This window comes from Pelodiscus sinensis, chromosome 4 (genome assembly GCF_052426305.1).
Source record: "Pelodiscus sinensis isolate ZL-2025 chromosome 4, ASM5242630v1, whole genome shotgun sequence".
NCBI classification, from domain to species: domain Eukaryota; kingdom Metazoa; phylum Chordata; order Testudines; family Trionychidae; genus Pelodiscus; species Pelodiscus sinensis.
The window spans coordinates 113,012,302-113,083,262 of record NC_143055.1 but is presented as its reverse complement, the minus strand read 5'-3'; the positions used below and the strand labels follow the sequence as shown (position 1 = coordinate 113,083,262).

The 70,961-nt window shown below is 48.8% G+C and overlaps 2 protein-coding genes across 3 annotated transcripts; both read right to left on the bottom strand.

Moving 5' to 3' along the window:
• Positions 1 to 22,845: 22,845 nt before the first annotated feature.
• Positions 22,846 to 47,788, bottom strand: LOC142829502 (uncharacterized). The gene is made up of 4 exons (XM_075929184.2): positions 47,335 to 47,788; positions 42,087 to 42,275; positions 25,959 to 26,059; positions 22,846 to 23,381 (listed from the first exon to the last, which is right to left on the bottom strand). Exons 1-4 carry the CDS (start codon positions 47,436 to 47,438, stop codon positions 22,846 to 22,848), a joined length of 930 nt encoding a protein of 309 aa, XP_075785299.2. The 5' UTR covers positions 47,439 to 47,788.
• A 1,300-nt stretch (positions 47,789 to 49,088) lies between these two features.
• On the bottom strand, positions 49,089 to 70,538 carry LOC142829545 (uncharacterized). 2 transcript variants are annotated; one of them, XM_075929657.2, is made up of 2 exons: positions 65,367 to 70,538; positions 49,089 to 50,774 (listed from the first exon to the last, which is right to left on the bottom strand). In XM_075929657.2, exon 1 carries the CDS (start codon positions 69,022 to 69,024, stop codon positions 66,553 to 66,555), a length of 2,472 nt encoding a protein of 823 aa, XP_075785772.2. In that variant the 5' UTR covers positions 69,025 to 70,538; the 3' UTR covers positions 49,089 to 50,774; positions 65,367 to 66,552. The 2 variants fall into 2 exon arrangements, with proteins under 2 accessions (XP_075785772.2, XP_075785773.2); XM_075929658.2 differs by having other exon boundaries at positions 49,089 to 50,759.
• Between the last annotated feature and the right edge of the window lie 423 nt (positions 70,539 to 70,961).

Genomic DNA, 70,961 nt, shown 5'->3' with positions numbered 1-70,961 from the left:
TCTTACTAATCTATTAGAGTTCTTTGAAGGGGTTAACAAACATGCAGACAAGGGGGATCCAGTAGATATAGTATACTTGGATTTTCAGAAAGCCTTTGACAAGGTCCCTCACCAAAGGCTCTTGTGTAAATTACATGGCCATGGGATAAGAGGGAAGGTCCTTTCTTGCACTGAGAACTGGTTAAAAGACAGGAAACAAAGGGTAGGAATAAATGGTAAATTTTCAGATTGGAGAGGGGTAACTAGTGGTGTCCCCCAAGAGTCAGTCCTGGGACCAATCCTTTTCAACTTATTCATAAATGATCTGGAGACAGGGGAAAGCAGTGAGGTAGTAAAGTTTGCAGATGATACCAAACTGTTTAGGATAGTCAAGACAGAAGCAGACTGTGAGGGACTCCAAGAAGATCTCACCAAACTGAGTGATTGGGCAACAAAATGGCAAATGAAATTTAAGTGTAAAGTAATGCACATCGGGAAAAATAACCCCAACTATACGTACAGTAAGATGGGGGCTATTTTGGCTATGACAAATCGGGAAAGAGATCTTGGAGTTATCGTGGCCAGTTCTCTGAAAACTTCCACGCAGTGTGCAGCGGCGGTCAAAAAGGCAAATAGGTTGCTAGGAATTATTAGGAAAGGGATAGAATATAAGACCCAGAATATCTTACTGCCCCTGTATAAAACTATGGTACGCCCACATCTTGAATACTGTGTACAGATGTGGTCTCCTCACCTCAAAAAGATATTTTGGCCTTGGAAAGGGTTCAGAAAAGGGCAACAAAAATGATTAGGGGTTTGAAACGGGTCCCATATGAGGAGAGGTTAAAGCGACTGGGACTTTTCACTTTAGAAAAGAGGAGACCGAGTGGGGATATGATAGAGGTATATAAAATCATGAGTGGTGTGGAGAGGGCCGATAAAGAAAAGTTATTTATTAGTTCCCTAAATAGAAGAACTAGAGGATACCAAATGAAATTAATGGGTAGCAGGTTTAAAACTAATAAAAGAAAGTTCTTCTTCACACCGTGTGCAGTCAACCTGTGGAACTCCTTGCCAGAGGAGGCTGTGAAGGCTAGGACTATAATAGAGTTTAAAGAGAAGCTAGATAATTTCATGGAGGTTAGGTCCATAAAAGGCTATTAGCCATGGGATAAAATGGTGTCCTTGGCCTCTGTTTGTCAGAGGCTGGAGAGAGATGGCAGGAGACAAATCGCTTGATCATTGTCTTCGGTCCATCCTCTCTGGGGCACCTGGTGCTGGCCACTGTCGGCAGACAGGATACTGGGCTAGATGGACCTTTGGTCTTACCCAGTACGGCCGTTCTTATGTTCTTATGTTCAGGTTGCGCTGGTGGCCACTCTGGGCCAAACCAGGAAAACTCTTCTGCCCCCCTTCCAGCCCTGGAGCCCTTAAAGGGGCACTGTCTGCCCACAGTGCTTGTGCCAGTTGCAAGCCTGCCAGCATCCAGCCAGCAAATCCTGCACCTGGCACAAGATGAGCCAGCCACCCACTGCCACCCAGCCCTCCACCTCTTCCCAGTTCCAGGCCAGTGGTTCCCAGGAGTCTGCCTGGGGCCGTAAGAAGCAGGCGCCCGCCTGGTCTAGTGCCAAGATCGTGGACCTCATCGAGGTTTGGGGGGAGGCCTCCAATGCCCATGATCTCTGCACTAGGCACAGGAACATGGCTGTCTACAGCTGCATGGCTGCCAGCCTGGCCACCAGAGGCCACATGCACAGCCAGGAGCACCTGTGGCTACTGGAGCAGCAGCTCCACACCCAGCAGCACTGGGTCCACGAGGACCTGCAGCTCCGGCAGCGGAGCTTGCAGGTGCTGGAGGATCAGGGCTGTGCCCTCCGAGGTCACCTCCAGACTCTGGGTGGAGAGGTTCCTGCCTCCTCCTGCTCCAGCCTCTGCGGCCACCCCAGCTCTCTCTCCTCCTTCCACCGCTGCTCCCCCTCCCACTTCCTCTGCACCCCCCGTCCCTCCTGCCTCACCCTCCACACCCACTCCCCTCTGATGCCCCCGCACCCGCAGTGCCGTGAGATGGGAGAGCCAGCAGGACCCCAAACCCTGAGCACTCCCTTCCCTTCCTCCCCTTCCTCCCCCTTCCAGCTCCCTCCTCCCAGGTTTCCCCCTCCCCTCTCCCGCCTCCTTTCCCCCGTCTCCTCAGAGTTTCATTCCCCCTCCTCAATTGTGTTAAATAAAGAGAGTTGTTATTTTTGAAAATATGTGTCTTTTATTTGACATCAGGAAGGGGGGGGGGGCTAGGGAAGGGTAAGTGGAAGGACGAGAGAGAGGAATGGGGCACAAGCCCCCAGTGGAGCAGACCGGGAAGACTGTTAGTTCTCCTCAGGGTGGAAGCTCTCCCGCAGGGCCCCCTGGATGCTGACATCCCCTCGATGGTCCTCCCAGATGGCAGCCAGGCTGCCAGCAATGTGTCCATGAGACGCAGCAGAGTCCCCAGGGGCAGGTCTGGTTCCATGTTGCAGGGTGCTGTGGTGCCCCAAGTGAGGGCAAGCAGAGCACTCTGAGACACAAATGATTTGCTGTCCCTCAGTGAGGTAGACCAGCAAGCAGAGAACCCTGAGAACTGTCTGTCTGAGATGGGGGGTGGGGTCCCTTTAAGCACAGCCCTCAGCTAGCCTGAGGCAGCAGCCCCACACACTAAGTTCAACCCTGATGCCCTGCCGGCACTGGTTCTGGCCAGCCTTACCTTTGATTCAGGGTCCACTCAATGTGGACGTGCTATTTCAAATTAGCAAAACGCTAATTCGAATTAGTTTTTAGGTCTAGCTTATTTCAAATTAACTAATTCAAATTAAGTTAGTTCGAATTAGCGCTGTAGTGTAGACATACCCATATTCCTTTAAGCTCAGGTCACAAACACTGAAAATCATTTTAGTGCTGAAAGTCTCCGATCCTAACTCCCCACAAGGGATGTTATACATTCAGAGGAGAAGTACTACTTTTATTTGAAGGTTGACCACTCATGTGAACAAGATCACCAGGATCAAGCATTTAATTTAAATGGGAAACTGTTTTAAAAGATACAGGCTGTGTCTAAACTGGCCAGTTTTTCCAGAAAATCAGCCGCTTTTTCGGAAAAACTTGCCAGCTGTCTACACTGGCCACTTGAATTTCCGCAAAATCACTGACTTCCTACTGTAAGAAATCAGTGCTTCTTGCGGAAATACTATGCTGCTCCCGTTCGGGCAAAAGTCCTTTTGCGCAAAACTTTTGTGCAAAAGGCCAGTGTAGACAGCTTGGATTTGTTTTCCGCAAAAAAGACCCAATCGCGAAAATGGCCATCGGGGCTCTTTTACGGAAAAGCGCGTCTAGATTGGCACGGATGCTTTTCCGCAAAAAGTGCTTTTGCGGAAAAACGTCTGTGCCAATCTAGACGCTCTTTTCTGAAAATGCTTTTAACGGAAAACTTTTCCGTTAAAAGCATTTCCAGAAAAACATGCCAGTCTAGACATAGCCACAATGTTATAGCAATTTAGAACTGAAAATGGCATTCACTTTAGTTCAGATTTCAAGAGGGACAGGTTTTAAATACATTTTCTTGTCTTCTGCTATGGCTAATGATTGAGTCCATTTCTTTGATAACATAATTACAGTGCATGCAATTCTCCCAGTATGTATCATATAAGATATATAAGGCTTCAACACAGTTCTGCACAATGTAAGATGAAATCACATAAATGAAGTAGTTGGCATCCTAAAATATTACTAATTTAAAAGATTACAATTAATTTCACAGAAAGAAAATTAAATCCCAACAAAAAAGATTTCCTGTTTCCATTTTACATAAAATTACCATTTAATTTAGCAAATCCCAAGGAAATATTTTTATGGAGACATTTTATTTCCACTGGGTGGTATTTTCCTGTGTGTCCTGACTAACAGACTGAAGCATAGAAAAAGATGTACCTAAGAAGAAAAAAACATGAAGTTTTTAGATGGTCTCTCACAGCACATCAAAGGGACTACAATCTACAAAGTAAATTCTTTTCCTATTAATGTTAAACAGCAAATATACCCAAAGGAACAATAGTTTACAATAAATTAGTAGTTTAGCTTTTTATAGAAGGGTTTATATTTTTTGCCAGAATTTGGCTTGTGATGTGCCATCTGCCTTTATTTTTAGACAGTTCCCCCTCCCTTCAAACACATTGCCTTAGCTACTGTGATGTTTATCACATTCATAATACATATCTGAGTTCTCAGCAAGGCTTGCCACATTTCAAATTGAGCCGTGGGCTTCCCTTCTCTTCCAAGGTGGCAGGAAACAGGGTACATAACATCCAGTTTGCCTGGGGCAGATTATCTGTTATCCATGTGCTAGAGTACTAGGGCAGAAGGATGCTGCTGAAAGTCTCTCTCCATCTATGATACACACAGGCTAGGGACAATTCAAGTCCAAGATGCAAATTACCCCAAAGGGGATGGGCTAGGGCTAGTGCTCCCTCTACTTTTTTATATCCATGTGCGGAAGGAGTTTTGTTATATGCACTCATATGGAAATGATGTGTGATATATCACCTCCGTATTGGTTCACATAAAATTCATTCTGCACATGGACAATCGGTGAGGCAAAAGGATTTAGAGTATGGGAGGATGCTCTGGCTGGGGGTGGGGGCTCTGAGTTTGGCATAAGGGAGCTCAGGGCTGAGGCAGAGGGGTATGGGTGCGGGGGTGAAGGATATGGCTTCTGTAAAGTTACTGTTGATTTACAGTAATGTGAATTAGAACAGAAATATGGACTCATTCTGCAACATCCATCTGAGGGACAGACTCACTCAGCAAAAGGCAGGATCTTCAATTCGTATGCCTTAAGAAGATGAAGGGCTGTGGTAACTCCAGCAGGAGTTGACTTTATGGTGAATCACACATGGATAGGAGGGCTCAAAAAACTCGAAAGAGTGATTCACTTCCAAGTAAAAAGTTTAATCTGAACTATTTAGACCACTGCACTGGGAATGTAACCACCATTTTCCTTGCAGCAATGTAGTTATAGTAATAAAAGAAAGGCCCATTGTATTTTTTTTATGACGCTCAGATACCTGAGTAGGTGAATAAGTGGGACTGAAAGCATGTCTGTTTATTGGCAGCATAGAGAGAGAGAAAGATCACAAGGAAACAGCAAAAGATGTATTTTAGAAGGTGCTCCTTCTTTTAGACCAGCAATCCATACTAGAAAGTCAATAGTGGCAAAGATTAAATTTTAATAAATTCTGTATCTTTTCTTATTTTTCTTGAGGAATTCAGGATCTGCTGCTCTCGCTGTATTGTTATTACCATTTGGGGTTTTCACATTCACTCCAGTATTGAAATCCTGGTGGTGGGCTTTATTATTATTATTTTACTTGGATGTATTTCTGTACTTCTCAGTAATATTCTGAACCAATTCAGATGCATTACAGAGATCTCTCTGTAGATGCTTTGGCTTTATTTCAGTCTGGTATATAGCACCTGCAAACTGCTACAGATACCAAATTTACAAGCCCTTAGGGTATGTCTACACTACAGCACTAATTCGAACTAACTTAATTCCAATTAGTTAATTCAAAATAAGCTCATTCGAATTAGTGCATCTAGACCTAAAAACTAATTCGAATTAGCATTTTGCTAATTCGAAATAGCATGCCCACATTGAGTGGACCCTGAACCGAAGTTAAGGATGGCCGGAAGCAGTGCCGGCAGGGCACCAGGTTAGGACTTAGAGTGTCGGGGTGCTGCCTCAGGCTAGCCGAGGGCTGTTCTTAAAGGGACCCGACCCCTACCCCGGACATACAGTTCTCAGGGTTCCTCTCTTGCTTGTCTAACTTGATGAGGGACAGCAAAGCAGCCCTGTCTTGGAGTGCACTGAGTGCCCGCACCTGGGACACCACAGCACTCGGCCATCAGCCCGGCTGCACTTGCTGCAGGCTGCCATCTGGGGGATCAATCGGGGGGCTGTCAGGATCCAGGAAGCCCTGCAGGAGAGCTTCCACCCCGAGGAGCCCGCAGAGCCACCCCAGTCCTCCCCATCAGGGGCTCATGCCCCATTCCTCCCTCACCTCCTTCCACTTACCCCTTCCTAGCCCCCCTTCCTGATGTAAAAAAATAAAGGACACGTGTGTTCAAAAATAGAAACTCTCTTTATTTAACAAAACTGGGGAGGGGGGGAATTAACCTCTGGGGAGACTGGGAAAAGGAGGTGGGAGAGGGGAAGAGAGAGGATGGAAGAGAGGAGATAGAAACCTGGGAGGAGAGAGCTGGAAGAGGGAAGCCGGGGGAAGAAGGAGGAGGGGAAGTATAAAACTATGGTACGCTATATCTTCAGTACCGGGTACAGATGTGGTCTCCTCACCTCAAAAAAGATATTTTGGCCTTGGAAAGGGTTAAGAAAAGGGCAATTAAAATGATTAGGGGTTTGGAACAAGTCCCATATGAAGAGAGGCTAAAGAGACTGGGACTTTTCAGCTTAGAAAAGAGGAGACTGAGGGGGGATATGATAGAGGTATATAAAATCATGAGTGGTGTAAAGAAGGTGAATAAAGAAAAGTTCTTCATTAGTTCCCATAATAGAAGTACTAGAGGACATCAAATGAAATTAATGGGTAGCAGGCTTAAAACTTCTTCTTCACACAGCGCATTGTCAACCTGTGGAACTCCTTGACACGGGAGGCTGTGAAGGCTAGAACTATAACAGAGTTTAAAGAGAAATTAGATAAATTCATGGAGGTTGGGTCCATGGAGTGCTATTAGCCAGGGGGTAGGAATGGTGTCCCTGGCCTCTGTTTGTGGAAGGCTGGAGATGGACAGCACGAGACAAATCACTTGGTTATTGTCTTCGGTCCATCTCCTCCAGGGCACCTGGTGTTGGCCGCTGTTGGCAGACAGGCTACTGGGCTAGATGGACCTTTGGTCTGACCCAGTACAGCCATTCTTATGTTCTTATGTTCTAAGCTCAGGGTCGGGGTTTCACCAGACCAACTTGATTTTCATGCAAACCTGCTCCTGGGTTCGCATGTGGCCTTTGGTGGCCAGGCTGGCAGCTATCCTTCCCTAGACAGCCACTTTCCTGTGCCTAGTGTGGAAAATGTGGACGTTGGAGGCCTCCCCCCAAACCTCGATGAGGTCCACGATCTCCGCACTAGACCAGGTGGGCGCCCGCCTCTTGCAGCCCTGGGCAGGTTCCTGTGAGCCGCAAGCTGGTCCTGGGAAGAGGCGGAGGGGTGGCTGGCTCATGCTGTGCCTGGTGCAGGGACTGCTGGCTGGGTGCTGGCAGGCTTGCAACTGGCACAAGCACTGTAGCCAGACCGTGCCCCTTTAAGGGCTCCGGGGCCGGAAGGGGGGCAGAAAAGTTTCCCCGGTTTGGCCCAGAGTGGCCACCAGGGACAGCTGGGAAGGGCTAGCTTCCAACTAGTTAAAATTAAGTGGTTACACAGCCCTTAATTCGAACTACTTAATTCGAACTAGATGTTACTTCTCGTAGAATGAGGTTTACCTAGTTCGAATTAAGCGTTCCATTAGTTCAATTTAAATTCGAACTAGCGGTTTGTATGTGTAGCCCCTATTAAAGTTAATTTGAACTAACAGCTATTAGTTCAAATTAAGTTTGTAGTGTAGACATACCCTTAGCTATTAGTGGTAAGTCGCTTTCAAGAAGTGCATGCTACAATTTTCTTTACTTCCACAGCCCCACTACAAACTTTAGCACAACAGAAAGTCAGAATCTGACAGTGGTAATGAAAGGGAAGCACCTTAAAACTTGCTGTTCGTTGGTGAGGAGGGAGGGTAAGGAAAGAAATGTCTCCCATCCTTAGGCAGTGGCAGAGATGAGAGGCATGTGGGGACTATGTATGTGGGCCAAAGCCTGAATTTCTTACATTGCTCTTTCAATGACACTGATGGAAATTTAGCCAGAATTAAAATTTAGCAGTGACTTTAAGATTAGGTACAGTGTCATTAGATCCCCTGCTTAAAAGTCGGTTCCCCCAGCACCATCTCTATGGGGGTAGGTGAGACAAAGGGGTAGTGGGGACTGGGTATGAGCTCGGAATCAGTTGATTCTCAGCTTGAGCTGGGACCCTGCCTCTGTGCACCAGCCTTTTAAATGTATTAAGAGATCTTAATACATGTAAAAGGCAGAGTTGCAGTGGGGTTAGCTCCCGGGGCCGGGAGCTAATCTGCTACAGCTCCCCTGCTTATTGACTAATCGACTAGTCAATGGAAATTCCATCAACTAGTTGATTAAACTTAATTTAACCTTCCTAGTATAAAAGGATCCCTGAAGCCAGCCTGTCTGGGTGACCAGCCGCCAGTACCACCTTGATGGCTGAATAACAATGTGAGTGAGCCCTGCAAAAGAACCCACCAAGAAAGAGAGAGACAAAAGTCTCAGCAAGAAAAGAAGATCATAAATCATAGATTCGTAGGTCTGGAAGAGATCTAAGGAAGTCATCAAGTCCATCTCCCACCCCAAAGCAAGACCAACCCAAAGTAAATCATTCCAGCTAGGACTTTGTCAAGCCAGGGCTGGAGATTACACCACCTCCTTTGATAACCCATTCCAGTGCTTCATTACCCTCCTAGTGAAATAGTTTTTACTAATATCCAACCTAGACATCCCACACTGTAACTTGAGACCATTGCTCTTTGTTCTGCCATCCATCACTAATAAGAACAGCCTCTCTCCATCCTCTTTGGAACCTCCCTTCAGGCAGCAAAAAGCTACTATCAAATCCCCCCTCATACTTCTCTTCTGCAGACTAAATACAGGCAGTCCCCGGGTTACGTACAAGATAGGGACTGTAGGTTTGTTCTTAAGTTGAATCTGTATGTAAGTCGGAACTGGCGTCCAGATTCAGACACTGCTGAAACTGACCGCCAGTTCTGACTTACATACAGAATCAACTTAAGAACCCCAGGCGTCCCCAAGTCAGCTGCTGCTGAAACTGATCAGCAGCTGATTCCAGGAAGCCCGGGGCAGAGCAACTCTGCCTGGGGCTTCCTGTAGTCAGCGCTGGTCAGTTTCAGCAGAAGCTGACTTGGGGATGCCTGGGGCAGAGCAGCTGGGGTGCTGCTGGGTTGCTCCAGTAGCGCCGCTCCTGGGTGCTACTGGACCAACCTAGCAGCACCCCATCTGCTCTGCCCCAGGCGTCCTGATTCAGCCGCTGCTGAAACTGACCAGCAGCGGCTGAATCAGGACCTGGGGCAGAGCAGCTGGGGTGCTGCCGGGTTGGTCCAGTAGTGCCCAGAGCGGCGCTGCAGGACCAATCGGCAGCGCCCCAGCTGCTCTGCCCCAGAGTCCAAAACAAAAGCCTGGTCTGCTGGGGGGGGAGGGGAGCACACTAGCTGCGCCCCTCCCCTCCCCAGCAGACCAGGGACACGGGGAGCAGAGCCTCTGAGGCTTTGCTCTGGCAAAGCCTCAGAGGGAGGGACCCCGCCGCGGCTGCGGCTTCAGTCCGGGAGCCTGTGGTCTGCTGGGGACGGTCCCCAGCAGACCACAGGCACCCAGATTGAAGCGGCAGCAGCGGCGGTTCCCCGCGCCTCTGAGGCTTTGCTCTGGCAAAGCCTCAGAAGCACGGGAACCCGCCAGGTGCCCCTGGTCTGCTGGAGACGGTCTCCAGCAGACCAGGGGCACCGGAGCAGCTTACCAACGGGGCTTTCTCGCCCCGACTTCCGGGGCGAGAAAGCCCCGTTCGTAAGTGCGGATCCGACATAAGTCGGATCCGCGTAAGTCGGGGACTGCCTGTAAGCCCAAATCCCTTAGCCTCTCCTTGTAAGTCATGTGCTCCAGTCCTCTAATAATTTTTGTTGCCCTCCACTGGACTTTCCCCAATGAGTACACATTCTTTCTGTAGTGGGGGGCCCAGAATTGGACGCAATACTCCAGATATGGCCTCACCAGAGCCAAATAAAGGGGAATAATCAGTTCTCTAGATCTGCTGGCAATGCTCCTCCTAATGTACCCTATTATGCCATTATCCTTCTTGGCTACAAGGTCACATTGTTGACTCATATCCAGCTTCTCATTCACTGTTATTCAGGTCCTTTATTCAAACCGCTGCTTAGCCAGTCAGTCCCCAGCCTGTAACATTCTTTCGTCCCAAGTGCAGGACTCAGTTGGAGTAGTGTGTCCGTTCTGGGCACCGCATTTCAAGAAAGATGTGGAGAAATTGGAGAGGGTCCAGAAAAGAGCAACAAGAATGATTAAAGGTCTAAAGAACATGACCTATGAAGGAAGGCTGAAAAATTGGGTTTGTTTATTTTAGAAAAGAGAAGACTGAGGGGGGACATGAGAGCAGTTTTCAGGTATCTAAAAGGGTGTCATAAGGAGGAGGGAGAAAACGTGTTCATCTTGGCCTCTGAGGATAGAACAAGAAGCAATGAGCTTAAACTGCAGCAAGGGATGTTTAGGTCAGACATTAGGAAAAAGTTCCTAACTGTCAGGGTAGTCAAACACTGGAATAAATTGCCCAGGGAGGTTGTGGAATCTCCATCTCTGGAGATATTTAAGAGTAGGTTAGATAAATGTCTTTCAGAGATGGTCTAGACAGTATTTGGTCCTGCCATGAGGGCAGGGGACTGGACTCGATGATCTCTCGAGGGCCCTTCCAGTCCTAGTATTCTATCAAGTCCAGTCCCCTGCCCTCATGGAAGGACCAAATACTGTCTAGACCATCCCTGATTGACATTTATCTAACCTCATGTCCCTCCTCAATCTTCTCTTTTCTAAACTAAACAAACCCAATTCTTTCAGCCTTCCTTCATAGGTCATGTTCTTTAGACCTTTAATCATTCTTGTTGCTCTTCTCTGGACCCTCTCCAATTTCTCCACATCTTTCTTGAAATGCAGTGCCCAAAACTGGACACAATACTCCAACTGAGGCCTAACTAGTGCAGAGTAGAGCGGAAGAATGACTTCTCGTGTCTTGCTCACAACACACCTGTTACTGCATCCCAGAATCATGTTTGCTTTTTTTGCAACAGCATTATACTGCTGACTCATATTCAGCTTGTGGTCCACTATAACCCCTAGATCCCTTTCTGCCATATTCCTTCCTAGACAGTCACTTCCCATTCTGTATGTGTGAAACTGATTGTTCCTTCCTAAGTGTCTTTATCAAACCTCATCCTGTTTACCCCAGACCATTTCTCCAATTTGTCCAGATCATTTTGAATTATGACCCTATCCTCCAGAGCAGTCGCAATCCCTCCTAGCTTGGATCATCTGCAAACTTAATAAGCATACTTTCTATGTCAATATCTAAATTGTTGATGAAGATGTTGAACAAAGCCGGCCCCAAAACAGACCCCTGCGGAACCCCACTTGTTGTACCATTCCAGCAGAATTGTGAACCATTAATAACTACTCTCTGAGTACAGTTATCCAGCCAGTTATGCACCCACCTTATAGTAGCCCCATCTGAGTTGCATTTGCCTAGTTTATTGATAAGAATATCATGCAAGACTGTATCAAACGCCTTACTAAAGTCTAGGTAAACCACATCCACCACTTCTCACTTATCCACAGACTCGTTATCCTATCAAAGAAAGCTATCAGATTGGTTTGACATGATTTGTTCTTTACAAATCCATGCTGGCTGTTTCCTATCCCCTTGCCACCTTCAAAGTGTTTGCAGATGATTTCCTTAATTACTTGCTCCATTATCTTCCCTGGCATAGAAGTTAAACTAACCAGTCTGTAGTTTCCTGGGTTGTTCTTATTACCCTTTTTATAAATGGGCACTATACTTGCCCTTTTCCAGTTCTACAAGTGTAACACACTAACACCTGTTGCAATGGACTCAGCTCAGTGAACAGCTGGACTTTCTATTCCCCCCTCAAATGGAAAAAGACACGCCCACTTTGGACCCTCTTTCACACACTGATATAAACAAGTTATGCATTGCCCTCTGACATGGTTAATTCCCCTCCACTCCCATTTTGGATATGTTGGTTTGATCAAAATGCCTGTATCCAGCATACTGTCATCCTGACCGTATCTCAAGGAGGGTCAATGTGTCCTAGATTATCTTTGAGAAATGTGCTTGTATCATCCTACCTATCGAGGCATTCTGGAATTTGTTTACATGAATACTTAGTGCCTAGGAGTTCCTGTGGTTTTGCCACCATAGCCCTGTTTTTGCCAAGTTCAAATATTGGCCAATGAACCTGCAAGCAGACATCTGCTTTGCAACAGGGCAGAGCCTGATTTCAGTTTGGGCCTTAGGCCCTAGCCCGGGCCCTTATACTAATCCTCCATGTCTCAGGCTCTCTCTTTCTACCATGCCATAAGACCATGGTCCATCTCCAGCTTCAGAGAGTTTGCTTTAACCAGTTGGTCTTAAAAAGCTGGTCCCAAAACGCTCCTAATCCAAACTCTTTAAAGGAAAAAAATAGATTTTTTTTCTTGACAAGTAAAAGATATAAAATAGAAGCTTTTTCTTTTTTAAGAAAAGGTGGAGCCATACTTTTGTTGTTGAAAATGTGAGTCAGAATGAACTTGTTGCCAGGGAAACCTTGCATTGCAAGCAAAGGCATGCCTCTGAGTTAAGAGGGTGGTGGGGGAGCAAGGGAGCTGATAGTGAGCCTATTTACTTTATGTTCTTCATGTTCCCTGTGGAAGTAATTAATTTGGTAGAGTTCTGAACTGTGGTCTCAAAACACAAGGATGCAAATCATGTCTGCATAAAACATTAACAAGGAAAAGCATGGGCTTACGGGGAATGGGAGGGAGTGGTTAAAGTTCTAGACTCGAAAGGGGAAAAAATCAAAACTCAAGGAAACGTGTCAAAATGGTTTCTAGCATGATGGCTGCTGCTTGTGCATTTCAACAAGCCACGTCTGAGACAGAGCTTGGGACACTTGCTTCTTTCGGTGTGGCAGAGCTTGGGGGTGTGTGTGTGGGGGGAGAGGGGGACTTCTATTTCTCAGTCCTTGAAGGAATCATGCAAATGTGCTGTTCTAATCATGCCTGGACTTTCTGTTCCTCAAGGTTGTTGTAGTAAAGTGTGATGCTGGTGGACATGTGTTAATTCTACTGGAGTTATTGCAGGTTTACTCTGCTGTAATAGAACAGAATTGGGCTCCTTTTCAATCGTATTGCCAGAATTAACAAATAAAAGGTTAACCATGCTAAGGGCAATAGTCATTAAAGGCTATCCTTAGACTAAAGGACTTCCTGCAGATAAAGTTATCATTGCCCAACCTTAGAAGACATTTAGATATTTGCACAATATTTTACATCTATTTCTTTTGAGCCTCATCTATAGTTATATGACAGCACAATACATTGTCCAGCTTATGGTTTCTTTTCAAACACATTTGATTGTAGGATTATGCAGTGTCAATGTCCTTTATGCATCTGAAAAAAATTGATGAGTGGCAACTTATTTTTAAGACATAACTGTACAATAGCACATACTAGGGATGAGTTTGACTCAATGGTAAGTAGACTGCAGTCACTGCACCAAGGATAAATTTACAGTTCTGACATATACATTTTCCCTGCACATTCATACTGAGAATGAAACTAACACCATTTACTACACTCGTGAGGGATGCCTTGAAACTGTATCACTTGGGTGACCTAGCACTTGCATAAAAAGGAAGGAGATAACCGTATTGATTTCATTTCCAACCTCACAACACATGCTCAGAACTGCATGCCTTGAACTTATCAGGTTTATAGGAAAGCCTGCTGTTGCAACATGGTAAATATGATCTGCTACGGTTGCATCAGGTGGTTCTCCTTATTTACTCTGTTCTCCTGTAATATAATCCCTATGCATATTTGGGTTATACTCACTTATACAGAGTTTGAGCCCTTTAATCTTTTGGTACTGGCTCCAGCCCTCTCTGTTCCTGGAAGGTGGTAAGCAGCCTGCACTTCCATTGAAGTCAGTGGGATTATATCCACAAGCAGCCTTCAGTTAATTTCATTTCAATACACTGAGGGGTTATGCTGGGCTTAAGAGACACGAATCTGTATGACATCACTGAACTGGCAAGTTTTCTTGGATTTTTGTATGTTTGTATTTGTTTGAAAAATGCGTATTAAATTATAATAATTAAATTTAGTATTGTAAAACTATATTCATACTTTGTATTATTGTAACTAAACACTCTTATCCTTCATAGGCTTGTGACAGAACCAGCCCTGTAAGTAGCGGTGCACACAGACAGATTAGTTCCGGTAACCATGCCAATGACAGAAACCCTACCACAGCTAGCATCTGGTGCATTCACCCAGGAATGAGACTGATGGGGGACCCAAAACAAATGGGAGCCCTTGCATCTAAGTGTAGTGGGGATCGACCCAGGTGAGTTCTATATACAGGCAGTCCCTGAGTTACGTGGATCCGACTTATGTCGGATCCGCACTTACGAACGGGGCTTTCTCGCCCCAGAGCTCGCAGGCAGCGGGACCGCCCAGAGCGCAGCGGTCCTGCCACCTCCACCTCTGGGGTGAGAAAAGCTGCTCCAGGTGCCCCTGGTCTGCTGGGGACCGTCTCCAGCAGACCAGGGACACCTGGAGCAAAGCGGCAGCGGCGGTGAGGCGCGGGACTCCGCTGCCGCTGCCGCTTTGCTCCCGGTGCCTCTGGTCTGCTGGGGACCGTCTCCAGCAGACCAGGGACACCCGGAGCAAAGCCGGGGAGGCAGAGGGGTCCCACGCCTCTGAGGCTTTGCTGTGGCAAAGCTGGGGAGGCGCGGGACTCCGCCGCCGCTGCCGCTTTGCTCCCGGTGCCTCTGGTCGGCTGGGGACCGTCTCCAGCAGACCAGGGACACCTGGAGCAAAGCCGGGGAGGCGGAGGGGTTCCGCGCCTCTGAGGCTTTGCCAGAGCAAAGCCTCAGAGGTGCGGCACCCCGCCGCCGCTGCGGCTTTGCTCCCCGTGTCCCTGGTCTGCTGGGGGGGGGGGGGGGGCGCAGCTAGTGGCTGAATCAGGACACCTGGGGCAGAGCAGCTGGGGTGCTGCTGGGTTGGTCCAGTAGCGCCGAGGAGCGGCAGTGCTACTGGACCAACCCAGCAGCACCCCAGCTGCTCTGCCCCAGGCGTCCCCAAGTCAGCCGCTGCTGAAACTGACCAGTGGCTGACTACAGGAAGCCCCTGCCCCGGGCTTCCTGGAATCAGCCGCTGATCAGTTTCAGCAGCAGCTGACTTGGGGATGCCTGGGGTTCTTAAGTTGAATCTGTATGTAAGTCGGAACTGGCGTCCAGATTCAGCCGCTGCTGAAACTGATCAGTTTCAGCAGCGGCTGAATATGGACGCCAGTTCCGACTTACATACAGATTCAACTTAAGAACAAACCTACAGTCCCTATCTTGTACGTAACCTGGGGACTGCCTGTAGTTACAAAAGAATTAAACAGGACTAGCAGACTCAGTACTAGAGGACTGTAAAGAGAGTGCCCAACCATGTAAGCTGTACTCATTTGGCCCTGATCATATGTAAGGCTTATATACACTTCATAAACTATTCAATTTCAACTCTTGTTCTTATCAATTCAATGGAGCTACTCCTGTTTGGAAATAAGCACGTGCTTCAGTCTTTGCAGGAATAGGGCCTTGAGCTGTAGTGAATCTGGGCTTATCTCCACAGTTTTTATAGCCACTGTCATGATTATGAGGGTTAGCCAGCAGCCTGGAGATTAAGGGGTTAACTACACCTAGCCAGGTAGCGTGACCAATAGGAATGTAGGTGGGACTTTTCAAACTGGGACAAAGGAATTTGGGTTTTTTTCCTTTCTTCCCTTTTGTCTCTGGGGGAGAGTTCTCTGCAGCTACAGAGAGTGACAAGCATGTCTCTCTCTCTCTCCAAGACACCATTCTTCATTTTCTGTAAGTAGGGTAAAGTTTAGGTAGTTTCGTTAGGTTTTATTGTTTTAAGGATTGGGTATGGGATCTGAGATCTGGCACTGCTTAAAGATGTTTTGGCTTTTCTTTAAGTTCTAGGCCCATGGAGTTTCTCCTTGAGTATATTTTGTTACCCTCATATCTAGTCATTATGTTTGCAACAGGAATGTTGTTGTAATAATAAAAGTTCTTTCTTTTCTTTTTATTAACTTGGCAGTGGTTAATGGTGTGCCCTGATTTTTGTTCTAGGGGTAAGATTTCCCAAATGATCTTTCCCCTGATTTCTTTATCAACATTTGGGTGGTGGCAGCGGAAGTTTTATTCCCAAGATCTAGGGTTTTAAGATCTTGGGGGGAAGTTTTATACCAAAGCCTGGTAGATAAGGTTTTGGGGTACACTTGCTGGCCCCCACTTCTGCATTTATCATGCCAGAGTGGGGAAGGAGCCATGACAGCCACTTAACTATATTGGTTTAGGAACTGATAGGGTTCGAGAAGTAGAACATGCTGGTGAACCTGTTGAAGACTACTGCCCCCCCCCCAAAAAAAAAATCAGTGAGGGTGGGGAATATCCAATATCCTGGGAGAAGAACAGATTGTTTTGTGGGGCAAGTAGTAGTAGAGGAGAGGTTATGCCAATATTTCTCAACCTTTTTTTATAAAACAAAAGACAGGACTACGCAGCACTTTAAAGACTAACAAGATGGTTTATTAAACCATCTTGTTAGTCTTTAAAGTGCTGCATAATCCTGTCTTTTGTTTCAGCTACACCAGACTAACACGGCTGCATCTCTATCACTTTTTTTTTATAAAGTCCTATTTTAGAAAAAAATTTAAGTACCCCCAAAGCCAGGTACCCCCAGCACTCCTTCTATGCTCTAACTCAATGCACCCACTCCTCCCTCAGAGCCAGGCACCCCCAGTCCTCCCGCTCTAACTCTATGCCTTTCCCCTCCCCCAGAGCCAGGTGCCCCAGTCCCCCTACTCTAACCCAATGCATCCACCATTCCCCCAGAGCCAGGCACCCCAGATCCCCTGCTCTAACCCAGTGTCCCTCCCCTCCCCCAGAGCCAGGCACCAGACCTATGGTAACTCTACCTTTTAAGTGCCTGCTCCTGCCACTTGGCCCTGCCTCAGCAGCTTGTCTCCCACCCCAGCCTTACACCCTCCTATCGTGGCACCTGGGGGCAACTGCCCCCTTGTCTCCCCTCACTATGCCACTGATGCGGCGGGGGGGGGGGTCCTTTGGAGCAAAGCTTATTTTGCCACTTCACTGCCTTTTAGCTCCTCTCTGCAGTGCCACAGGGAAGGGGTGATGGGGATGCATTGTACTGAGCTGCTGGTGGGGGTGGGGATAATGAGCATCTCCAGGTTCAGCCGCCTTCCCCGCTGGAGCACCCTGGGGGGGCTGTGGGAGAGGAAATGAACTAGGAGAGGCGGCCAGGGAAGAGATTTTTTTTTCTCCCTACCCAGACCCGCCTCCCCCCCCCCCCCACCCCCCCTGCAACTTGGAACTGCCCTGGGTCTCATCGGAGCCTCTGCCACAGCCACATGCTTTTCCCACCAGTGCTGGGGCGTGTGCGCAGAGCAGCTGTTAACGTCCAGGCGCACGGCTCCAAATGTTCAATTTGACAGGCATGTGCCACTGCCCCCTCCCTGAGTCCCTTTGCAGGGCAAAATTCCAGACTTTTTTTCCAAATTTCACTTGTGTTGAGATACCCCCCAGACTTCTCTCGCATACCCCTAAGGGTACGCGTACCACTGGTTAAGAAACACTGGGCTATGCCACTAAGGGTATGTCTAGACTACATTCCTTTTTCAGAAAAGGGATGTAAATTAGACGTGTTGAAACTGCTAATGAAGCGGGGATTTAAATATCCCATGGTTCATTAGCATAAAAATGGCCACCGCTTTTTTTCGGCACAGAGCTTTGTCAGAGAAAAGACGCAGTCTAGAGGGTGATCTTTCGAAAAATAAAGGCTTTTTTTAAACATCCTGTAAACCTCATTTCATGAGGGATAAAGGATCTTTCGAAAAAGGCTTTATTTTTCCAAAGATCAGTCTCTAGACTGCCGCTTTTTTCCGACAAAGCTCCATGCCGAAAAAAAGCAGCGGCCATTTTTATGCTAATGAAGCGTAGGATATTTAAATCCCCGCTTCATTAGCAATTTTGATGTGTCTAATCTGCGTCTCTCTGTCAGCAGATAGATGCAGTCTAGACACACCCTAAGAGAAGAAACAAAATATAGGACTATGTAGCACTTTAAAGACTAACAAGATGGTTTATTAGATGATGAGCTTTCGTGGGCCAGACCCACTTCCTCAGATCAAATAGTGGAAGAAAATAGTTACAGCCATATATATATTGAATTGAATTGAAGTATCAAGACCCTTGATTCTGCCCAGCACTGTGCACAAAGGGAGAGCCCCTGGTACTAAAATTAGCCAGAGCCCCTCAAGCAAGGAGTCCCTCCCCTTGCTGTTTTATAGAACATGGCAGTTACATAACAGGTTACATAACACAAACTTCTAAACCAATCAGATTCAACCTTTCCATCTATGGCTTTGTTTGTCACATGCTTGTACTTCTCCACTCCACATGTTGAGTCCATCCCCCTCCCCTTGGCCTTTTCTAGACTGTTTCTAGGGTGGTGAGCCACAGCATGTGTAAGCGGGGAATGATCCCGCTCTTGTGGGGAACTTTCCTGGCTTCTATACACCCCGGTGAAATGAACCAGCGAAAGGATCTGAGTCCCCACTCCCACTTCCTTTACCCCACAGCTCCCTGATCCTGAGGGCTCCCCCTCCACTCTTCTGAGTAGCAGAGCCCTTGAAACCCCAATAAGGCTGGGCCCAGGTTTCCTGGGGCTTAATCTCTGACCTTGTAGTCACTAGGAGCAGGAGTTAGGGTGTCCCCACTCCGAGGTGCTCTCTTCACACTGCAGGCCTTCTTGGCCCAGTGATCACTTCATAAGGTTCAAAGCAAATACAATTTATTAAACAACAACTGATTAAAGAGAAAAGAATAAGACAAAATGAGAATGGTTAAATGAGAACACACAGCCCTGCTCTGTAGCACAGGGACATCAAAACAGCAGCCTGCAGAGTGTAAGGACAGTCCACAGTCTCTTCCTTAGAGGCCCCTTAGAGTCCTTGGATGTGCTGCAGGGGGCTGCAGGCTGGACACACTTGCTCTGGCAGTGACCACACAGCCTCAAGCTCTAAGTGGCCAGACCCCTCTCCCAGTCCAGAGCCTCTCCCCACACTTTGCAGTTCCCAGATGCTCACCACATCCAGCTGCAGGCTGTGCTGTGTGGCCAGTCCCTAGCTTCTTGCGTTGCTTCTCTGTTCCTTTTGGCACTCTGAGCACTGCCAGTCTGCTGCTCAACACAGGGTCTGCGCTCTTGAGCTGTGTGTGTCAGGCTCAGCTGCTGCAAAAACTGCCCCTCAGCACACAGCTTGCTTTGCTAGGGCAGTCTATCAGCTCCCTGTTTTTGCAGGACTTCTTCACACAGCTTGTACTCCTATTTCAGCTCTCTGTCTTTGCAGGACCACTTCTGCACACAGCTTGTTTGTTCAGAGACAGAGCCAGAACAATCCCAGCTCACAGGGAGGACGGGGCCTGGCCCCCCACTGGCCTGTCCAACCTGTCAATCAGGCTGAGCTGGAGTGTTGGCTGCTTTCCATTGTCTCTGGGGTCAGTCAGTCTCATGAACTCTTCCCCTTCAGATACTGTGAGCTGGCAAACCAAAAACTCCCAGTTTTAGTAAGGGGTAACAGTCCCCTTACACATGCTACTTTATGCATATCTAGTTTCCAAACCACAATTTGTTTAAAATGAACACATGCATACCCTTCAGCACTATGCCTCTCCCGGAGGTGGAATAATTAAGTTGACATTACCAATAAGTTAGGTAAGTGGAAGGGACCTGGTAGAGCAGATTTATACACAATTAGGTTGAATTAAGGCGGCTTCCCTCAACCTAAGTCTGTAGTATAGATTAGGCCTGAGATGCATCTTGAAGAATTTTGAAAAGGGAACATAGGAAAACGTTTTCTTCTTGAGAAATCCAATAAAAGGAAGAAAATGTTTCCCTATGTTCTCTTTTCAAAATTCTTCAAAGAGGCTTTGTTCAAGTGTAAATTTTCCTGCAGTGGTTAATTTTGCCATTCACAATAAAGTCACGACCACCTCTCAGAAATAATTTCTGTTTACACTGTGCTGAAATTTAGGGATCTCTAAATGATTCACAAGCTTAAACTGAGATGCAAATTATTTATAGAGTTTCATTTCATCCACCTGTGAAATGTGGCAGCTGTTTAGCAACACACAGGAACACCACATAGTAGTCCTCGCTTCCTGACTAGAAATGTTATAGCCAATTGAAACTGCAATGGGAATTTTTAAAATAGGCGGAATGTATTCAGTAAAGTTGTAATTTGACCAAAATACTAGGATTAACACTTCTGTTCTTGTAGGTGGTCAGCATGATTTCTAACAAAATATTGCCAGTAGGTTCATTTTAGGCTCTAGTTCTATATAGGATCAAATGGGACACTGTCACCCAATGAACCAGCAATAGCGTATTCTGCAGGACTTTGATGTACTCTGGCATACTACTCTATCCAAATATTGACTTGAACTTGCTTAACTGGCAAGCACTGAAAGGATCACAGAGAAGAAGGCTATTGGTAAATTGAAGATGGTTCAGAGTAGAGCCACAAGAATAATTCAAGGATTAGAAAACCTTCCTTAGAGTGACAGACTGAAGGAGCTCAATCTCTTAAGTTTTGGAAAGGGAAGGCTAAGAGTGACTTGATAACACTCTGTAAGGATCCACATGGGGACCTAATACTTTTCAATCTAACAGGGAAAGGTATTCCACAATCTAATGGCTAGAAGTTGTAGCTAGACAATTTCAGATTGGAAATACAATGTAAAAAGTTCCGTAAGTAATCAATCAGAACAATTTACAAAGGGTTGTGATGGATTCCCCATCACTTACCCTTTTTAAAACCAAGATAGGAAGTTTCTAAGGGTACGTCTACGCTACAGCGCTAATTCGAACTTAGCTAATTCGAACTAACGCATCTAGAACTGAAAACTAGTTCGAATTAGCGTTTTGCTAATTCGAACTAGCGCGTCCACACTGATTGGACGCAGGGGCGCATTTAAGGGCGGCTGAAACTGGTTCTGGCAGGGCATCAGGTCAGTAGTTGCTTGTGTGGCTGCTGTCTGAGGCTCGTGCTTAAAGGGACCCCCCTGGACAGCCGGTTCTCAGCTTTTCCTGTTTGCTTGCCAACCTCGCCGAGGGACAGCAAAGCGTTGGTCTCTGTGCCCGTCTGTGTCGGTGCTTCCCTTCGGGGGGGGGGGGCCGCCGCAGGTGGCAACATGGAGCCAGAGCTCGCCCTGCACCTTCTGGTGCACTTTCTGGACATGCTGCTGCAAGCCTGCCAGCAATGGCTGGAGGCTGCCTGGCACCACCTGGTGCACGTCAGCCCCCTGCCTCTCCACCTGGCCGCCCTGGGGGCCGTGGAGGAGCTGCAGTGGCACCCCGGCACTGGCGTTCCCCGCCGCATCTGGAGTCTGGACACCAGCAGCGACTGGTGGGACCGCATCGTCCTGGAGTGCTGGGAGGACCGACAGTGGACCCAGAACTTCAGGATGAGGAGGGACACCTTCCTGGAGCTCTGCGAGTGGCTCGCCCCTGCCCTGCGCAGAAGGGACACTCGCATGAAACCCACCATCCCCCTCCAGAAGCGGGTGGCCATCGCCCTCTGGAAGCTCTCCATGCCGGACAGCTACTGATCCGTCGGGGACCAGTTCGGCGTGGGGAGATCCACTGTCGGAGCGGTGCTCATGCAGGTATGGCACTTGTTGGCCACTGCACCGGGGGAGGAAGGGGGGCTGCAAGGAGGGGATGGGCCACCCCAGGGACAAAGGGGGCGGGAGGAGGCGAAAGTGCCCAGCACCGGAGGGGTCGGTTTGTCCCGGCCATACTACATGCCGCCAGGGGGGTTGCTTCCAGGAGTGAGGCGCAGGGCACTGCCAGGGTACGAATGTTCCCAGCCATCTGGGAGCCCCACTGATTGGTGCTTTGCTGTGTCTCTCTCCGCAAGTGGTCAAGGCCATCAACCGGGTGCTGCTCCGCAGGGTGGTATGCCTCGCCGACCCGGACGCTGACATCCGGGGATTCGGTGCCCTTGGCTTCCCCAACTGCGGTGGGGCCATCGACGGGACGCACATCCCCATCCGTGCCCCGGAACACCAGGCGTCCCGTTATGTGAACCGCAAGGGGTACTTCTCCATCCTCCTGCAGGCCGTGTGTGACCACCGGGGACAGTTCATGGACATTAATGTGGTCTGGTCCGGCAAAGCACATGACGCCCGGGTGTACCGCAACTTCTCCGTGTGCCAGCGGCTGCAGGATGGAACCTTCTTCCCCAACCGCCACATCAGGGTCGGGGACGTGGACATGCCCGTGTGCCTGGTGGGGGATGCCGCCTACCCACTGCAGCCGTGGCTGATGAAGCCCTACACGGGGCACCTCAATCCCTCCTGCCAGGCCTTCAATGCCAGGCTGACCAGGGCCCGCATCGTGGTGGAGGGGGCCTTCAGGCGACTGAAAGCCCGCTTTCGATGCCTCCTCACCCGTCTGGACCTGGTCGAGCACAACATCCCTCCCTCGGTGGCAGCATGTTGTGTGCTCCACAATTTGTGTGAGCGAAAGGGGAAGGCTTTCCTGCCAGCCTGGATGGCTGAGGCTGACCGCATGGCTGGCCACTACGGTCAGCCCCGCACCGCTGCCGTCCAGGAAGCCCACCGGGGGGCCGTCCAGATCTAGGAAGCACTGCGGGAGAGCTTCCTGGTGGAGAAGGAGGACTGACCTCTCCCTGCATGCCCCACTGGGGCCTTCTTCCACCCTACTCCCTTCCCCTTTCCCCTCCCTACCTACTGTCAAATAAAGAAACCTGTTTTTCAAACAAAAACGTCTTTTTATTTTACATAACTGGGGTGGGGGGAGGGAGGAAGGAGCGTGGGAGAGGGGAGGGGGAAACCTGGGACGAGGGAGCTGGAAGGGGAGGGAAGGGAGGACGGGAAAGGAAAGCTCAGGGGTGGGGGTCTGGCTGCCTCTCCTGTCTCGCAATACTGCGGGTCCGGGGGCGTTGGTGGGGAATGGTTGTGGAGGGTGGGGCAGGAGGGACGGGGGGGTGTGGAGGAAGCAGGAGCGGGAGCAGGAGAGGGAGCAGAGGGAGCAGGGGGAGGAGGGGAAGCAGGAGGAATTGGGAAGCGGACGAGCAGGCTCTGGAGGTGGCCTCGCAAGGCACGGCCCTGCTCCTCCAGTGCCTCCAAGCTCCTCCGGCACAGCCTCAGGTCCTCCTGGACCCAGTGGTCCTGGAGACGGAGCTGTTGCTCCAGGAACCGGAGGTGCCGCCTCTGGTACTCCTCCTGGTTCCTGGCTCTCCTGCTTGCCCGGGCGCAGGCGGCTGCTGCAGGCGGGGTGGTGCGCCCTGCAGTCCCAGGTGCTGCGGCTGTGGTGAAACAAGACCAGCGGTCAATTACCCCAGGGGCCCAGGTGTGTGAAACCCAGCTCCCCTCTGCAAGGCCAGGGCCCCTGTAGGATCCCCAGCTGCTGCTCCTTGGTGGGCAAGGCCCAGGCGCACGGTCCCAGGGCTCCCTCTTGCCCTAGCCCCCCGTACACATAAGGGGAGCATGATGGTGCTCACAGGTGGATGCCTCCCCGGCCTTGGCCGACACAGGCGAGCGGCTCTGTGGGGTGCCTCGGGGGTCCCGGGTCCTGGGCAGGCTCCCGGCAGGCTCCTGGCTCTCGGAGCCATCCTCCTCCTCCGTCTCTTGGAGCGGTCCCTCTGCCCCGGGGTCTATCACGTCCCGGGGGCAGGAATGGCATGAGCCCTCAGGAGACGGTCCAGAGCCTGGAAGTGGGGGCAGGCCTCCGGGTTGGCCCCTGGCAGGCAAGCCCAGGAGTAGGACTGCCGCAGGTCCTTGATTTTCCAGCGCACCTGCTCCACGTCTCCCTGGTCTGCTGGGGGGGGCGGCCACTAGCTGCGCTCCCCCCCCCAGCAGACCAGGGACACGGGGAGCAAAGCGGCAGTGGCGGCGGACTCCCATGCCTCTGAGGATTTGCCAGAGCAAAGCCTCAGAGGTGCGGGACCCCTCCGCCTCCCTGGCTTTGCTCCAGGTGTCCCTGGTCTGCTGGAGACAGTCCCCAGCAGACCAGAGGCACCGGGAGCAAAGCGGCAGCGGAGTGCCGTGCCTCCCCGGCTTTGCTGTGGCAATGCCTCAGAAGCGCGGGACTCCGCCGCCGCTGCCACTTTGCTCCCGGTGCCTCTGGTCTGCTGGGGACCATCTCCAGCAGACCAGGGACACCGGGAGCAAAGCCGCAGCGGCGGCAGAGTCCCGTGCCTCTGAGGTTTTGCCAGAGCAAAGCCTGAGGCGCGGCACCCCGCCGCCGCTGCCGCTTTGCTCCAGGTGTCCCTGGTCTGCTGGAGACAGTCCCCAGGAGACCAGGGGCACCTGGAGCAGCTTTTCTCGCCCCGGAGGTCGAGGTGGCGGGACCGCTGCGCTCTGGGCGGTCCCGCTGCCTGCGAGCTCTGGGGCGAGAAAGCCCCGTTCATAAGTGTGGATCCGACATAAGTCGGATCCGCGTAACTTGGGGACTGCCTGTATATAAATCTATGTAAATACATTTCTATCTATTTCAGATGTTTTGTTTTCAGAAAACCTAAGGGTAAAGGAGGAGATTTGGAAACCAAAAGTACGGAAGTGGATTGTAGATTTGTGATATAAAGGTGAGCCAAGTAATATGTAAGTTTTTAATATGAATTAAATACAACATTCCCCAGAAGTCACTCAGCACCTAATACAATAAATTAAAGATGTAAATATTATGAATCAAAGGAAGCATTGCACAGATTGTCAGAACCTGAAACATCTCTTAACGGCTACAACCCTCATCCAAAACATCATATGTTGGTCCTCTTGTCTAAACTTAGCTTCATTGTGACCTAGTGGCCTGGAACTTGAAAGGGCAAACCTTATGGGTCATTCTCAGGGCTGGATTACCCTATAGGCAGACTAAGCACGTGCTTAGGGCACCAGCAAAGCAGGGGCACAAAAAAAAAAAAAAAAAAAAAAAAAGATTTTTACGGTCTAGTATTGTTTTTATTTTGAATTACATATGGGGGGGCACCATAATCTTTTCAGTGCTTAGGGCCTCTAAAGGTCTTAATCCGGCCTTGGTCATTCTGCAAGGAGAACTATTTAGATAAGGGGAATAACCCTCTTGAACCTGCCACTGCATTGAAGCCCTCTCATTCTGTAAAATTCAAGGGCCAAAAGATCAAGTGCAAGGTCCTCACTAGCTAATGATCTGCTTGCAGTGACACGGATGTCAACAAATTCTGACCCAAGCATCTCAGTCAAAAGTAAGTCACTCTGTTTGAAGGATCTCCTTTATGTTCCCAGTACTCCAGCTATGCAAGGAATCCGACCCCCGCTAGCCTCCGGCAGGCTATTTCAGGTATCAGAAGACAACGAAGCTGATCGCTCAGAACTTTTGATGGCCAAAACTATTTTCCTCTGTCCAGTTTTACATTGCTTCCTGCAAGTCTGGCAGTTACACGAAGACTCCTTATGCCAGACCTTCAGTCTGCCTGGTCCCACTTCTAACTCCATCTCAACCTTGGGCTTTTATAGTGATTGCCTCACAGACTACCCTGTCTTAGAGCTGCACAGGTCATCATTGACCTCCTAATGAAAATGGAGCACTTCCTGCTTTGCTAGAAGACCCCCAGTGCAGAAGAAACAACTCGCTTATTTTTTTTGAAGACTATATCTTCAAGCTCCATGGGTTACCAACTGACATTACACCTGATTATGGACCACAATTTAATAGCCACTTTTGGAGAGAATCATTCAAACTCCTGAAGTCATCTGCTTGTTTCCTCTGCCTACCATCCCCAAATGAACAAACAGAACACATAAGCCTAATTTTCAAACTGTCTCGGCTGCTTCACCCATCACCAATAACTGGGATCTTGCCTTTTGCTAAGTTTGCTTAAAATATCTCTTATCACAAAGCAACTCACCAAAGTCCCTTCTGTGCCAGTTAGAGGGTCTACCCGTGGTTTCTGCCATCTGTACCAGCCTCCTGTGTTCCTGCAGCCACAGATTTGGCTCAATATCTCCACTGCATTCAAGAACAATAAAATCATATTAAACTCAGCCAAACAGGACTACAAACAATATATGCTGAACTTTATTGAGAGGGTCATCCTCCCATGCTGGTTGAAGACAGGGTATAGCTTTCAACTAAGAACTTGAACATCTCCCGAAACTCAGAGAAAGTAGACCACAGTTACTTTAGCCTATGACAGATCATTCAACAGATTGACCCTTTAACATACAGCTACTCCATACCATGAAGATGCTCCAGTATATCACCTTTCTGTGTTAAAACATGGATAACTCCTGTTCTGGATATACACAAATACCTAGATCCAATGTCTTGGTTCAGAGGAAGGAAGAATATGTGACAAGACAGCTCTTCTGAGAATGACTGATGTTCCTTGTGGACTAGACAAGGTATGGCACAGCTGAACGCTCATGGGAACCAGTTGGTAACATACATGCACCCAAATTTCTTTGTGAATTCCATCACCCACACCCCAACAAGCAGGGCCCGAAGACATTGGAGAAGTGCCCTTGGAAAGTGCTGAGAAGGTAAGATATGCTGGGCTCCAGCCAATCCACAAGCCAGGGGCAGCAGCTTAGTCTGTTCCATGACACTCCAGGGCTTGGAACTCTCTCCTGTCCAACAGTGGCAACAAGCTCCCTGAGCCTTAGCCTGGTTCTAGCCTTACTCTCACTTCAGCCTCTCTCCAGTCTCAGCATGGACTCTTAATTCTGGCTGTACCCCTCCCCTCTGGCTCCCACCACTAGGCCTGACCAGGGATGTTAAAGAAGCAAGTAATCAGCTAATCATGTAGTCGATAGAAATTCTATTGACTACATGATTAGTTGATAGGGTTGGAAACCTCCAGGAGTTACCCCCTACTGCGGCTCTGTAGTTTAAATGTAGTAAGAGATGGGCATGTAGGTAGCCAGCCCGGCTCCTTCTACATTTAAACTGCAGAGCCGCAGTAAGTGTAGCTCCTGGACCTGGCTCAAGCTTGCATCAGGTCCAGCAGCCCCTATTCGCAGCCAGCCCCAAGGCCAGCAAAACATGCTGGGCAAGCCCAGCAAGGGGCAGCCCATGGATGAATTTGATCTGGAACACGGGTTCCCAGTGCATCTCATTTAATTGCCCCCGCTCCTCGGCTTTCCTGTCCAGGCCCTGGCAGCTGGGGGGAACCTTGGCAAACATCTGTCCGCTGCACGCATCCTGGAGCCGAAGGGCTGAGGCAACTCTGAGCGGATGGGCTGGACTGTAGGAAGGCAGCACTGGGTTGGCAGAGGGACATTTGACCTGCCTATTCAGATCTCCAGCCTCATGGGGGCAAAGCCAAAGTCATTTTGGGGCAAGGGCCCCCCGCAGGCGGGGGCTGCATACTGACTACCCAACACGCCGGGGAGCTGCACCCAGGCACCAAGTGGGCCAGGCAGGAGACAGGCAGTGCCCAGCCAGGAATAGCAGGGCCAGGGTGGGCTGCAACCTAACTTGTGCTCACACCATGTGAGCTCTGCTCGGCTGTTGGCTGCTGATCTTGCTCTGCACCTTTGGGTTGTGGTGCACCTGGGCCGAGCCACATAGCGCCCATCCAGGACAAAGCCTCAGCGATGGGCAAGCTCCAGTCCCTGCCTGTGAGCCTAGTGGGCTGCTGCTGCTGCTGCTGGTGTGCAGAGCTCAACGCGCTCCAGCTGAGCGGTAAGCTCAGCCACACCGGCTTGGCTGCCAGAATCTCCTCCCAGGTGCCCACAGGGCATGGCTGGGCTCCCCGAGCATTTTGCCCAGCCAGAGGTCCTGCCCCCACTGAGTCCACATAGAGCCCCAAGCACCATCCGCCCAGCCCAGGGCTCCACACAGTGCTACCAGCGAGATTGGCCCAGCTTGCCAAGGGAGACTAACCTGCAGAGCACCCCCAGCTCAGCCAGTCTGCATCTCCCCAAGCCAAGCCTGGGAGTGCTAAGTTCACCTGGCTGCTGTGCTCTGCTCAACTGGGCACTGGTCCTTGGCTCTTGGACCAGTGCTGGGCAGCCCTGGCCACTTCTCCACCTGCTGTGTGTGAGCAGGGCTCCCCAGAGAGCAGTGCTAGCCTGGTGCATGGGACACGCAGAGAGTGGAGCTACGGCTAAGCCACCCTCAGTATAGCTGGTTTGTCCTGGGTCCTTGCCAGTCCCGGACTCTCCCCTTCTATACTGCACTGAGTGTGGGAAGCAGTGGAGGAATTCAAGTAGAGTAGTCGAGTACTCAACTCCTCACTTACATTCCTAGGCCTGATCATCCCCATCATGGTTTCTGACATCCGGCCAGTATGTGTTCATATAGACATGACCTTAAATATTCTTATGTTGGCTTTAATCTTTCATATCATCCATTATTGTCTAAATCCACACAGGTCAGACACAAAGCCCCAGAATACAGAACCTAGCAAATTCTAAATGTAGGGTATACTTACTGGGTGCCTTCATTTTTCCTAGAATGAGGTGAACCTGTTTTGGGGCCTAGTTTCCTGATCTCATTTACTTTGCTTGATCTAAAAAGAAGTTTGCATTTCAGTGCAGATGATGGCGAAATGTACTGGGAGGATTGTACTGTATGCTTCCTGATGCAATGTAGAGATCGTCTTACAGTATTCAGTGCCACCAGCCTTGACTCCTCTTGCAGCATTTATCAAGTCATTCAGTATCTCTTTCTGCCTACAATAATTGTAAGTTGCTCTTATTTAAGGATTTTCATCTTTAGATTTCAAAGTGCTTTACAAAAAGAGATCAGTATCAGAACTGAGAAGCAAGGCCAAAGAGTTTAATGCCTGTTTTGCTTCAGTCTTTACTACAGAGACTAATTGGGACTACAGCAAGGAGGCCGGTGGCACTTTAATGACTAAGGGTATGTCTACACTACAGCATTATTTTGAAATATCTAATTTCAAAATAGTTCATTCGAAATAGCGCCTATGCAGAAAATGCATTTCGAAATAGCGTTTTTCTATGTTGAAATAGCACATCCACACTGAGTGGACTGGTTGGAACCAGTTCTGGCAGGGCATCAGGTCAGAAGTTGCCTTGTGGACAGGGTGGCCAGCAGGGCACCCTGGGAAGGACTGGAGGTCCCCTATTTTGAAATAAGTGTCTACACAGCGCTTATTTCAAAATAGCAGTTTTGAAATTGGCACTATTCCTCATGGAATGAGGTTCACCAATTTCAAAATAAGCCCTCTGCTATTTCGAAATAACGGAATGGCTGTGTAGACGCTAGGATAGTTATTTCAGAATAACGGCTGTTATTTCAAAATAACTTTGCTGTGTAGACATACCCTAATAAATCTGTTAGGGTATCAGAGCATAAGCTTTTGTGAACCACAACTCACTTCCTCAGATGCTGAAGAGGAAAAGAAAGAAACAAAGAAAGTGGGGGAAAGACACAGAGATAGGAGAGTCACAACTGTGCTAATTACATCAGAATGGATGTGGCTAATCTCCAACAGTGGTGATAAGGGGAGAATACCTGAATGAGAAATTGCCTATTGTAATGCAAGAACCAATCCTTGTGTTTGTTTAGACTTTGGTTCAGGGTGTTGAATTTGCACATGAATTCTAACCCAGCAGTTTCTCTCTTCAGTCTGTTTTTGAAGTTGACCAATGGTATCTAATGGTGACTAGATACTCAACACAATACATATTTATAAGGAAGAAGGAACATAAGCCATAATAGGGAAACAACAGGTTAAAGAACTTTTAGAGTTATTCAAGTAATCAAAGGCTGATGAAATTCATTCTCAGGTACTTAAAGTAGCTGAAGTAATCTCTGAACTGTTAGCAATTGTCTTTGAGAATCCAGGGAAGACAGTGAAGTCTCAGAGGGCTGGCAAAAGGCAAACTTAGGCCGTTTTCACTAGATGGAAGATCAATGCTACTGTGATAGATCTTCCAGAGTTTGATTTAGTGAGTCTAGTTAAGACTGCAGCTATGTAATTAACGTAGCTGGAATTGCATATCTTGATTCGACTTTCCCTATACCTGGCCTTAGTGTCTTTCTTTAAAAGAGGCAACACAGAGGACCTAGGGAATTATAGGCCTCTCTACTTAACCTTGATACCTGAAAAGACACTGAAATAATTATTGAACTGTCATTAACATCTAGAGAATAGGATTATTAAGAATAGTCAGTATGGATTTGTCAAGAAAAAAATCATGCAAAATCAACTTGATATTCTTCTTTGACAGTTTTACTGTCCTAGTGGATAGAGAGGAGGCAGTAGACTTCATATATTGTGATTTTAATAAGGAATTTGGTGACCCCACATTATATTCTCAGAAGCAAAGTAGGGAAATGCAATCTAAATGAAAATACTATAATGTGGGTACATTACTTGTTGCAAAAATATGCTCAAAAGTAGTTCTTAATTGTTTGCTGTCAAAGTGGCATGGCTCATCTAACAGTGTCTTATGGCGGGTCAGTTTTGTGGCTGGTGCTGGTCAATATTTCCATTAATGACTTAAATAATGGAGTGGAAAGTATGCTTATAAAATTTGGGGATGATGCCAACCTGGGACAAGTTGCAAGCATTTTGGAGAACAAGATTAGAATTCAAAACAGCCTAGACAAATTGGAAAATTGGTCTGAAATCAAGAACATGAAATTGAATAAAGACAAGCAGAAAGAACTTGACTTTGAAAAGGAAAAAAAAAATCAAACACACAAATACAGACTATGGAATATCTGGCTAAGGTAGCTGTACTGCTGAACAAGACCTGGGGTGGGGGTTGTAGATGACAAATTGAATATGAATCAACAATGTGATGAAACAGAAAAAGGCTAATATAGTTCTGGGTATATTAACAAGAATAATGCAAACACCCTTTGCTTATGTTAAATAGAAATTGTTTTGGTTTAAAGATATAAAGGGTATGAGAAAATGAGCTTGTTAGCCTGAACAAAAGGGATAAATTGGAGTCAATAAGGCAGGAAAATAGATGTTAACAAGGACATGACCCAGAGTTATGTTTATGCTATATTTTGGTTTTACATTAATTTCAAAAAAAGGCTTTATTGAGTCTTAGGATATGTCTACACTACAAAATTAATTCAAAATAACAGCCGTTATTTTGAAGTAACTTCAATAGGGTCTACACATGCATACCGCTATTTCGAATTTAATTCGAAATAGCGGAGTGCTTCTTTCAAATTTACGAGGAGTAAAGCCGAATTTGAAATAGCTAATTCGAATTAAGTGCTGTGTGGACACTTAATTCGAAATAGGGGGTCTCCAGCCATTCCCAGTTTCCCCTGGTGGCCACTCTGGGCCAAACCAGGAAAACTGCTCTCCTCTCCCCAGCCTGGGGGGCCCTTAAAGAGGTAGAGTCTGGCCACTGGGCACATGCAAGAGCCAGGCCTGCCAGCAGCCACAGCCCCTTTCCCAGCAGCCGCACAATGGCAGCCAGTGGCAGCCAGCCATCCCCCGCCAATCCCCCAGCACCCAAGGGCCAGCCAGGGGCCGTAGACAGTGCGCGCCCCCTTGGGCAGGTGGCTCCAGCTGCGTGCCATACAGGGGCCATGGCCCGAAAGCCACACGTGTGTAAAGAGACCTGACATGCTCCCAATCTCGGGGCGGGACACATCAGGATGCCCTCCCTTCACATGCCCCCTTTACACAGGGGCAGGGGACATCTCCCTCCGCCCCGGCCCCACTATACACAGCACAGGGGCATGGGTGCAGTCTCAGGGCAGCTCCCACTCCCGGGCAGAGCCGGACATGACGACCCTGGCCTCTGTGCAAGCACATCAGCTCTGACGGTGCAGGGCACAGTCGCCCTCACCTTGCAGGGGGTGCTGGGCATCATCCACTGTGTCCCCAGAGATAACTGACTACCTCTCTTCTTTCTTTACAGCCACACCAGCTGCTCGTGAAGGGCGCACCACCCAGCCCGAGACATGATCCCACACCTGCGGCCTCAGCAGGACCACCACCACGTGGCAGGGGTTCAGAAAGCAGCACCTGCAGGCCCTGCGAGCCCTGAGCCGGATCATGGAGCAGGACGATTGGGAGTTCCAGCAGGAGCTGCTTGCCCAGAGTCGTGCCATCTGTCACCATCTGCAGGCCCTGGTGCAGAGCATGCTGCCCCATGCCAGTCCTGAGCCTGCTGCCCCCCCCCCAGCTACTGTTCCTCCTCCCACTCCTGCCCCCCTCCCGCCTCTTCCTCCACACCCCCCCACCTCAACCTCCACACCCTCCTCCCTATCCCCCTGGGGATGCCGAGGCCCCCTCCCCTGCCGTGCTGGGAGGCAGTTGGCCCGGCAAGACCCCCACCTCTGAGTGCTGAGTTTCCCCTCCTCCTTCTTCCACTTGCTTCCCCCTTCCAGCTCCATCCTCCAAGTTTTCCCCCTCCCCTCTCCCAACCTCTCTCCTCCCCTCTCCCGCTGCCCTTCCCAATCTCCCCAGAGTTTCATCCCCCCCAGTTTTGTTAAATAAACGGAGTTTCTATTTTTGAGACAAAAGTGCATTTTATTTGACATCAGGAAGGGGGGGGGGCTAGGGAAGGGTAAGTGGAAGGACAAGAGGGAGGAATGGGGCACGAGCCCCCAGTGAGGCAGACCGGGGAGACTGTTAGTTCTCCTCAGGGTGGAAGCTCTTCCACAGGGTCCCCTGGATCCGGGCAGCCCCTCGATGGTGCTCCCAGATGGCAGCCTGCAGACAGCGCAGTCAGGCTGCTGGCAACTGTCCATGAGACACAGCAGAGTCCCTGGGGGCAGGTCTGGTTCCATGTTGTAGAGAGCCGTGGTGTCCCAAGTGAGGGCAAGCAGAGCACCTTGGGTACGTCTACACTACAGCGCTAATTCGAACTAACTTAGTTCGAATTAGTTAATTCGAACTAAGCTAATTTGAACTAACGCATCCAGACTAAAAAACTAGTTCAAATTAGCGTTTTGCTAATTCGAACTAGCATGTCCACATTGAGTGGACCCTGAACAGGGCTTAAGGATGGCCGGAAGCAGTGCCGGCAGGGCATCAGAGGAGGACTTAGAGCATGGAGCTGCTGCCTCAGGCTAGCCGAGGGCTGCACTTAAAGGGACCTGACCCCCACCCCGGACAGACAGTTCTCAGGGGTGCCCCGCTTGCAAAGCATTCCTGTCTTGGAGTTCCCGGAGGGTATGTCTACACTACAGAGTTAGTTCGAACTAACTTAGTTCGAATTAGTGAATTCGAACTAACACGTCTAGAACTAAAAACTAGTTCGAATTAGCATTTTGCTAATTCGAATTAGCATGTCCACATTGAGTGGACCCTGAACAGGGCTTAAGGATGGCCGGAAGCAGTGCCGGCAGGGCATCAGAGGAGGACTTAGAGCGTGGAGATGCTGCCTCAGGATAGTCGAGGGCTGCACTTAAAGGGACCTGACCCCCACCCCGGACAGACAGTTCTCAGGGGTGCCCCACTTGAAAACCAGTCCTGGCTTGGAGTGCCCGGAATGCCCACACTGGGCACATCACAGCACTCGGCCATCAGACCGGCTGCACTTGCCACAGGCTGCCATCTGGGGAGAGGGGGCAATTGGGGGGCTGCAGGAGAGCTTCCACCCCCAGAAGCCCGCAGAGCCAGCCCAGTCCTCCCCATCGGGGGCTCGTGCCCCATTCCTCCCTCACCTCCTTCCACTTACCCTTCCCTAGCCCCCCTTCCTGATGTACAAAATAAAGAAAACATGGTCAAAAATAGAATCTCTCTTTATTGAACAAAACTTGGGGAGACTGGGAAAAGGAGGTGGGAGAGGGGAAGAGAGGCTGGGAGAGGGGAGGGCAACTAAAATGATCAAAGGTTTGGAACAGGTCCCATATAAAGAGAGGCTAAAGAGACTGGGACTTTTCAGTTTAGAAAAAAGGAGACTGAGGGGGGATAGGATAGAGGTCTATAAAAGCATGAGTGGGGTGGAGAGGGTGCATAAAGAAAAATTCTTCATTAGTTCCCATAATAGAAGGGCTAGAGGACACCAAAGGAAAGGAATGAGTAGCAGGCTTCAAACTAGTAACAGAAAGTTGTTCTTCACAAAGCAAAGAGTCAACCTGTGGAACTCCTTGCTGCAGGAGGCTGTGAAGGCTAGAACTAGAACAGAGTTTAAAGAGAAGTGAGATAAAGTGATGGAGGTTGGGTCCATGGAGTGGTATCAGCCAGGGGGTAGGAGTGGTGTCCCTGCCCAAAGTTTGTGGAAGGCTGGAGAGGGATGGCACGAGACAAATGGCTTGGTCACTGTCTTCGGTCCATCCCCTCCAGGGTCCCTAGCGTTGGCCGCTGTCGGCAGACAGGCTACTGGGCTAGATGGACCTTTGGTCTGACCCAGTACGGTCATTGTAAGCTCAGGGCTGAGGGTAGGGGATCTTAGTGGACCCCCTTGATTTTCATGCAAACCTGCTCCTGGGTGGCCAGGCTGGCAGCTCTCCGGCCCTAGACGGCCACTTTGCTGTACCTAGTGAGGAGATCGTGGACGAGGTCCATGATATCTGCACTAGACCAGGCGGGTGCCCGCCTCTTGCGGTCCCAGACAAGCTCCTGGGAGCCGCCAGCCTGGTCCCGGGAAGAGGGGGAGGGCTGGGGGGGCATCAGGTGGCTGGCTCGAGTCGTGCCAGGTGCAGGGTCTGCTGGCTGGGTGCTGGCAGGCTTGCACCTGGCATGGGCACCGTAGCCAGCCCATGCCCCTTTAAGGGCTCCGGGGCCGGAGGGGGGCAGAAGCGTTTCCCTGGTGTTGGCCAGAGTGGCCACCAGGGAAAGCTGGGGAGGGCTAGCCTCCCACTAGTTCGAATTAAGGGGCTACACACCCCTTAAATCAAACTAGTAAGTTCGAACTAGGCTTAGTCCTCGTACGATGAGGTTTACCTAGTTCGAACTAAGCGCTCCGCTAGTTCGAATTAAGTGCTACCTACTGTAGCACCTATCAAAGTTAATTCGAACTAACGTCCGTTAGTTCGAATTAACTTTGTAGTGTAGACATACCCCTTGAGACACAAATGCTTTGCTGTCCCTCAGCGAGGTAGACCAGCAAGCAGAGAAACCTGAGAACTGTCTGTCCGGAATGGGGGATAGGGTCCCTTTAAGCACAGACCTTGGATAGCCTGAGGCAGCAGCCCCACACACTAAGTCGGACCCTGATGCCGTGCTGGCACTGGTTCTGGCCAGCCTTACCTTCAATTCAGGATCCACTCAATGTGGACGCGCTATTTCTAATTAGAAAAACACTATTTTGAATTAGTTTTTGTATATAGCTGCGTTAATTCAAAATAAGCTAATTCGAAGTAACTAATTCAAAAGAAGTTAATTCAAAATAGTGCTGTATTGTGGACATACCATTTTAATAACATATTCAGTTATCTAAGGGTATCTGTATTGATAGTATAAGGAGGAGATTGGAGCACATCTTAAACATGTAGGCTGTGTCTACATTGGCAAGATTTGGCGCAAAAGCGAACACTTTTGTGCAAAAACTTGCTGCCTGTCTACACTGGCGGGGAGTTCTTGCGCAAGAACACTGACGTACTAATGTATGAAATCAGGGCTTCTTGCACAAGAACTATGATGCACCTGCTCAGGAATAAGCCCTCTTGCGCAACTGTTCTTTTTAATGTAAAAAAAGAACTGTTAGGTTCCAGGATTATTAGGGTGCACTTTAGACTGCCATGGACTCATTATATATTCACCCATTATATATTTTTATGACAGAGTATAATGGTACTATTGTGTAAGTGGTAATTACATGGCTTTATCATAGAACACTAGAACTGGAAAGGACATTGAGAGATCGAGTCCAGTCCCCTGCCCTCATGGCAGGACTATCGCTGATATATGTCTACCTAACCTGTTCTTAAATATCTCCAGAGATGGAGATTCTACAACCTCTCTAGGTAATTTATTCCAGTGTTTAATCACCCTGGGTATGTCTACACTACCACCCTAGTTCGAACTAGGGTGGTTAATGTAGGCAACCGGAGTTGCAAATGAAGCCCGGGATTTGAATTTCCCGGGCTTCGTTTTCATGTTGCCGGGTGCCGCCATTTTTAAATGTCCGCTAGTTCGGACTCCGTGACCATGGCTACATGTGGCACAAACTAGGTAGTTTGGATTAGGCTTCCTATTCTGAACTACCTGTACACCTCGTTCCACAAATTCAAATCCCAGGCTTCATTTGCAACTCCAGTTGCCTATTAACCACCCTAGTTTGAACTAGGTGGTAGTGTAGACATACCCCCTGACAATTAGGAACTTTTTCCTAATGTCCAGCCTAAACCTCCCTTACTGCAGTTTAAGCCCATTGCTTCTTGTCCTATCCTCTGAAGCCAAGGAGAACAATTTTTCTCCCTTCTTCTCCCTTTTAGATACCTGAAAACTGCTATCATCTCCCCTCTCAAACTAAACCCCAATTCTTTCAGTCTTCCTTCATAGATCATGTTCTCTAGATCTTTAATCATTCTTGTTGCTCTTCTCTGGATCTTCTCCAATTTCTCCACATCTTTCTTGAAGGGTGGTGCCCAGAGCTAGACATAATACTTCTACTGAGGCCTGATCAGTGCAGAGTAGAGCGGGGGGGCTGTGTCTACACTGGCATGAATTCCGGAATAAGGACTTATGCCTGAGCGGGAGCAGCATAGCTTTTCCGGAATAGCGGCCGATTTTGTACAGTAGAGCGTTGTTGCTTTTCCAGAAATTCAAGGGCCAGTGTAGACAGCTCGCAGTTTATTCTGGAAAAGCAGCTGATTTTCCGGAATAAGTGGCCCAGTGTAGACACTCCCCGGAAGAATGATTTCTCGTGTTTTGCTCACAACACTCCTGTTAATGCATCCCAGAATTATGTTTGCTTTCTTTGCAACATCATCACACTGTTGACTCATATTTAACTTGTGGTCCACTATGACCCCTAGATTTATTTCTAAAGTACTCCTTCCTAGACAGTAGCTTCCCATTCTGTATGTGTGAAATAGATTGTTCTTTCCTAAGTGGAGTACTTTGCATTTGGTCTTATTAAACTTCATCCTATTTACCTCAGACCATTTCTCCAGTTTGTCTAGATCATTTTGAATTATGACCCTCCCAGCTTAGTATCATCTACAAACTTAATAAGCTCTCTATGCCAGTATCTAAATCATTGATGAAGATATTGAACAGAACAAGTCCCAAAACAGCCTTCTGCGGAACCCCACTTGTTATGCCCTTCCCACAGGATTGTGAACCATTAATAACTACTCTGAAAACAGTTATCCAGCCAGTTATGCACTTACCTTATAGTAGCTCCATCTAAGTTGTATTTGCCTAGTTTATTGATAAGAAGATCATGCAAGACCGTATCAAATACCTTACTAAAGTCTAGGTATACCACATCCACAGCTTCTACCTTATCCACAAGACTCATTATCCTATCAAAGAAAGCTATCAGTTTTCTTTGATATGATTTGTTCTTTACAAATCCATGCTGGCTGTTCCCTATTACCCTATTATCTTCCAGGTGTTTGCAGATGAATTCCTTAATTACTTGCTCCATATCTTCCCTGGCACAGAAGTTATGACTGGTCTGTAGTTTCCTGAGTTGTTGTTATTTCCCTTTTTATAGATGAGCAATATATTTGCCCTTTTCCAGTTGTCTGGAATTTCTCCCATCTTCCATGATTTTTCAAAGATGATAGCTAAAGGCTCAGATACCTCCTCTATCAGCTCCTTGAGTATTCTGGGATGCATTTCATCAGGCCCTGGTGACTTGTGCACATCTAACTTTTGAGTTATTTTTAAGTAGTTCTTTTGTTATTTTATCTTTTAAACCTATCCCATTCCCACTAGTATTCATTATGTTAGGCATTCCTTCATCAAATTTCTTGGTGAAAACCAAAACAAAGAAGTCATTAAACACCTCTGCCCTTTCCAAGTTTCCTGTTGTTTCTCCCTCCTCACTGAGCAATGGGCCTACCCTGTCCTTGGCCGCCTTCTTGCTTTTAATATGTTTAGAAAGGGAAAGTCTTCTTGTTATCCTTTATGTTTGTAGCTAGTTTGAGCTCATTTTGTGCCTTTGCCTTTCTAATCTTGCTCCTGCATACCTGTATTGTTTGCTTATATTCATCCTTTGTAATTTGTCCTAGTTTCCACTTTTTATTACTTCTTTTTTATTTGTATATCATGCAAGATCTCCTGGTTAAGCCAAAGTGGTCTTTTGCCATACTTTCTATCTTTCCTACGCAGTGGAATAGCTTGCTTTTGGGCCCTGTGAGAGGGTTCACTCACCACCGTAGCGGGGGTCTGCCGTCTGCCTCCAGAATCAGCTCCTTCTGCTGGCAGAGTACCTTCCCTCTGGTGGGGTTTCCCCTCTCTCCTCCAGGCTGCGTCGTCCTCTTCACCACACTGCCCTCCGGCAGTGCCCAAGTCAGTCTCTGAGCCCCCCCTTCCGGGGGTAGTTGTTTCTCCATCAGGCCGTTATACAAGCCCTGCAGTCTGGGGATCTGTTTGGCTAGCGCTCCCCTAGCCCTGCCGTGCCTCCCCAGCCCTGCTCTAGCTCCAGGGAGCCTCCTGCTTCCCCAGCAGCCAGGCCCTCACTGACCTTCCTCCTGGGAGCCGCCGCCCAGGTTCTTATATAGCCCCCAGCTGGGCCCTCATCCCCTAATACAGCCCCAGCTGGGGCTAAACTCCCCAGCCCTGCTTCAGGCTGGGGTTTGCCCTTAAAGGGCCAGTGCCGGGTGAACCCCCTGTCACACACCCTCCCCCTTAAGTATCTCTCACGGGGGGGGGGGGGCGCCTTTAGACACCGGTTGCAACTGCACTGTCAGTCTTTATAGGGGTTCTCTGAGGTGGAGGGGGACCTGGGACCTCCCACTCTCCAGGTCCCAGCCCAGGACCCTAAGGGTAGGCGTCCTAGATGCGCTGCCTGACCGGGGGGGCCACGGCCACAACTCGCCGGTCCCCGGGTCTCCCTGACCCTGTCCTGGGCTGCTTCCTTCGTCTTGGTTAGTCTTTGTCCATCTTCCCCTGGGGCGGGGAAGGGAGAAGGGGGAGCTCACCTCTCCTAGCTGGGCTGCTCCACTCCTCTGTCAGTGCCTCCGCTGCTCCGTCCGTCCTGGTCCCGGTCTTGGCCGTCTCTGGCCGCGTTCAGTCCTCCGCACCCCCACCTCCAGCGGGGGCCCTTTTTTAAAGCTGGTGCCCCTTCCTGGGGACGCCGGCGCCTGCCCGCTGGGTCGTCGGCTCCCCCTCCTGAGGACGCCGGTGCCTGCGTGCTGAGCCGTCAGCTCCCCCACCTCCGGGCAGCTTGCTCAGGGGCCAACTGCGCCTGCGCCGGCAGCCGCTGCTGAACAGGCGTGGCAGCGCCGCTCAGTCTCTCCGGTGGCTGCGCCGCCTGGCAGGTCTGTTCGGGGCACGGGGTTAGCGTCGGCAGCCCTGGCTGCCCCGTCACACCCCTCCCCCTTAGGTTTCTTGCCTTTTTCCCTTCTGTGATGCTTTCTGGCTTGTCCGGTCTTGAAAAAAAGTCCACGTTGTTGTGTCTCCGTCCGGGGCGGTGCGTCACCTCAAACCTGTAGGGTTGTAAGGCCAGATACCATCTTGTTATTCGGGGGTTTGTCTCTTTCATCGACTGCAGCCATTTTAGTGGGGTATGGTCCGTTATTAGCTTGAAAGGGTTTCCTAGTAAGTAATATCGAAGGGCCTCAATCGCCCATTTCACCGCCAGTGCCTCTTTTTCTATCGTGGCGTATGCCTTTTCCCTGGGGAACAGTTTCCGACTCATGTATAAGATTGGGTGTTCTATCTCCTGAGCTAAGACGGCCCCTAATCCTACCGCCGAGGCATCTGTCTGCACTATAAATTCCCTTGAGAAGTCCGGTTGCCTTAACACCGGGGCTCGCATCAATGCCGTCTTTAACTCGTTAAAGGCCCGTTTTGGCCTCCCCCGAGGGTGTCACCCTTTTTGGTTGTTCTGCTTTCGTCAGATCCGTGAGGGGGGCTGCTATCGTTGCAAATTGCAGGATAAATCTTCTGTAATACCCCGCCAGGCCCAAGAATTGCTGCACCTGCTACTTGGTCGTTGGAAACCTATACTCGGCTAGGGCTTTCACTTTGTCCATTAGCAGTCGCAGTCTCCCCCTCCCTACGGTGTATCCTAGATAGGTTACCTCCCGTTGGCCTCTATGGCATTTGGTGGGGTTGGCCGTGAGACCAGCATCCCTTAACGTCCTCAACACTGCTCGCAGGTGTCACGTATGGTCCTGCCAGTTTTGGCTATAGATGACTATGTCATCACTATAGGCTGCTGCGTAGTCCCGGTGGTCCTGCAAGACTCGGTCCATCAGCCTTTGGAATGTCGCGGCACCCCATGTAGGCCGAACGGCATTGTTTTGAACTGAAATAACCCGAACGGGGTTGAAAAGGCTGTTTTTTCTCTCGAGGCTGGGGTAAGCGGGATCTGCCAGTACCCTTTCATCAAGTCTAGGGTTGATATGTACCTGGCCTGCCCTAGTCTATCTAATACCTGCCCACGCAGGGCATGGGGTAAGCGTCGAATCGGGATATCGCATTCACCTTCCGGAAATCCACGCAGAATCGGAGCGTCCCGTCTGGCTTCGGTACGAGTACGATGGCACTCCTCCAGCCGCTCCGGGACTCTTCGATCACTACTAGCTTTAGCATCTCCTGGACCTCTTTCTGTACAGGGTCCCACATTTTCCGGGGTAGGGGCCTTATTGCGTCACATACCCTTTTCCCCGGGGTCGTCGAGATGTGGTGGTAAATCGCTGATGTTCTCCCGGGGGTTTTCGTGAGCGTGGTGGCGTGCTCCTATGCGATGGTTTCCACCTCTTGGTGTTGGGCTGTCGTGAGGTCCTCTCCCATAGCTGGGGCTGCATTGTCTGTCATCTTGCCCATCCAGGGGCCCACTTTCAGCTCCTCTAGCTCCACTGTGATCAGTAGCGTTTTGCGGGGTTTCCACTTCTTCAAAAGGTTGACATGATATATCTGTGATTTCGCCCGCTTCTCATCTAGCCATACTTCGTAATCCACCGGCCCGACTCTCCGTATCACCTCAAAGGGGCCCTGCCACCGGGCTAACAGTTTCGATTCTTTTATCGGCAACAGGAGGAGGACTCGATCTCCGGCCTTGAACTCCCTCATTTTAGTGCCCTGGTTGTACGCTAGCTCCTGGCGGTCTTGAGCCTGCCGCAAATTTCTTTCCGTGAACTTGCCGAGCCACTTCAGCCTCTCTCTTAACTTTAGGACATAGTTTACAGTCCCCTGGACTCTGGACTCCTGCTCTTCCCAGGTTTCCTTGACCAGGTCTAAGATGTCTCGTGGCTGTCATCCGTACAGCAGTTCGAACGGCAAAAACCCGGTCGAAGCGTGCAGCACCTCTCTGATGGTGAATAACAGGGCCTGCAGGGCTTTATCCCAGTCGCGGGGTTCCTCATCTAGAAATCATCTTAGCATTTCTTTCAGGATCCGGTTAAATCTCTCTACCACCCCATCCATCTGGGGGTGGTAGACCGAAGTCCGCAACGTTTTTATTCATAGTAACCTGCACAACTCTTGGATCAAGCAGGATGTCACATTAGTCCCTTGATCTGTTAGGATCTCTTTGGGAATTCCCACCCGGGCGAATATTTTGATTAGTTCCCCTGCTATCGTGGCTGCGGTGGTGTTCCTCAGTGGCACGGCCTCTGGGTAACGGGTTGCATAGTCCACCAGGACCATGATATATTGGAAGCCGGTCGAGGATTTTTCCACTGGTTCTACCAGGTCCAGGCCCACCCTATCGAAGGGGATGCCTACTACTGGGAGGGGCACCAGCGGGACCTTGGGGCATAGCTGTAGGCGTGTGTGCTGGCAGGCGGGGCACGAATCACAGAAGTCCCGAACGGCTCTGTATATCCCCGGCCAGAAAAACCGTTGCATGATCCGCTGTAGAGTCTTTTCCCGGCCGAGATGCCCAGACCAGGGGTTCGCATGGGCCAGCTCCAGTACCTTATTCTGGTAGCGGCGTGGTACTAACAACTGCCAGACCACCCCCAACCCCTCGGTTTCTCAGGCTACGCAATACAGGCGATCCCCCCGTACCTTAAACTATGTCTCTTGTTGATTCGGCACACCGCCTTCCTCCCCTCCTCGGGCTTGCTCCCAGGCTCGTACCAGTGTGGGGTCATTTCTTTGTTCGTCGAGGAAGTCGTGCTCGGTGACCCAGTCGGGCTCGGTTTCTGTTGCCTCCAGCCCCTCTCTCTGCGGGTCCGGGTCTGGTTGGTTCCATGCCTGTAAAACCCGGCGGAAGCCCATCCAATCCCGACCCAGGACCACTGGGTAGGTGAGCTGGGGAGCCAGCGCTACCTGGCAGATGCCTTCTTCTCCCTCACACTGCAGCCGTACCCAAGCCGTGGTGTAGGGCCGTACATCCCCATGGATACACCTCACCCACACTGTGGTCCCAGCGGGCTCGGGGTTCGGGACCAAGTCCTCACGGACCATTGTCTGCCCACAACCCGAGTCCACCAACGCCTGAACCAGGACCCCCTCCACCAGTACTTGGGTGGTTACTGTAGCTCCTCGAGTGGGGTGAGGGAACACCCCCAAGGGTACCCCTTGCCCAAAGGAGCAGTCTATGAAGGGGCACTCCCGCTTAAAGTGCCCCTCCTGTCCACACTCGTAGCAGCGGTTATGGGTGGACCTCCCTTCGGCCACTCCCTCTCCGACTGTCTCCTCCCGGGTCCCTCTTATTCCGGGGTCCCTGGGAAGGCCTTCCTTTTCGGCCTCTGGCGGCCTCCTCGTCCATCCTCGCCCCAGGCCCCCGCAGGCCTCGATTCCTTTGCCTCCCCTTTCTGGCTTCCCTCTGCCCATTAAGGGTTGCTCCCCTTGGGCCTCTCTATCACCTCTCATCGGTCCTCCCGGGAGCTCGGCTGCCATATAATTTTCCATTACGGTGACCGCATCGGCCAGCGTTTGGGGGCAATGTTGGCGTACCCATTGCTGGGCCCCTGGGGGGAGGATTTGCAGGAACTGTTCCAGGACCACAACATCCGCTATCTGGGGGCTATCCCGTTTGTCTGGTTCCAGCCATTGCCAGGCCAGTTCCCTTAGTTTCTGGGCCACGGCTCTCAGTTGCGCCCCGGGAGAATATCGTTCACTCCGGAACCTCTGCCGATAGGTTTCTGGAGTCACTCCTATCTCATAGACTTTAAGGTTAGAAGGGACCATTATGATCATCTAGTCCGACCCCCTGCACAGTGGAGGCCACAAAATCTCACCCACCACTCCTAGAATAATCCTCTCACCTATATCTCAGATTTTGAAGTCTTCAAATACTTTGAAGACCCCAATATGCAGAGAATCCTCCAGCTGTGATCTGTACCCCATGCTACGGAGGAAGGCGAAAAACCTCCAGGGCCTCTGCCAATCTACTCTGGAGGAAAATTCTTTCCCGACCCCAAATATGGCGATCAGCTAAACCCTAAGCATGTGGGCAAGACTCGTCAGTCAGACACCCAGAAAGTTCTCTATAGTAACTCCTATCATCCCTCCATTGACCTATTTCCCACTGATAATGAATGGTCAATTAGTTACCAAGATCATGATGTCTCATCAAACCATCCCCTTCATAAACCCATCTAGTTTAATCTTAAAACCAGATAGATCTTTTGCCCCCACTACTTCCCTTGGAAGGCCGTTCCAGAACTTCACTCCTCTAATGGTTAGATACCTTTGTCTAATCTCAAGTCTAAACTTCCTACTAGCCAGCTTATATCCATTTGTTCTTGTGTCCACATTGGTATTAAACTTAAATAATTCCTCTTCCTCCCTGGTATTTATCCCGCTAATATATTTAAAGAGTGCAATCATGTCTCCCCTCAGCCTTCTTTTGGTTAAAGTAAACAAGCCAAGCTCCTTGAGTCTCCTTTCATAAGACAGGTTTTCCATTCCTTGGATCATCCTAGTGGCCCTTCTTTGTACCTGTTCCAGTTTGAATTCATCCTTCTTAAACATGGGAGACTAGAACTGCACACAGTATTCCAAATGGGGTCTCACCAATGCCTTGTATAATGGGATTAACACCTCCTTATCCCTACTGGAAATACCTCGCCTAATACATCCCAAGATCGTATTAGCCTTTTTCACGGCCATGTCACAATGGCGGCTCATAGTCATTCTATAATCAACCAGGACTCCGAGGTCCTTCTCCTCCTCCATTACTTCCAACTGATGTGTCCCCAGCTTATAACTAAAATTCTTGTTATTAATCCCTAAATGCATAACCTTACACTTCTCACTATTAAATTTCATCCTATTGCTATCACTCCAAGTTACAAGATCATCCAGATCTTCCTGTATGATATCCCGATCCTTTTCTGAATTGGCAATAGCTCCCAACTTTGTGTCATCCGCAAATTTTATTCGGACACTTCCACTTTTGGTGCCAAGATCAGCAATAAAAAGATTAAATAAAATTGGCCCCAAAACTGATCCCTGAGGGTATGTCTACACTACCCCGCTAGTTCGAACTAGCGGGGTAATGTATGCATACCGCACTTGCTAATGAAGCCCGGGATTTGAATTTCCCGGGCTTCATTAGCATAAGCGGGGAGCCGCCATTTTTAAATCCCCGCTGCTTCGAACCCCGTGTAGCGCGGCTACACGGGGCTCGAACTAGGTAGTTCGGACTAGGGTCCTATTCCGAACTACCGTTACTCCTCGTGAAACGAGGAGTAACGGTAGTTCGGAATAGGCACCCTAGTCCGAACTACCTAGTTCGAGCCCCGTGTAGCCGCGCTACACGGGGTTCGAAGCAGCGGGGATTTAAAAATGGCGGCTCCCCGCTTATGCTAATGAAGCCCGGGAAATTCAAATCCCGGGCTTCATTAGCAAGTGCGGTATGCATACATTACCCCGCTAGTTCGAACTAGCGGGGTAGTGTAGACATACCCTGGGGAACTCTGCTATTAACCTTCCTCCAACCTGACAGTTCACCTTTCAGTATGACCCGCTGTAGTCTCCCCTTTAACCAGTTGCTTATCCACATCTCAACTTTCATATTAATCCCTATCTTTTCCAATTTAACCAATAATTCCCCATGTGGTACTGTATCAAATGCCTTACTAAAGTCGAGGTAGATTAGATCCACTGCATTTCCTTTATCTAAAAAATCTGTTACTTTCTCAAAAAAGGAGATCAGGTTGGTTTGGAACGATCTACCTTTTGTAAAACCATGTTGTAATTTGTCCCAATTGCCATTAGCCTCAATGTCTCTAACTACTTTCTCCTTCAAAATTTTTTCCAGGATCTTACATACTACAGATGTCAAACTAACAGGCCTATAGTTACCCGGGTCGCTTTTTTTCCCCTTTCTTAAAAATCGGAACTATATTAGCAATTCTCCAGTCAAATGGTACAACCCCTGAGTTTAGAGATTTATTAAAAAATTTTGCTAATGGACTTAAATTCCTTTAATATTCTTGGATGAAGATTATCTGGGCTCCCCTATTTACTCCCATTAAGCTGTTCAAGTTTGGCTTTCACCTCGGATATGGTAATATCTACCTCCTTATCCTCAGTCCCATTTGTTAACTTACCATTATCCCTAAGCTCTTCATTAGCCTCATTAAAGACTGAAGCAAAGTATTTGTTTAAATATTGGGCCATTCCTAGATTATCCTTAACCTCCACTCCATCCTTAGTAATTAGCGGTCCTACTTCTTTTTTTGTTTTTTTTCCTATTTATATGGCTATAAAACCTTTTACTATTGGTTTTAATTCCCTTTGCAATGTCCAACTCTACCTGACTTTTAGCCTCTCACTTTATCCCTACATGCTCTAACCTCAATAAGGTAGCTTTCTTTACTGATCCCTCCCATTTTCTACTCCTTATATGCTTTCTGCTTTTTCTTAATCACCTCTCTGAGATGCTTGCTCATCCAGCTTGGTCTAACACACCTGCCTATATATTTTTTCCCTTTTCTACGGATACAGGCTTCTGACAGCTTCTGCAACTTTAACTTAAAATAATTCCAGGCCTCCTCCACTTTAAGATCCATAATTTCTTTAGTCCAATCAACTTCCCTAACGAATTTCCTTAATTTACTAAAATTAGCCCTTTTGAAATCAAAAACCCTAGTCTCAGATTTATTTTTGTTTATCCTTCCATTTAATTTAAACTGAATTAGCTCATGATCACTCGAGCCAAGGTTGTCTCCTACAACCATTTCATCTATGAGGTCCTCGCTACTCACCAAAACCAAATCTAAAATAGCATCCCCCCTTGTTGGTTCAGCAACTACTTGATGCAGGAATTCATCAGCTATCACATCTAGAAAAATCTGAGCCCTATTATTACTACTAGCACTTGTTCTCCAGTCTATATCTGGAAAGTTGAAATCTCCCATGATTACACTGTTTCCATGAGTATTTATTTCATTAAAAACATTAAAGAGGTCTCTATCCATATCCAAATTGGATCCTGGTGGTCTATAACACACCCCAAGCACTATCCCAGGGGAGGATCTGATAGTTTTCTTCCCCAATGTGATTTTTGCCCAAACGGACTCTGTCTTCTCCATTCCATCACTTTTTATTTCTTTACAATCTACCTCATCTTTGATATACAATGCGACTCCACCACCTTTACCCTTATTTCTGTCTTTCCTAAACAGCACATACCCTTCAATACCTGTACTTCAGTCATGCCTAGTATTCCACCATGTTTCTGTTATTCCTATCTGGTCTAGTATCGCTTCTTTGACTTTATAATATTTTAGGGCATCCTGGGCTGCCAAGCTCCTATACGCGAGCTGCGCAGGCCCTGTAAGATAAGGCACCAAGAGGGTGGCCCAATATTCCTCTGGCCAGCGTGTAGCTTGCGCTACCCTATCGAAAGTGACCAGGTACGCTTCTGGGTCATCCAGGGGCCCCATCTTTGTTAGCTAAATAGGTAACTGGGGGGGGGTGGCCCGACCGGTCCCTCGCTTCCCTCCCCCAGCAGTCCAACACTCGTCCCTCGCCCTATCCCGTGCTGCACCCATCTTTCTTGCTGCTGGGTTATCTCCCTAACCAGCTGTCTTTGCTGTACCTGGCCTTGCGTGGCCAGCTGCTGCAACAACTGAACTTGGTGTTGTTGCTGCTGTTTTTGTTGCTCCGTGAGACAGTCAAATATCTGGGCGGGGTCCATGGTCCTGGCTCTCCTCCCCTTCACACCAGGGAGGCGCCCTCCGCCCCTCTTGTGGTTTACCGCCATTTTGTGCAGATTTTTTTTTGCACACCCCCCTTTTTGTCTAGGGGTTCAGGGTTCTACCCACATTCTCCACCATCTGTGAGAGGGTTCACTCACCACCGTAGCGGGGGTCTGCTGTCTGCCTCCGGACTCAGCTCCTTCTGCTGGCAGAGTACCTTCCCTCTGGTGGGGTTTCCCCTCTCTCCTCCAGGCCGCGTCATCCTCTTTACCAAACTGCCCTCCGGCAGTGCCCAAATCAATCTCTGAGCCCCCCTTCCGGGGGTAGTTGTTTCTCCATACAGGCCCTGCAGTCTGGGGATCTGTTTGGCTAGTGCTCCCCTAGCCCTGCCATGCCATGCCTCTCCAGCCCTGCTCTAGCTCCAGGGAGCCTCCTGCTTCCCCAGCAGCCAGGCCCTCACTGACCTTCCTCCTGGGAGCCGCCGCCCAGGTTCTTATATAGCCCTCAGCTGGGCCCTCATCCCCTAATACAGCCCCAGCTGGGGCTAAACTCCCCAGCCCTGCTTCAGGCTGGGGTTTGCCCTTAAAGGGCCAGTGCAGGGTGAACACCCTGTCACAGGCCCTTAATAATGTCTCTTTGAAAAACTGCCAACTCTCTTCAGCTGTTTTTCTCCTTAGTCCTTCTTCCCATGGGACCTTACCTACCAGCTCTCTGAGCTTACCAGAATCTGCCTTCCTGAAATCCATTGTCTCTATTTTGCTGTTCTCTTTTAAACCACTTAACAAACAGTGAGGGTAAATTAAATACTTACGAACTCAGCAACAACACCACCACAAAGATATACAAGGAATCGGCTCATGCTCGAGATTCGTACACCCCTTTTTAGATTTGGTGGGTGGGAGGTGGCCTTTGGGTGATCAGTCCTAAGCCAGACTCAGATTCTGTCTTCCAGTATTCGGGAGTCCTCTCCGAGCTTAGGGCTCAGGGGTTTTCATGTTATTGCCTATTACCATATTTGCTATTGTTTGTGCTCTGGGAGTGGCATGGGTGTGTTCAGGGTGCGGTGTGATGCCCATATATGGTGTTGAGTGCTGGACTCTGACAAGCTCCATTTTATTGGCAGATAAGCCTTGTTGCTATCCATGTGATGTGGTGAGGTTGCTGAGGTAGATTTCGGCTATGCGCGCAAGGCCTGGCCAAGAGAACCCATACTTGACACCTCCCAATTCTGCCTTGTCCCTTCTTTTTCTCTGCTATTATAGCCTATGGTCCTGCCCATTTCCAACCGATCTCCCAGGTCTCTGTGATCTTCACTTACCTCATTCAAAGTATTGCAAGGTGGTCCTCTACACAATATGGTTTCAGTAATGGACCTATAAGCTTGAACCTGAAATCTCAGTTGGGTTTTAAAAACTGCACCCTCCTTTTTAACAGATTAATATTAATTGGGAACATTTCCCCACCAATGTTACAAAGGGAGGTAATTTGCCCACTCTGTTCATCACTGGTGAGCCCTCAGCTTCAGTATAGTTTCCAGCCCTGCACGTTACACTTTAGGAAAGATGTGGACAAACAGGAGAGAGTGTACATAGGAAAGCAAGAAAAGTGATCAAAGGCGTAGGAAATGCTACCTCTGGGGTAAAGGTAAAAAACAGGCATGTTTAATCATGAGAAAAGACAATGATGGGGACCTGGTAGTTTTGAAATATTGGAAGGGCTATTTTAAAGAGTGTGGTGATCAATTTCTCTCCATGTCTACTGATGGTAGGACAAGTAGTAATGGGCTTGGTCTGCAGCAAAGGAGACTTGGGTAAGATATTAGCTATCCTTAGGTTACAAAATTAATTCTAGAGTAGGCTTTCAAGGTGTCGAAGCAAAAACACGCTCCTCTGTGTTTAGGCAGCTAACAAATAGCTTTATTAATTAATAAAGCACAGCATGAGCCAAACGTGGTCACAGCAGAGCCGGGCCCAGTAAGGCTGCTAATACAATCAATCCTAGTATCTTTATACCCTTAGCCAAACAGTCTGACGTCAGGGCATCCAATTACAGAAATCCTCAATTAAATTTGGAAAAACAAAGCCTTATCAACAAAATGGTGGACAGGTACGAGGGAGTACATCTCCTGTCCCAACCAGCCCAATTAACACATACCAATAGCCCATCCTGTAGGCCTCTTTTCACAGGGTGACAGAAAGTTCACTCTGGTCTATGTGCTTGAGAGAAAAGCTGAAATGGTTTCTGATATATAAGATGACTTCTAGCTAAACGTAAAATAGCTTCTACAACTCCCCCCTTTTAGCCTTTTAAAGGCTAACCTTGAAACCATTTTATACCTCCATTTTCCATTAAAGTATTTATGTACATTTCTTGTTCCTTTCTCTGCTCATCCTATTTTAACATCATGAGTTCCACATTCCCTTTGGTAAGGGTCTGTCTTGTGTTTTCCAGAATACAAGAAATAAAGCAATTGATTAACAAGAAACAGCAATAAGCACAAAAGAATATAGCCAATACTAAAACTACTCTTTGCAAAATCCAAGTTCCCACATGTCCAAACCAGCCTCCCAACCAATCCCAGAGAGTCCAGTCTTCCCTTTGCCTTAGGCGTTCCACAGTTCTTTCAATCTCTGAGGCATCTTCCTCTACTTCTTTGCTGGTGTCAGAAATATACCCACAGCATTCTCTTCTTACTAAGGCACAAACCCCGCCCTTACTAGCTAGGACATAGTCTAGGGCCATCGGTTTGGGCTTTTTTCTCACCCTGGCTCCTGAACCATTACATGTCCAGCAGTACTTTCCAATTGGGGTCAAGGCTAGGCGGATATACCCTGGGTTAGTAAACCCTTTATCCTGCCAAGTATCATTTGGCTTAGTTCACTAAACAGTGTGCCATTCATTTGAGTGTTGTTTAGTGGGATTGGAATCATTGGGATGCCTCCTTCTGAATGTACCGGACTGTGAGCACATATCTAGCAACTTGTGGAATTAAATTCTTGGGAAACTTGGTTCATTAAAAGCATAAACACATTTGAACCATATAGGTTATAACTGCTAGTTTTAAAAACAAGATTAAGCATATACTCAACATGAATTGTTTGTCCAGCCTCATGCTGGCTGTTCTTCAGGACTTCGTAGTTTGCTTCACCTATCGCTGGCAGGTTCTTCTGGGCCGCAGCTGGTACCTTAGTCTTGGTCTCTCAGGCTCGTCTGCTTCTGGGCCTGGATTGCCGGTACCAAGCCTGCGCTGATCCTCGTCTACTTCTGGACCTGGGTTTCTGGTACCAGGTCTGTGGTGATTCCCATCTGCTTCTGGACCTGGGTCTCTGGTACCAGGTCTGCTGTGCTCCTTGTTGGGGCCAACCTCTGTAGGGGCTGGAACGGGTTTGCAGTGGGATGCGTGAATCCAGGTGGGCAATCCTTCACACTTTACAGCCGTATGGGTGGTCAGAAGGACTTGGTAGGGACCCTTTCACCTGGGTTCCAGGGCAGTCTTCCGCTGGTGAACTTTCACGCAAACCCAGTCTCCTGGTTGTAGTTTAAGGCACGGCTCAGTCGGGACCTCCTGGAAGGCGTCCTTAACCTGTGAATGATAAGACTGTACACACCTCATAAGTTCCTGGCAATACTTGACTATGCTTCCTTTAACAAGTGTGGCATCAGCCAGGTTAATTTCTGGGCTGCTTTACAGTCTCATAGGTTGGCCACATGCAATTTCATGTGGACTGAGTCCAGTTTTCTGATTAGGAGTGGCTCTCATGCTCATTAGGGCAATCGGGAGTGCTACTATCTATGTTAAGCCAGAGTTCTCACATATTTTAGCAAGTTTGTTCTTTAAAATCCTGTTTCATCTTTCTACTGCTTCTGCGCTTTCCAGGTGTCGTGCACAGTGCAGTGCTTGTCTGGTAGAGTAGTACTTTTCCAGGTTTTTTTTTTGAACAATTTGCCCAGTAAAGTGGGTACCTTTATCACTGGAGATCACAAGGTGTATTCCCCATGATGGGATGTAATGATTTAGAAGTTTCTTAGCTACTGTGATGTCATCATGTTTCCTGCAGGGATAAGCTTCTACCCATCCCAAAAACAAGCAAACAATAACCAGCACATTATTCAAAAGATTGACATTTAAGCAATTGAATAAAGTCCATTTGTAAATTCAGAAATGGTCCCAAAGGCGGAGGTCTGGTTGCCAGAACTGTCTTTACAGGTTTACCCACGTTGTGGGCTTGGCAGACAGGGCAAGCCAGACAGTAATCTTTGGCTGCTTGGGAGAATTTGGGAGCAAACCAATGTGGAATCCCCATCAATGGAGGTTTTTTTAGACCAGGTTAGACAAATAACAGTCTGGGGTTGGTTTATTGGTCCTGCCGTGGCACAGAGGGCTGGACTTCAGGGCAACTTGCAGTCCCACATTTCTATGATTCCCATTTTACAGATAGGGAAAGAGAGGTACAGGAAGGCAAAGTGATATGCCCAATGTTACCCAGTAGCAGAGCCAGGAATTGAATCTAGATCACCTTCCTGATCTAGGAAGTGGCAGGAGTATTTTGAATCTTAACACTTATGCTCTATTTTTGAGCTGAAATCTGCTTGGCTATACCTGTGAATGTGGCGACCCTCTATAAATGCAAAGGCATAGGTCTGCATGCCTCAAAAGGAAATGAAAAGAAATGCTGCTCTCTAATGTCAGAAGGCTCAATTTCTTCACCAGTGCAAAAAAAAAAAAAAAAAAAAAACCAAAAAACAAAAAACAAATACACTTCCCTCCCATATCAATCTGAGGACCAGAATCCACAGCAACAGTTTCTACCCAACAACCAATCAAAGCTTCTAGTTTTTGCCTTGGAAACATCTCAACTTATGATTTTACTTAAAAAAATCTGCGGCCCAATGAAAGTTTGAGCGCAATGTGAAGTAATGGAATTTAATTTCACTTTGATTTCATTATACTTATTTCACTTCACCAACTTTTAATCCATAGCCTGCTTCATAACATAGGCCCATGTGACAGCCACAAGCCATTTGTTCCAAAGCCTCTTTAAACACTTTTGTCAGCAATATGTTTTGCCGTTAGTCTGTGCCAGTATGTAACTGGAAGAAGGAAAGAGAAGAAGAGTGAAGAGATGGTAAGAATTCAATACACCCCCTCCAAAAAATTTTACCATCAAAGATGTTACCTCCAGTCTACTTGCTAGAATGTGCTTTGGAGGTTTGGCACCATTTTTTCATTAATATATAAAAGCACCACAGATGAGACCCTGTCAAACAAAGTGCCTTTCTCAGCACTGAAAGTGGAGCATAATTACTGTACAGAGTGTGTGAGGGGGCTGAAACTCTCATCTGGAAAGACTTCAAAGGATATCTTGAGGCAGTCAGGTTAGAGGCAGAGTAAATGCTGCAGTGTTCACATTCCCATTCACTGCCAATTGATCATTGGAGTTTGAAACAAACTCCACAAACCTAAGAGAAAAATAATAATTTATAACATTTTAAAATCTTTAGCCAATTATGGCACCTCGCACCTTTCTCTATTTCTGTGTCCATTACATGGGTTTAAAATGGTTTAAAGTAAGTTTAATATTTGTTAAACAAGGTACCAAAGAGTCAGCTTGGGGACAGAGGTCCAGATCCTAGAGCCCAAGGTATTTACGTACCTAAATACCACCAAAGATCTTGATCAGAATCCCCCTCGAGCCCCCCTGTTGTTACAATACATGCAGCAGTACTACCTTCCACACAGCACCTAGCCAGTGGGCCTGATCCTGCAATAGAGAAGCAATTGACTTAGGTCATTGCAGCATCAAGGCCAACATACCACGATCATTCGGGGGGAATTTCCATCACGTCTAGTTCATACTCTCCATGCCTGTATAACATTTGCTCTTCATTTGGAGAGGTCAATAGATATTCCCCCCCCCCCCCCCAAAATTGCTGTGTTCCTTCCATGTAAACTTAGTTTACAGGAGTTTGATGATGGAGCTTTTAAGGTTAGTACTGTAGAATCCCATGGAAAACTTTTAATGAAGATGGATTCAGAACTAGGGATGAATGGAAAAATGTCTCCAGAACTAGCCCCTCTCTCTCTCTCTTAAGCTACTCGGTTCAGTAAGCCACTCTTTTTATCACTTTATAGATAGGATCTCAGCCTGCGGCTGCTCTTGTCTAAGGCTTCCAGTAGAAGGGCTCCAGCAATACTATGCATTTGCAGTACTCACAGACAGCGAAGCAGTCAAGTTTGGCACCAGAAGGCCCAACAATGCTGACTGGGGTCCAGGAAGAGATTCAAAACCTCCTGCTAAAAGTTTCCTCTTTCATGGAGAAAAAGGGGGATACCTGGCCTCCCTTTATAGCACTTGCAGCCATGGCAGAAGGTACCTCACAAGGTTGAGTTGGTTGTCTGAACCACACTTCTGGTATTTAGGAGATTTGCTTGCCAATACTGTAACCTACTGCCCTTTAAGGTGTAACCCTTCTGCTGGGTAGGCCTGGCAGTAACCAGGGCTGGGTTCAATATCTTGGGGTCCATCTCACACAGAACCGGCTCGAGCCCCCACCTTGTAATCTGGGAAATTCATACACCCCTGGGTGCCTCTGAGAGGCAATGCTTCCCCTTTGCAAGCACTGAATCTGAGTGTAGGAAAGAAACATTTAATGAAACAGAGAGAGAAGTCATACAGCATTACCTTGGGGAAAACAGCACAAACAAAGTTCATAACCCAAACATGAGCTAAGCCCCACCCTGCCAGCCAAGAATCACCTGAAGTTCAAAGAGTCCAACACCCCAAAAGTCTCTGTCCCTGGTCCGTGCCACCCAAAGTTCACCTGCAGGGTTTCACCTCCCAATCAGGGAAGAAATGGGGGTGAGGAGATAGATAAGGGGCACCTTACAACACTCCGCCACGCTCCACCAGCTGTCTCGTCCCATGCTACCGGACGCTCCGTTGGCTGCCTGCCGCCACTCCACGCCAAAGTCCGGCCCGCGGGCCAATTGCGGCCCGTGTTCCGGTTTAATACGGCCCCACAGGTAATTTGGCAATATCTATCTTTTAAGGCCCCCAACAAATCCACATGTATTGAGATGAATACATTGTAAAATCTCAGTTAATGTCAGTTGGTCTAAATCAGTTATAAATATATTTGGACACAACGTGTAAACTTGGTGTTATGTTCCTGTTCATATTTTTTGAACTTAAAAGTTGACAGACAACCTTTATTACCAATAATATGTAATGTACTTTACAATGTTCCTGACATATATTTCAGCTTCCTGGATTTTTTTTTCATCTGGCCTTCAGATATGAAAGGCAGAGTGATTTAACACCTGTTTAGATTTGTCATCCATGTGACGAAATGAAAAGTATGCCGTTTGCAATAAACTTTGCATAAAATAGTTAATTTGCATTTAATTTTAATGGTTCAAAGAATGTCAGGCAAAATGGTCGGCCCTCACGCATGTTCACTTCATCAAATCTGGCCCTCTTTGAAAAAAGTTTGGACTCCCCTGCCATAAGGGGACATAGCAGAGGTCCAGCTCTCTACTCAGGCCAAGGCTGGTTTCTCTATTCAAACTCCGCACATGCTGGAGCGTCTCAAATAACTGAACAACAAGGCTTTGTCTAGACTGGCATGATTTTGCGGAAATACTTTTAACGGAAAAGTTTTTCTGTTAAAAGTATTTCCGCAAAAGAGCGTCTAGATTGGCAAGGTGCTTTAGCGCAAAAGCATCCGTGCCAATCTAGATGCGCTTTTGCACAAGAAAGCTCCGATGGCCATTTTAGCCATCGGGCTTTCTTGTGCAAAAAATTAAGGTGCTTGTCTACACTGGCCCTCTTGCACAAGTATTCTTGCACAAGAGGGCTTTTTCCTGAGCGGGAGCATGAAAGTATTTGCGCAAGAAGCACTGATTTTGTACATTACAAAGTCAGTGTTCTTGCGCAAATTCAAGCGGCCAGTGTAGACATCTGGACACACCCCCAACTGTTTCATGAGGCCCCAAAAGCAAGTTTGTCTCCCATCTGAGGTCTTTTAGGACCCTGTAGCCCTTTTTGCAAGAGTTTGCCATAGTCTACTAGGCTGAAATGTTAGTTGCCCTTTTTGCTATTGTATGCTGTTCTTCTGAGGTAGCTGCAATTCAGAGGACAAATACATAGTACTTGGAGATCCTTCACAATTCAGACACCCTTCCTCTGTTAACCTGTCCTCTTCTTGCAGGCCCCCATTCACTCTTATGGCTCAAGGATCACTGGATCCCTATCTGGGGCTGGGTTAATGCCAGATTAGATTCACACAGTCACAGTCCTTAATTACAAAGTGATCTAATCAATCCTCAATGAATTCCCACCAGAAAGCCCTGACTCATAGTTTCATATTTCATATTTAACTCCATGTCTTCTCCACTACTCAGGCAGGGCTCTTCCTCTGTCAGTCAGCTGCCAGTCCCCAGACCTTCTGGCAGGAGCTCAGCCCTCTGACTCAGATTTCTTTTCTCCTTCAGTATCTCCCTTTTCTAGAGACAGAAGGCAACCGATGACAGACTATTCCCTCAACTGGCTGGAAGAAAGGGGAGCCCGGTTTCCATCAAGGCTTTTCCTCTGCTCACCCAACTCCTAATTCCACCTGTCTGCTGTGGCTTTTTGACTTTTAAGCCTTTCGTTCCATTTTAAAATTAAAAGCACAAAACATATTGGTTCAAGCACAATGCAGATTTGGGACCTCCAGCACCCTATATCTAGGTATATTTACAGATATCCAGAGGGTTTCTGGATGGAAGACCCCCAGCATTCTCTTTCCCTGACCTCTTCATAGGGTTAAGAAAGAAGGGTACAGACAACTTAATGAAAGGAGATGTGCAACTAAGTCCCTTTGTGATCCTGGTAGATATCCAGGAGAGGCTTGGGATCAAGGGAGTGGAAATTAAAACCAGGGGGACTTATCAAGAGAAAATCCAATTCTATATAAAGGCAGGGACATTTCTAATAAGCTATCTGCTTTTATCTAAAGAGAGCCTGCTTGTGTTGTGTTGCTGGGTGGTAGCAGATATCTAGAATTTGGTGTACCATCTTCCTTTTAGAGAGAAAAATCAGCAAGGCAGAGTCTGGGTATATTTGAAATGGAATTAGGTTTATGGGCCATATACACCAGTTCTGGAACAGACATGATCACAAACAACATTTTGGCGATCCCTTCATTTAGGGAGCAACTCTGCCTCAAACATTGACTCCATTTGGAGACCAAGGCAGAAAGCAAACACCCCTACTGCTTATGTGGCTCCTTCAACACACAAACTGGCAAAACAAATGTAACATGACTATATCTGAAAACGTGTTTGACATACAAAAAAAACATGGAAGAATGTGTGTTGCAGGTGGTGCTGTTACAACACATCACAAAGCTGGAGCATTGAATTTCTGTGCATTGTAAATGAGTACTGCAGAGCCTCAAGATCATTTTTCAAAATATCTAACTGTGTTTTCATAAAACAAGCTACCTAACATGCCAAAATCTCTAGTCTTCATTGAAAATTAAGTTCATGGCAACTCTGAAATTTAAAAAGTTACACTTTGAATTTACATTGTGAGTACTACATTGTAAAGCATATTACATTTTTCAAGAATGAAGAAATCAATGAAAACATAGTACAAGTGATGACCTGGCACCATGCTATCAGTTTGGTAGGACTAAGAATGAGTCAGTCCATAGGTTGCAGCTTTCCCATATAACAAAGAGTGTTGGGGATTTGAACCCAGACGGCTCGGTTCGTTGTCTGACCGCAAAGAGACAGGTAACACCAGCAAGGTCCAATCACAAGCTCTTTATTGAAGTGTGCACACAGCAATAGAAAGCGGCCCGTCTCCAAAGAGAACCAGCCACGATTTCAGTAACAAGTAGGTTTATATAGACAGTTCCATCACGTCATAGAATATTCACCCAAGCAACCCACTCCCCTTTTTCAGTTAAACCTCCCATATCAATGTGACCTTAAGCAATTCATAACGCATTAGCAACTTTCTTACCAGCACAGAAGACAAGTACCAGGCAACAAGGAGACATGGAGTTAGGAACAAACAGAGGGCAGGAACAGGGAGTTAAGATCAGAGAGGGTACGTCTACACTACAGCACTAGTTCGAACTAACTTAGTTCGAATTAGTTAATTCGAACTAAGCTAGTTCGAACTAGCGCATCTAGAACTAAAAACTAGTTCGAACTAGCGTTTTGCTAGTTCGAACTAGCGCGTCCACACTGATTGGACGCAGGGGGGCATTTAAGGGCAGCTGAAACCGGTTCTGGCAGGGCATCAGGTCAGCAGTTGCTTTGTGTGGCTGCTGTCTGAGGCTATCTGAGGCTCGAGCTTAAAGGGACCCCCCCGGACAGCTGGTTCTCAGCTTTTCCTGCTTGCTTGCCAACCTCGCCGAGGGACAGCAAAGCGTCGGTCTCTGTGCCCGTCTGTGTCGGTGCTTCCCTTCGGGCGGGACCGCCGCAGGTGGCAACATGGAGCCACGGCTCGCCCTGCACCTTCTGGTGCACGTTCTGGACTTGCTGCTGCAAGCCTGCCACCAATGGCTCGAGGCTGCCTGGCACCACCTGGGGAACGTCAGCCCCCTGCCTCTCCGCCTGGCCGCCCTGGGGGCCGTGGAGGAGCCGCGGCGGCGCCCCGGCACCGGCGTGCCCCGCCGCATCTGGCGTCTGGACACCAGCAGCGACTGGTGGGACCGCATCGTCCTGGAGCGCTGGGACGACCGACAGTGGACCCAGAACTTTAGGATGAGGAGGGACACCTTCCTGGAGCTCTGCGAGTGGCTCGCCCCTGCCCTGCAAAGAAGGGACACTCGCATGAGGCCCGCCATCCCCCTCCAGAAGCGGGTGGCCATCGCCCTCTGGAAGCTCTCCATGCCGGACAGCTACCGATCCGTCGGGAACCAGTTCGGCGTGGGGAGATCCACTGTCGGAGCAGTGCTCATGCAGGTACGGCACTCGTCGGCCACCGAGCCGGGGGGGAGGGGGGCTGCGAGGAGGGGATGGGCCGCCCCAGGGACAAAGGGGGGGGCGGGAGGAGGCGAAAGCGCCCCGCACCGGAGGGGTCGGGCTGTCCCGGCCGTACTACACGCCGCCAGGGGGGTTGCTTCCGGGAGTGGGGCGCGGGGCACTGCCAGGACACGCACGCTCCCAGCCACCCGGGCGCCCCACTGATTGACGCTTTGCTGTGTCTCTCTCCGCAGGTGGTCAAGGCCATCAACCGGGTGCTGCTCCGCAGGGTGGTCCGCCTCGCCGACCCGGACGCCGTCATCCGGGGATTCGGCGCCCTCGGCTTCCCCAACTGCGGGGGGGCCATCGACGGGACGCACATCCCCATCCGTGCCCCGGAACACCAGGCGTCCCGTTACGTGAACCGCAAGGGGTACTTCTCCGTCATCCTGCAGGCCGTGTGTGACCACCGGGGACAGTTCACGGACATAAATGTGGGCTGGTCCGGCAAAGCACACGACGCCCGGGTGTACCGGAACTCCTCCGTGTGCCAGCGGCTGCAGGACGGGACCTTCTTCCCCGACCGCCACATCAGGGTCGGGGACGTGGACATGCCCATCTGCCTGGTGGGGGATGCCGCCTACCCACTGCAGCCGTGGCTCATGAAGCCCTACACGGGGCACCTCAATCCCTCCCGCCAGGCCTTCAATAACAGGCTGAGCAGGGCCCGCATCGTGGTGGAGGGGGCCTTCGGGCGACTGAAAGCCCGCTTTCGATGCCTCCTCACCCGTCTGGACCTGGCCGAGCACAACATCCCTCCCGTGGTGGCGGCATGTTGTGTGCTCCACAATTTGTGTGAGCGGAAGGGGGAGGCTTTCTTGCCAGCCTGGATGGCTGAGGCTGACCGCATGGCTGGACACTACGGTCAGCCCCGCACCGCCGCCGTCCGGGAAGCCCAGCGGGGGGCCATCCGGATCCGGGAAGCCCTGCGGGAGAGCTTCCAGGTGGAGGAGGAGGAGGACTGACCTCTCCCTGCATGCCCCACCGGGGCCTTCTTCCACCCTACCCCCCCCTTCCCCTTTCCCCTCCCTATCTACTGTACAATAAAGACACCTGTTTTTCAAACAAAAACGTCTGTTTATTTCAGAGAACTGGGGTGGGGGAGGGAGGAATGAAGGTGGGAGAAGGGAGGGGGAAACCTGGGACGAGGGAGCTGGAAGGGGAGGGGAGGGAAGGGAGGAAGGGAAAGGAAAGCTCAGGGGTGGGAGTCCGGCTGCCTCTCCCGTCTCGCCACACTGCGGGTCCGGGGGCGTCGGTGGGGAATGGTTGTGGAGGGGGGGGCAGAGAGGACAGGGGGTGTGGAGGAAGCAGGAGCGGAAGCAGGAGCGGAAGCAGGAGGAGCAGGGGGAGCAAGAGGGGGAGAAAGAGGGGGAGCAGAGGGAGCAAGAGGGGGAGCAGGGGGAGGAGGAAATGGAAAGCGGTCCAGCAGGCTCTGGAGGTGGCCTCGCAGGGCACGGCCCTGCTCCTCCAGGGCCTCCAGACTCCTCCGGCGCAGCCTGAGGTCCTCCTGGACCCAGTGGTCCTGGAGACGGAGCTGTCGGTCCAGGAACCGGAGATGCCGCCTCTGGTAGTCCTCCTGGTTCCTGGCTGTCCTGCTTGCCCGGGCGCGGGCGGCTGCTGCAGGCGGTGTGGTGCGCCCTGCAGGCCCCGGTGCTGCAGCTGTGGTGCAAGAAGACCAGCGGTCAATGACCCCAGGGGCCCAGGTGTGTGAAACCCAGCTCCCCTCTGCAAGGCCAGGGCCCCTGCAGGATCCCCAGCTGCTGCTCCGTGGTGGGCAAGGCCCAGGCGCACGGTCCCGGGGCTCCCTCTCGCCCCAGCCCCCCGTACACATAAGGGGAACACGAGGGTACTCACAGGTGGACGCCTCCCCGGCCTCTGATGATGCAGGCGAGCGGCTCTGTGGGGTGCCTCGGGGGTCCCGGGTCCTGGGAAGGCTGGCGGCAGGCTCCTGGCTCTCAGAGCCCTCCTCCTCCTCCTCCGTCTCCAGGAGCGGTCCCTCTGCCCCGGGGTCAATCACGTCCCGGGGGGCAGGGACGGCATGAGGCCCCAGGATGCGTGGGCATGGAAGTGGGGGCAGGCCTCCGGGTCAGCCCCTGGCAGGCAGGCCCGGGAGTAGGACTGCCGCAAGTCCTTAATTTTGCAGCGCACCTGCTCCCGGCTGCGCTGGTGGCCCCTGGCGGCCAGACTGGCAGCCATGCGTCCGTAGACGGCCGCGTTCCGGTGGCTAGTGCGGAGATCGTGGACATTGGAGGCCTCCCCCCAAACCTCGATGAGGTCCACGATCTCCGCACTTGACCAGGCGGGCGCCCGCCTTTTGCGCCCCCGGGCAGGCTCCCGGGAGCCGCCAGGCTGGTCGTGGGGAGCAGTGGAGGGCTGGGAGCCCTCGGATGGCTGGCTCATGTTGTGGCAGGTGTAGGCTGTGCAGGCACGGGTGCTTGCAGCCTTGCAACTGGCACAAAGTGAGTAGCCAGCCCGTGGCCCTTTAAGGGCTCCGGGGCCGGGAGGGGGGCAATAGAGTTTCCCTGGTGTTGGCCAGAGTGGCCACCAGGGAAACCTGGGAAGCCTTAGCCTCCCACTAGTTCGAACTAAAGGGCTACACAGCCCTTAGTTCGAACTAGCTAGTTCGAACTAGGCGTTAGTCCTCGTAAAATGAGGTTTACCTAGTTCGAACTAAGCGCTCCGTTAGTTCGAATTAAGTTCGAACTAACGGAGCGCTAGTGTAGCGCCTAGGAAAGTTAGTTCGAACTAACGTCCGTTAGTTCGAACTAACTTTCTAGTGTAGACATACCCAGAGAGATGAGAAACAGGGAGTTTTTTTTATCAGTTCTCAAAACAAGCTGTTCCACATCACAGCAGGTACAAGAATGCAATTTTTCACTTATCGTACTTTTGCAACTTAAGCAAGTATGTAGGGTACACCCTTGCTTGAACCGTGTCTCTAGTTCTGCTCAGGGACTACCCAGAAACCTTTGTTAGCCTCCTTTTTTATCTGTCTTAGCATAACTGCTTAGCATAACTGCACTAGGCCCAATTCTCTAGGGCCTAACAAGAGCATGCAGCAAAGGAGACAAAATTATTCAGTTGGTGGGTCTAAAGCCAATGTTTGTCTCTTAATGTAGGTGCTTCCCAAAGAAGCAGATAATTCGAAGTTCTGTGGCATGGGGACTCACAAGGTCTTATTAGATCTAGTTAAATTATATTTTGTGGATAATTAGTTAATTGCAAGTTTAGTATTTGTTACCTTAGAATCATTCATGTATCTATCCTGATTTCCTTAGTGTATTGTGGTTCATAAATATTCCCCAAATAGTTCATGGGAACAAGGTTGATTGTGGATTACTTATTGACTACTCAGGGTGTATGCTTTATCACTTAACTATTTCAGCTAGATGTGACTTATTTGTCTGAAAAAAACCCCTACTGTATATTTTAAATTATTGTTCAGAATTCCTGGATTCTGGAATGAGCCTTATTTTTTGAGGCTCTCAGAAATCAAATCAAAATTGTGAAGCATTTGAGATTCACAAGTGCTCTCGTGAATTCTAGGAAGACAGCTAACACCTGTCTTAATGTACAAAATAAATATTTGTCACAGAGGTCACAGTCTAGGACTGTGACAAGAGACAACAGGTGGATCTAACACCAACATGATCTCACACCATTTTTCATTTGTGTTCATTGTTTTCACCGAAGATAATATCTACACCAATGTAACTCAGGATAGAGTAAAGCCCTTCTGATTTTCCTTGGTATCTATTGTGAACCTGTTTGGTTTGCTGTTATTGAACCTTTTGATAAGGAGCAACAACTGATAAGATGTATTATCGTATTATATAGGGCTGGTCCTTATAGTAGATGAAGTTTCAGATAGGCATCTGAGTAGGAGTTATTTCTTGCCATCCCTTCCTATCTTAGCACTAAATAGGCACTTGAAAAAAGATGCAATGACCCCTCAGTCGTGTTTGAGAGCTCTCATTCCACATCTGTAATTAACCACACCGTCCTGCACTACTCCGCCATGATTGCAAGCTTGTTACAAACTCTTTTTGCTACCAATATAACTTGCCCTTTTAAAAATCAGAAATATAAGACAATGTTTATGAAATAAAGTCCTGATTGATTGCCCACTTCCATTTACTTTGGCCTTTCCATCCACTTTAGCGGGCTTTCCTTGGATCAGGCTCTAAATGTCCAGGTAGCACATGAACAAAGAAAGGAGCAAATGTTAGACTACACTGTTTACTGTTACTCTGGTAAAAAATGTTGGCTTGTAATACAAGTTAGATTTCTAGTGAAAATTAACTATCCTCTCCCCTTAACCCTGTAGAGAATAAATGGCCACATGATATTCCTCTGAACATGGAACCAAAATGATGCATCTTGTAAGTCACACTTGAGTCTGTTATAGGAGATTCCTTCTCAGCTGTTCTCTGCAACATGCCTCAAATAGCTATTATTGGGCCAGGGCATAAACACCCAATTTTGTGTGTGCACGCACGTGCACCAAGATAGCTAAAAACAGCTCCTATCTGTTGAGGCACTCTACTGTAGCTAGTTGTGACAGGTTCAGTCACAGAGATCCCTGGAGACTGTCCCATTCCACTGAGTCCACCTACCTACGCTCTGGGACACTCCACCACCCTGTCCTGCTAAGCCAGAACCTCTGGTCACTCCCAGCAAAGGTACGCATTGAACCTCCCTAGTCCTGCACCCTGGGGACCTGACCGGTGCCAAACCAGAGAATTTGCTGAACTATGAGAGGTCAATATTGCTTAGCAGCATTACCAACACTTCCACTGCTTGCTGGGCTCTTAGAAGACATTTAGTGGTAAATTAGAGCTAAATAACAGCACAAAACACTGAGAGTCAACACCGGTGGCTTTAAAAAAACTATATGGGACCATGGGCAAATTGACCACACCCATGATAAGTGGACACCTGCCTAACTAAAATCATGCCGGACCACAGATGTTGCCAGACCAGAGAGAGTGCTGGACTAAAAAGCTTCAACCTGTACAGATGTGTGTGTGTCACATCTCTCAGCAGAACAACACAGATATCTAGGTTATAGCTACTTATTGCAGAGAGGATAAAGGTGGACGTGACCACAAACTGAAAGGTAATTACTATAGACCTTTCATGGCTAATGTACAATGTGGTGAGTATGTTTTAATAGATTCCAATTTACACTAGCCTCAGAATGCATCTGCTGCTATGCTTGTGTCATTGCAGTCTGAGCACCAAGCCTCCCAGATCATGTTTGTGGTGGAAGTGGGAGTGGGAGTGGGAGTGGGTTCTTTCCTGATGTTTGGAGTCTTTGTTTATATCCTGTCCACATTTTGAGGTTTCCCAGATTACTTTTGCTAGAGCACATAGGTATTACAGTGTATGCAATCTCTGCTGCATGTGTCAGACCTCATGGAAATTACATCTTAAGCCTCAAGGAAATCAGGATGCCTGCATCATGTGCAGTGAATGAAATATCCTTTCCATATGGAAGGAAGACTTTGCATCTCTTTTGCCCAAGTTTCGGACTTCAGGCACCAGAATTCATGGAGATTAAAAATGCCTACACACTGTACTTTATTCTAGTGGAGCTGGCCTATTCTCTAAAGGCACATAGACATATGCATGAGACCTCAGCACCACCTGTGATTCCAAAAGAAAAAAAAAAAGCCCAACTGAGCAATTGGGGAGGGTTTTTTTTAAATAATGAGTCCTCACTGAAGACAAGAGAATCAATCACATTTGGAATTTCCAGTAAGAGCCATTTCTGAAAGGAGACTGAAACAATAAAAGACTGAACAGTTTTCAGAGAGTGCTTCTTTTAGTGCCATACAAAAGTCTTGTCTGATTCTACAGGAATCCTCCCAACAGGTTACATTCTGGCACATGAGAAATTTCACAGACCCCCTTCCACGTTCAGAATATGCAAAGCAACTCTGAACCCAAGCTTTCCTACAATACCTCACTTTCAGTCCTCTCTATTTAACAACAATCAAACTGCACACAAACCCTGGCCTTGCCTGATACCAGTAAGGAAGAGAGAGAGCAAGAGACTCGCATTGTTCTGACTCTTGAAGAATCACTCACACTATGGAAATCTTTGCAACTGCAATCACCTACACAGTTCAGTACTTCTTTTGGCAAAATGAGTGTAGAAAGTCAAAAACAGAAAACTGGTCACAACCACCCCTCCATTATGCACCATGGGAACAATTGTACCATACCCCCAGTGCATTTAGAACACAGGCTTCCTGAGCAAGGACCAATTTTCTTTTAGAGCACAAAGCAGGTGGTAGGTGCTGAATGAATGAACAAGAAGAAAGTGATGGCACTTGGTGAGATGTAGCCTCAGGTGCAGAACATTTCTCAATTTCAATTATGCCTATGGATATATCGAGCCTGTGTGGAGTACCAAAATGGAAGACTGGATTTCTATTTACCAAGTTCTTGGCATGCAATTATGCATCAGGTTTTCTTACTCTGCAGTGCCAGGTACTAAGATTCTCAGCACCAAAGTAGTCAAGTAATGGTTACATAATTCTGCGGCAATGAAGGGTGTGCAAACAGAATCTTGCGGCACTGGATTTCCATCCATATTTGCACAATTTAATTGGCTTCATTTTACATAATTTAACTGACAGAAAAACAAACCTGGTGCATAATGAAGCTCTGAAAGCAGGTGCTGGCTGTCATGGCTCCTTCCCCACTCTGGCATGATAAATGCAGAAGTGGGGGCCAGCAAGTGTACCCCAAAGCCTTATCTACCAGGCTTTGGTATAAAACTTCCCCCAAGATCTTAAAAACCCTAGATCTTGGGAATAAAACTTCCGCTGCCACCACCCAAATGTTGCTAAAGAAACCAGGGGAAAGATCATTTGGGAAATCTTCCCCCTAAAACAAAAATCAGGGCACACCATTAACCACTGCCAGGTTAATAAAAGAAAAGAAAGAACTTTTATTATTACAACAATATTCTGGTTGCAAGTATAATGACTAGAGAGGAAGGTAACAAAATATACTCATGGAGAAACTCCATGGGCCTAGAACTTAGTTACAAAGAAAAGCCAAAACATCTTTTAGGCAGTGCCAGATCTCAGATCCCATACCCAATCCATAACACAATAGAACCTAACGAAACTACCTAAACTTTACCCTACTTACAGAAAATGAAGAATGGTGTCTTGGAGAGAGAGAGAGAGACATGCTTGTCCCTCTCTGTAGCTGCAGAGAACTCTCCGAGAGACAAAAGGAGAGAAGGAAAAAAAAACCCAAATTCCTTTGTCCCAGTTTGAAAAGTCCCACCTACATTCTTATTGGTCTCTCCACCTGGCTAGGTGTAGTTAACCCCTTAATCCCCAGGCTGCTGGCTAACCCTCATAATCATGACATGCCCACCAAATCACAGACGGTGCTGGACAGCCTCTGGCCACACTGGCTGTGATTTCTTCCTGTAGGTCTAAGATAAAACATAGTAAATACATTATGCACACTTGACTAAACGCTTGAAGACATAAAAAGTAAGCAAAGGCTTCCATATCCATAGAGTACCATCACAGCTATACAGAGAATATTAAGTAGTTGAATCCAGAAATGCCTCATTAACCAATCAAACTCTCAGTCTCAAAATCAAATTTAGAATAGCGTGGGGTCTTGATCTAAAGTTCAATTGACCAGGTTCTGTGCCTCTTGCGAAATACACCACTACCATACACCAGGCCAGGTCTTGGCACCACTGAGAGTGTCAGCTCAGGGCGAATTGCTTAAAACCAGGGCTATTTACCGCCCTCAACTGGGGTCCTTTCCCAGGCACCCCTCAAATTACACCGAGCACAAAACCAGGGCTATTTACCGCCCTCAACTGGAGTCCTTTCCCAGGCACCCCTCAAATTACACCGAGCACTTCAGCTGCCTCCCCGGTCAGCCGGAAGCCTCACCAGCAAAACCCCTTAGGCACCCCTCAAATTACACCGAGCACAAAACCAGGGCTATTTACCGCCCTCAACTGGAGTCCTTTCCCAGGCACCCCTCAAATTACACCGAGCACTTCAGCTGCCTCCCCGGTCAGCCTCACCAGCAAAACCCCTTAGACACTTCAGCTTCCCGATGCCATCACCAGACTTAGGCCTCCACACACAGGTGAGAGGTTACCAAAACCCACTCACCAACTCCAAACAGATCCTCCTGGTCCAAAGGACTCAGCCACAGTACCAAGCCAATTTTCACTTTAGATTTTACCCACAAGATCACGCTGGGCCAATCCTTTAGAATCTAAACTCTAAAGATACATTACTGAAAGGAAGAAAATGTCGAGAGTAAGATTGTTAATGAGAACCTTCATATATAAACATCACACCTGTACACATGTCTCATACATAGAATCAACAGTGAACAAGCTTTCATTAGACACCTTACATGGGTCCCTTTGCACAAAATGTTGCCGTGCCTCAGTTTCCCTTCCCATACAGCATATCGATTTTGGAATGTCCCTTCTCAGGTGAGAAGCTTCAACACTAATTACAAGTATTAACAGTGAAATACCAGGGTCCCAAAGCTTTTGAACATCCAGTGTGTCCTTGGGTACATCTTGTAACAGTTTCCAGGGTTTTGGTACAAAATCATGCATAGTGGACATAGTTACCATTCTTAGTAACAGCAGTACAGTGGTTATGCAAGTTAACATAAGCAGTAGGAACAAATCCACCCCAACTGTACATTGACAATTCTGGTTTTTTACATTTAAAAAGTTGCAACCTTCCTGGGCAAACACAATTCTTTTCCCTCCCCCATGTCCTGTGGGTTTAGGCTGTGAACTCCCTCCCACACAGACATAGGCCTGGCTGGGTGTGGCTCCCCTGCTCACAATGGCTATGGAATTCCTTTGCTCCTCACAGGATCTTTCTATCCCCAAGTCACTTTTACCCCCCTCAGGCACAGCAACCTGCTGGCCAGCCTCACCATAAGGATCCTCTTCCTTATGGCTTTCTGCAAGCAAAAGCTCATCTTCCCCTGGCTCTACAGCAGCATCACCCTGCTGAACCACCACCAACTCCTCCTGTGATCCCTCTGTCCCCTGAACAGGCAGGTCTTCACACAACCCCCCTTCAGGAAAACACACAGACTCCTCTGGGGAAAGATCAGAGACCTCCCCCTCTCCTTTCTGGGCTTCAGCTGCCCCCAGAGCTAAATCTGGGCCCACAGCACTCTCCTCAGCCAATCCAGGCTGACAGGCACCTCCTGTAGACAAAGAACTGGGAAGAAACCCTTCCCCCACATGCATACCCCCCTCCTCAGCAACCAAACTGCCAGGCTCCACACACAGAGGTTGCTCACACTGAACACCCTCCAGAATTTGATCTTTTTCCCCAACTAAGCTTCCACTCTGGCCAGCCACTCCAGACTGCACCAGAGGGACCCTTTCCCGAAACAGGGCAGGGAGAGCCCAAAAATCTGACCAAAAATCTGACACCAGCCTCTTCTCTGAGACTCCAGGCAGATATGCAGAAACCTCACTCACAGACACACAGCTCTCTCCCTCAGGCAAACATTGAGGAAAACTTTTACCTGGCTCCCCATAGGACTGACTAGCCACAGACAACTTCCCAGATTCACACTCATCCCCTTCACAAACCTCATACATGTCCTGAGGCTGGATTAAGGTATCAGCCTGATTACACCTATTAGCTATCACTGCAGGATTCGGGGTGTCTGGGTGTACAGCCTGCATAGCCTCGCTACGTGTGAGCACTCCCACCCTCTTAGCTTGTTTCACATGCTTGGCCAAATCCTCCCCGACCAGCATAGGAATGGGGTAGTCATCATAGACTGCGAAAGTCCAAGTTCCAGACCAGCCCTTGTACTGAACTGGTAGCTTGGCCGTAGGCAGGTCGAAGGGGTCAGCCTTGAAGGGTTGAATGGTAACTAGAGTCTCTGGGTCAATGGCCTTGGGGTCCACCAGAGCGTGGTGAATCACTGACACCTGTGCCCCGGTGTCTCTCCATGCGATAACCTCCCGTCCCCCCACTCTCACAGTCTCCCTCCGCTCTAGGGGGATCAGTGAGGCATCTGGACCCGAGGCTCCTTGTGGCAACCCCGGAGTGATGAGTTGTAGCCGGCTGGTGCTCTGGGGACAGTCGGCCTTTACATGCCCCAGTCCATTACATTTAAAGCATCGCCTCACAGCGGTATCATTGGAACGGGAGGGGCTCCCAGCAGATGGTATGGAGGAACGGGGAGAGATCTGGGGTCTTCCTGGGTGTATGTAGGGCCCGTCTCTGCGAGATGGGGATCGGGGGGATCCCCAGGTGTTGATGGGCCCCCTCAGACTGCTTTCCAGGCTGCTGTGGCCCCTCAGTTCCATCCATCTGGCCCCAAGCACTGCTGCCTCTCTGAGGTTTTTTGGTTTTCCGTCCAGGATGTACCCTCTAATCTCTCCTGGCACACCCTCGAGGAACTGTTCCATCTGCATCAGGAGAGAGATTTCTTCCCGAGTGTGGGCCTGCTCTCCAGAGAGCCACGTTTCCCAGTTTTTGAGGACACGACTGGCATGTTCAGGGAACGGTGTATTTGGGGTCCACTTGGAGGCCCTGAAGCGACACCGGGCCTGTTCAGGGGTGAGGCCCATCCTGAGTCTGGCCTCCTGCTTAAACAGTTCATAGTCATTTGCCATGTCACCTGGCAGGTCCGCAGCTACCCCCAGTAAGGGACCAGCGATTTGGGATCTTAACTCTCTCATGTACTGATCAGGAGGAATGTTGTACCCCTGGCAGGCCCTCTCAAAGTTGAGGAAAAAGTCCTCAACATTATCCCCTACTTGGTACATGGGGAGCTTTCTGGGGGGTTCAATGATGATGGAGGTGGGAGTGTTGGGAGGGGTACCTGAGGTGTCCGGCTGCCTGGCTTTCTCCAGCGCAACTTGGGCCTCTAGTTCTGCTCGCCTCGTCCCTGCTGCGATCTCTGCCAGTTTCACCTCCTGTTGTATACGCTCGGCCTCTAGTTGTGCACGCCTGTCCTCGGCCTCTCGGGCACGCCTGTCCTCGGCCTCTCATTGTGCACGCCTGTCCTCGGCCTCTCGTTGTGCACGCCTGTCCTCGGCCTCTCGTTGTGCACGCCTGTCCTCCAGCTGTAGGAAAAACTCCATCTCCTTGTCAGTTAGAGGCCTGCCGGTCCTTATGGCATAATCGCACACAGAAGGCACAGGTGGGGGGGAGGGAGAGCAGCAGCTGGCTGCTTCTGCCTCTTCAAGATCCCTTCCCCCAGGGCTCACAGAGGTAAACTCTTGTTTCCCCTCTCTGGGTGTGGAATCTTTCCGGGTACTTAACATCATGCCTGGCTCTGAGGCTGTTTCTGCCTCCGGGTGTTGCTTAGGAAGGGTTGGGTTCTCTAAGGTTACCTTGCCTGATCGCAAGAGCATGTACTGGGTTCCTTCCCTGCCCTAGTCTAGCCTAGCTATCCAGTTGTCCCGAAAGCTAACAAAAAAACAAACTGTTTGGGTAGGTCTGTGTCTGGCTTAAGGTCTGCTCCTCCCTGAGGCAGCCCAGCAACAAAAGAAAAAACAAAAGGAAAACTGCAAAGCTTGCAACTCAAAAGAAACTTGTGCCCTTTTAAAAATCCTGGGTTCTCCAAATAATCCCACCGCTGTGCCACCATGTCATGGCTCCTTCCCCACTCTGGCATGATAAATGCAGAAGTGGGGGCCAGCAAGTGTACCCCAAAGCCTTATCTACCAGGCTTTGGTATAAAACTTCCCCCAAGATCTTAAAAACCCTAGATCTTGGGAATAAAACTTCCGCTGCCACCACCCAAATGTTGCTAAAGAAACCAGGGGAAAGATCATTTGGGAAATCTTCCCCCTAAAACAAAAATCAGGGCACACCATTAACCACTGCCAGGTTAATAAAAGAAAAGAAAGAACTTTTATTATTACAACAATATTCTGGTTGCAAGTATAATGACTAGAGAGGAAGGTAACAAAATATACTCATGGAGAAACTCCATGGGCCTAGAACTTAGTTACAAAGAAAAGCCAAAACATCTTTTAGGCAGTGCCAGATCCCATACCCAATCCATAACACAATAGAACCTAACGAAACTACCTAAACTTTACCCTACTTACAGAAAATGAAGAATGGTGTCTTGGAGAGAGAGAGAGAGACATGCTTGTCCCTCTCTGTAGCTGCAGAGAACTCTCCGAGAGACAAAAGGAGAGAAGGAAAAAAAAACCCAAATTCCTTTGTCCCAGTTTGAAAAGTCCCACCTACATTCTTATTGGTCTCTCCACCTGGCTAGGTGTAGTTAACCCCTTAATCCCCAGGCTGCTGGCTAACCCTCATAATCATGACACTGGCTATTCAGAGACATTGGATTTATCAAAATTAAGAGGGTACTCTGCATCTATTCATGAAAACCAGGGCTGGAGGTATGTGGCAGCTAAAACAGGGGAACTGATTCTGATCCAGTTCTGCTGTTTTAAATCAGGGAGTCTAAAGTGGAGCTGCAACAATATCAAGCCAAAGTCAGTCATTGGCATCAAGCTTGTCAAACCCTACTTATTCCCTGATTGACTTGACCTTACTGTGTTCTTCCTCCTGGATGTTGTTCTCCTTGGTCAGTGACTTGTATCTCTGATGTTCTGTGCAGTGTTCCAAGCCAAGTAACTTTATTAACAGCTGCAGCCTAGCTTCTGATTCTATTAGTGTCAATGACAAGACCCCATTGGCTTCAATTGGGCGGAGATTTGACTTTGTTGCTGCATTACAT

What these genes read in the sequence shown, in the direction of transcription:
- LOC142829502 (XM_075929184.2), bottom strand. Translation starts at nt 47,438, where the DNA reads ATGACGCGGCCTGGAGGAGAGAGGGGAAACCCCACCAGAGGGAAGGTA. An exon ending in AACAAGAGACATAGTTTAAG is followed by an intron (nt 26,060 to 42,086) that starts GTACGGGGGGAT and finishes TCTTGAATGCAG; the next exon opens with TGGAGATATTGAGCCAAATC. An exon ending in CTGGCACAGAAGGGACTTTG is followed by an intron (nt 23,382 to 25,958) that starts GTGAGTTGCTTT and finishes GTTTCACCACAG; the next exon opens with CCGCAGCACCTGGGACTGCA.
- LOC142829545 (XM_075929657.2), bottom strand. Translation starts at nt 69,024, where the DNA reads ATGTACCAAGTAGGGGATAATGTTGAGGACTTTTTCCTCAACTTTGAG.